Raw genomic sequence first — 67,395 nt, 5'->3', positions numbered from 1 at the left:
AAAAAAAACCAATCTGATTTAAAATATGAGCAGAGGACTTAAATAGCCTTTTTTTCTGAGGAAGACATACAGATGACCAACAGACACATGAAAAGATGTTCAGCATCGCTAATCATCAAGGAAATGTCCATTTAAACAGCAATGAGATGCCACGAGCCACCACAGGAGATCCCACCCATGACAAAGGTCATGCAGAAGAGACCTGACAAGCAAAAGCGGATCAGGCCTCGAGGAGACCCCCTGAATCTGCTCAAGCATCTACCCCAAAACCAAAATCTGTCTACTGTTTATTATATTATGCCTTTCACCAACTCTTCTGTCATTAACAGGGGCTATCCCTGACCACCTTTCTCTGGAAAAAATCAACTTAGGGCTTTAGTTAATAAGTCTCCTGGGCACCCCTCTGATGGCTTTCTAGCTTGCCTGACAGGCTTATCTAGACTCTTTCAGCTATGCATGCGACTGTTCACAGCCTCCCAGCCGTGAGAGACACGGGAAGCCTAAAACATTCTAGAACTATAGAAGTCTTTCAAAGAGTTAAAAAATATTAGAGTAGTGCTGGTGTAGGATTTCATTGCTAAGCCAATGCTCGCTGCCAAGTGCCCATATCCCTTATCCATTGTGCACCTGGGAGTGCATTGGTTAACATAGTTGGAATGTAAGAAAAACAAGTAGTAGCCTTGGAATTGACCACATCAGACCTTTTGAGCTAATTGGTTCTTTCTTTGTTGTAACTTACTGCACCTTTGGTCTGTGAGAATGTAACTCTGTTTAGCACTTTCTGAGGCTGACATAGATTAGAAATATAAAGAAAAAACACTTTAAGGGAAAATAAGTTTTCTGGGTGAGCAGCCTTTATCAAAAGAGGGTCATAAAATGTCCACAGGCCTCCAAGGCCAGAAGATATTGTACACAACATTGTTTATGGGAAAGGTATGCAGAAAAAAAAATCCTGGTTTTGATAAAGACAAAACAGATGTAATGTTTGGGCTGACTCTGTATGACTTTGCATCTTTCATTTCCCTCTATGTACAAGTCAAGATATGAAAGTTCCTTTTGAAAATAAAGTTATGGGCCTCGCTCACCAAAGCTTGGTCTCCCCGTGTCATTCTTTTTTTCCTTTTCCCTCCTTTTCTCTCTCTGTTCTTCTTTCAGGATGACTCCTTGGAACACAGGAGCTTTATTGGCTTTCTGTGTTAGTCAAGGAAGATCAAGCCTCTGATCTCTCCTCTTTGCCATCCTTATCGCCTAGGCCGTCATCCTGAGGGTACCCCTGGCTCCTGCTGGGGCTGGACCCTGGCAATGAGATATCACCTCACACATGTTAGAATGGTTATTTTCAAAAATATAAGACAAAACTTATTGGTGAAGAGGTGGAGAAAAGAAGTCCCTTGTCGGGAGCCAGCATGGGAGTTCCCACTCATGACAAGGTCATGCGGGAGAGCCCTGACGGGCAAGGCGAGTCAGGGCTCAAGGGCCCCCCTGGATCTGCCCGAGCGTCTACCCTAAAACCAGAATCTGTCTGTTTCACTATTTCATGACTTTCACCAACTCCTCTGACATTAACGGGGGGCTATCCCCGACCACCTTTCTCTGAAGAAAATTAACTTAGAGCTCTAGTTAATAAGTCTCCTGGACATAATAGGAGTGTTTCAATTCAAACCCCTCTGATGACTTTCTAGCTTGCCTGACAGGTTTGTTCAGATTCCTGCAGCTACACATGTGATTGTTCACAGCCTCCCAACCACGAGAGGCACAGGAAGCTTAAGATATTCTAACAATGCAGAGCTTCTCAGAGAGTTAAAATTGTTAGAATAGAACTAGTAGAGGATTTCTTTGTTGAGCTAATGCTTGCTGCCAAGTTTCCATATCACTTACCTACTGTGTCCCTGGGAGTGTATTGATTAATATAATTGGTATATAGAAATGTAAGTACTGGCTTTAATGTTTGTAACCTTGGACCCTTGAGTTAATTCTTTTCCTGTTATAACCCACCACACTTTTGCCCTATAGGAATGCAACTTTATCTAATGCTTTCAGAGGGTGGCGCCTGACTTTAGAATAATCACCTTCAGAGAAAATAAGTTTTCTGATTGACTAACCATTATTCAGAAGAAAGGGTCATAAAATGTTAACAGGCCTCCCGGCCAGAAGATGATGTAAATCACCTAAAGCCTTTGCATATGATAAGTTTGCAGAAATAAAGCCTGGCTTCAATAAGAGTCAAGGACTGCTGACCTTGCATGACTCTACACCCCCTATTATCCTCTATGCACAACTTAAGGTATAAAAGCTACTTTGGAAAATAAAGTTGCGGGCCATGCTCATCAGGCTTGGTCTCCCCGTGTCGTTCTTGCTTCCTTTTCTCTCCTTTTCTTCTCTGTTCTTCCTTCAGGATGAATGATTGGAGCGTGGGGGCTTTCTGAGACCACTTACTTGCCTGGGCTTCTAAGACCCACTCTAGAAGGTGCCCAGGGTGGGGCACCTTCAGCGATTCGAGAGAGCACCTGCGGCCTCCGTGGTCAGAGCTAGTTCGGTCTCATGAACTTAATTAGTTTCCCACGTAAACCAGTCAGATCAAGCCTCTGATCTCTCTGCTGTGCTATCCTTTTCACCAACGCTGTCCTCCCAAGGGAATCCCTGGATCCAACCAGGGCTGGACCCCGGTAGTCCCTCATGCTCTATTGGTGGAATTGTAAAATGCTATAGCTGCTATGGAAAGCATATAGAGATTCTTCAGAAAATGAAAGATAGAACTTTGTTCAATCTAGCAATTCCACTTCTGGATATTTGAATAAAATGAAACACTAAATCAAAAAACGTGCACTCTATGATCATTGCAACATTATTTATAGTAGACAAGACATGGAATCAACTTAAATGTCCATTGATGGATGAATTAAGCATATTTATATGATGAAATATTAACCATAACAACAGAAATCTTGTCATTTGTGACAACACTGATGGACCTAGAAATTATTATACTAAGTGAAATAAGTAAGACTAGAAATATAAATACCATGTGATATCACTTATATGTAGAATCTAAAAACAAAAACAGAAATAAGCCAGAAAGAAAAACACCAATACAGTATACTAACGCATATATATGGAATTTAGAAAGATGGTAACAATAACCCTGTGTACGAGACAGCAAAAGAGACACTGATGTATAGATCAGTCTTATGGACTCTGTGGGAGAGGGAGAGGGTGGGGAGATTTGGGAGAATGGCATTGAAACATGTATAATACCTTGTATGAAGCGAGTCGCCAGTCCAGGTTCGATGCACGATACTGGATGCTTGGGGCTGGTGCACTGGGACGACCCAGAGGGAGGGTATGGGGAGTGAGAAAGGAGGAGGGTTCAGGATGGGGAACACAGGTATACCTGTGGTGGATTCATTTCGATATTTGGCAAAACTAATACAATATTGTAAAGTTTAAAAATAAAATAAAATTAAAAAAAAAAACAGAAATGAACACATAGATATAGAAAACAAACTGGTAGCTGTAAGAAGGGAGGGCCTTAGAGGGTGAGAAAAATAGGTTAAGGAGATAAATAGGTATAGATTTCCAGTTATAAATAGGTCATAGGGATAGAATGTAAAGCATAGGGAATATAGTCAATAATATTGCAGTGACTTTGAAGGTGAGTGATGGTTACTAGATTATCATGGTGATAAACTGGTAATGTATATCAGTATCAAATTAATATATAACACACCTGAAACTAATACAATCTTCTATGTCAACTATACATCCAATAAAGAGAAGCTTAAAAATGAAAAATTTAAAAATAAAAATGTGACTCATAATAAATGGCTGTACTGTCCAATAGAACATGCTGACTTCCATGGTTGTTGTTCAGTCACTCAGTCGTGTCCAACTCTTTGTGACCCCATGGATGGCAGCATGCCAGGCTTCCCTGTTCTTCACCATCTCCCAGAGCATGCTCAAACTCATGTCCATTGAGTTGGTGATGCATTCAACCATCTTATCCTCTGACATCCCCTTCTTCTCCTGCCTTCAATCTTTCCCAGCATGAAGGTCTTTTCCAACGATGAGCTCTATGCATCAGGTGGCCAAAGTATTGGAGCTTCAGCATTAGTTCTTTCAATGAATATCAGGATTGATTTCCTTTAAGATTGACTAGTTTGATCTCCTTGAAGTCCAAGGGACTCTCAAAAGTCTTCAACACCACAGTTCAAAAGCATCAGTTCTTCAGGGTTCAGCCTTCTTTATGGTCCAACTCTCACATCTATACACGACTACTGGAAAAACAAGAGCTTTGACTATGGACCTTTGTTGGCAAAGTAATGTCTCAGCTTTTTAATATGAAGTCTAGGTTTGTCATAGCTTTTCTTCCAAGCAGCAAATGCCTTTTAATTTTATGGCTGAAGTCACCATCTACAGTGATTTTGGAGCCCCGCAAAATAAAGTCTGTCACTGTTTCCATTGTTTCCCCATCTATTTGCTGTGAAGTAATGGGACTGGATGCCATGATCTTCATTTTTTGAATGTTGTGGTTTAAGCCGACTTTTTCATTCTCCTATTTCACTTTCATCAAGAGGCTCTTTAGTTCCTCTTTCCTTCCTGCCATAAGGGTGGTGTCATCTGCATATCTGAGGTTGTTGATATTTCTCCTGGCAGTCTTGATTCCAGCTTGTGCTTCAACCAGCATGGCGTTTCACGTTTACTCTGCATAGAAGTTAAATAAGCATGGTGGCAATATACAGCATTGACATACTCATTTCCCAATTTGGAACCTGTCCATTATTCCATGTCTGGTTCTAACAGTTGCTTCTTGGCCTGCATACAGGTTTTGCAGGAGGCAGGTAAAGTGGTCTGGTAGTCCCATCTCTTGAAGAATTTTCCACAGTTTCTTGTGATCCACACAGTTAAAGGCTTGTTGTAGTCAATGAAACAGAAATAGATGTGGGTTTTTTTTGCTTTTTCTCTTGCTCTTTCTATGATCCAATAGGTCAAAGGCACTGACTACTTCCTGAGAGCTGTGGCTTGCTGGCTTAAGTCCTTTTGAAGGAGGGTGCCACTATGGCCATTAACCCTACCATAGCTTGGCCTCAGGCCAAACTATAAGAAGGGAACACAGCCCCACCCATCAGCAGAAAATTGGATTAAAGATTTACAGAGCATGGCCTTGCCAACCAGAGCAGTACTCAGTAGTTCACACAGCTAGTCCCTTCCATCAGAAATCTTCCACAAACCTCTTATCCTTAACCATCAAAGGGCAGACAGAATGAAAACAACAATCCAGAAAACTAAACTGATCACATGGACCACAGCCTTGCCTAACTCAATGAAACTATGAGCCATGCCATGTAGGACCACCCAAAATGGACAGGTCATGGTGGGAAGTTCTGACAAAATGTGGTTCACTGGAGAAGGGAAAGGCAGACCACTTTAGCATTCTTGCCTTGAGAATCCCATGAATAGTATGAAAAGGCTAACTTCTCTAATAATGTTTTATTTTGACACTGAGAAAATGGAGAAAATAACATAAACTGAATAAAAAATTGGAAAAGAATTTTGAGGCAAATGCAGTTTTGGCATTAAAAGATGACAAAAGAAAAATATGAAAATGTGCTAGAGTGGGGACAAATACATAAATAAATATAGGAAAATAGAAGTGCTTAGATCATAGCTGAATTTGAATAAAGGGTGTTGCTTAAGATTATGCAAAGTCTAAATATTTTTAGTTTTTCGCTTCAACATTCAGCTTGAAAAGTTTTATTATGATTTTTTAACTTAGTGAGATTTCACTGTTTCCTGCCCTCTGAGGCTAATAGCTATGCAGGTCTGTTTTTTTTTTTTTTTTGTATATATATATTTTTAATTTCCCACAAATTTATGAATGGCAGGAACTTAAATCTGCCATTAATATAATGATACTTGTTGCCTCCACAGCCCTCACCCACTGTCCCATTTGCTGTTCACTACATTGGAAGATTGCATCCTGCAAAATAATTTACATTTTGCATTCTCTGAAAGCTACAACTGGCAAAAGGCATTGTGATAAACCCATGTAAATTTTTTAACATTCATAAATGTACATTGCTGTTGTTCATTCGCTAAGTTGTGTCCAAGTCTTTGTGACTCCATGAACTGCAGAATACCAGGCTCCCCTGTCCTTCACTATCTCCCAGAGTTTGCTCAAACTTAAGTCCATTCAGTCAGTGATGCCATCCAACCACCTCATCCGCTGTCAGCCCCTTCTCATCCTGCCATCAGTCTTTCCCAGCATCAAGGTCTTTTCCAATTAGTTGGCTCTTCTCACCAGGTAGTCAAAGTATTGGAGCTTTAGCATCAGTTATTCCAATGAATATTCAGGGTTGATTTCCTTTGGGATTGATTGGTTTGATCTCCTTGCTGTCCAGGGACTTTCAAGAGTCTTCTCCTGCAAAACAATTTAAAAGCATCAATTCTTTGGTGCTCAGCCTTATTTCTGGTACAACTCTCACATCCATCCATGACTACTGGAAAAAACCATAGCCTTGACATACTTTGTTGACAAAGTACTGTTTCTGCTTTTTTAATATGCAGTCTAGGTTGGTCATAACTTTCCTTTCAAGGAGTTCAGTTCAGTTAGGTTCAGTCACTCAGTCGTGTCTGACTTTTTTGATGCCATAAATCGCAGCACACCAGGCCTCCCTGTCCATCACCAACTCCCGGAGTTCACTCAGACTCATGTCCATCGAGTCAGTGATGCCATCCAGCCATCTAATCCTCTGTCGTCCCCTTCTCCTCCTGCCCCCAATCCCTCCCAGCATCAGAGTCTTTTCCAATGAGTCAACTCTTCGCATGAGGTGGCCAAAGTACTGGAGTTTCAGCTTTAGCATCATTCCTTCCAAAGAAATCCCAGGGCTGATCTGCTTCAGAATGGACTGGTTGGATCTCCTTGAAGTCCAAGGGACTCTTAAGAGTCTTCTCCAACACCACAATTCAAAAGCATCAATTCTTCGGCGCTCAGCCTTCTTCACAGTCCAACTCTCACATCCATACATGACCACTGGAAAAACCATAGCCTTGACTAGATGGACCTTTGTTGGCAAAGTAATGTCTCTGCTTTTGAATATGCTATCTAGGTTGGCCATAACTTTCCTTCCAAGAAGTAAGTGTCCTTTAATTTCATGGCTGCAGTCACCATCTGCAGTGATCTTGGAGCCCCAAAAATAAAGTCTGTCACTGTTTCCACTGTTTCCCCATCTATTTCCCATGAAGTGATGGGACCAGATGCCATGATCTTCGTTTTCTGAATGTTGAGCTTTAAGCTAACTTTTTCACTCTCCTCTTTCACCCTCATCAAGAGGCTTTTTAGTTCCTCTTCACTTTCTGCCATAAGGGTGGTGTCATCTGCATATCTGAGGTTATTGATATTTCTCCCGGCAATCTTGATTCCAGCTTGTGTTTCTTCCAGTCCAGCGTTTCTCATGATGCACTCTGCATATAAGTTAAAAAAGCAGGGTGACAATATACAGCCTTGATGTACTCCTTTTCCTATTTGGAACAAGTCTGTTGTTCCATGTCCAGTTCTAACTGTTGCTTCCTGACCTGCATACAGATTTCTCAAGAGGCAGGTCAGGTGGTCTGGTATTCCCATCTCTTTCAGAATTTTCCACAGTTTATTGTGATCCACACAGTCAAAGGCTTTAGCATAGTCAATAAAGCAGAAAAAGATGTTTTTCTGGAATTCTCTTGCTTTTTCAATGATCCAGCGAATGTTGGCAATTTGATCTCTGGTTCCTCTGCCTTTTCTAAAACCAGCTTGAACATCTGGAAGTTCATGGTTCACATACTGCTGAAGCCTGGCTTGGAGAATTTTGAGCATTACTTTACTAGTGTGTGAGATGAGTGCAATTGTGCGGTAGTTTGAGCATTCTTTGGCATTGCCTTTCTTTGGGATTGGAATGAAAACTGACCTTTTCCAGTCCTGTGGCCACTGCTGAGTTTTCCAATTTTGCTGGCATATTGAGTGCAGCACTTTCACAGCATCATCTTTCAGGATTTGAAACAGCTCAACTGGAATTCCATCACCTCCACTAGCTTTGTTTGTAGTGATGCTTTCTAAGGCCCACTTGACTTCACATTCCAGGATATCTTGCTCTAAGTGAGTGATCATACCATCATGATTATCTGGGTCATGAAGATCTTTTTTGTACAGTTCTTCTGTGTATTCTTGCCATCTCTTCTTAATATCTTCTGCTTCTGTTAGGTCCATACCATTTCTGTCCTTTATCAAGCCCATATTTGCATGAAGGAGTAAATGTCTTTTAATTTCATGGCTGCAATCACCATCTGCAGTGGTTTTGGAGCCCAAGGAAATAAAGTCTATCCCTGTCTCCACTTTTTCCCATCTATTTGCCATGGAGTATTTGGACCAGATGACATCATTTCTGTTATTTGAACACTGAGTTTTAAGCCAGCTTTTTCACTCTCCTCTTTCACCCTCATCAAGAGGCTGTTTAGTTCCTCTTCACTTTCTTCCATTAGAGTGTATCATCTGCATATCTGAGGTCGTTGATATTTCCTCCAGCAATTTTGATTCCAGTTGTGAGTCATCAACCCAGCATCTTGTGTGATGTAGTCTGCATATAAGTTAAACCAGCAGGTTGACAATATCTAGCCTTTAAGTACTCCTTTCCTGATTTGGAGCCAGTCTGTTTTTCCATGTCTGGTTCTAGCTGTTGCTTCCTGTCCTGCATGCAGATTTCTCAGGAGGCAGGTAAGGTGGTCTCGTATTCCCATCTCATTAATAATTTTCCACATTTTTTTTTTGTGATCCATATAGTCAAAAGCTTTAGAGTAGTCAATGAAGCAAATGTTTTTTTTTTTTTTTTTTTTTAATTCCATTGCTTTTTCTATGATTCAACAGATGTTGGGAATTTAATCTTTGGTTCCTCTGCCTTTTCTGAATCCAGCTGTACATCTGGAATTTCTCAGTTTACGTACTGTTGAAGCCTAGCCTAAAGGATTTTGAGCATGACCTTGCTAGCATGTGAAATGAGTACAGTTGTACAGTAGTTTGATCATTCTTTGTCATTACCTTTCTTTGGGATTGGAATGAATACTGAGCTTTTCCAGTACTATGGCCATTGCTGAATTTTCCACATTTGCTGACGTATTGAGTGCAGCACTTTAAGAGCATCATCTTTTAGGATTTGAAATAGCTCGGCTGGAACTCCATCACCTCCACTAGCTTTGTTTGTAGTACCTAGTGAATGTACAAGTAAACCCTATTTTATTGGAATAAATGATTCTCTAACCCATTTATAATGGGAACAGCAATGTACATATAAAGAATAATAAAATTGTTTTACTTCCCACAGTAGTCATAAGACATTGTAATATTGTATTTATTTGAGAATCAATCACCATACGTCTTCTTTTTCCCTTCAGTTTTTTTCTTTTCTTTTATATCTTTTTTTTCCCTGCCATTATAAATACATTACAGGTACAATGTCTCATTATGTCATCCCAGTCTAACTTGATAGATCCAAGAGATATTTCAGATTATAAAATAACAGTGTTTAAGTAATATTCTATGTGACTCTGTACTTTGACAACTCCCAAGTTTTTTTTTTTTTTTTCTTTTTTGAGTATAGTTGCTTTACATTGTTGTATTAGTTTCTGCTGTACAACAGCATAAGTCAGCAATATGTATACACATATCACATCCCTTTTTATAATTAATGCATGATTTTTCATATGTTATATTTTACCCTAGTATTCATTTTTGAAAATGTATATTATCCATAATATAAAGAAGTATAATAATTCTTTTATACATTTGATTCATGTAATAGATGCATAGTTCATTAACAATGGTTATTAAAATGACTGTACGGTAAGAAGAGAATATACTCATTTCCTGTAGGCTGAAACATTTTTATACTTATTTGTTGGATTTGACATTTGTTTCAGAAATAATAACATTAAAATCTAAGAGAAGAACTAGCAGTTTGTCAGTTGCTTGATGGATTATTTACATGGATTATGCATTTATAATTTATTCTTTTATGATCTATGAAATAGCACAGAACAAAATTGAACCTTTTTTTTTTTTTTTTGCAAATATGTCTCATAATGTTTTCCAAACTGTGTCAGACAAGAATGTATCTGATTCTTTGTGACCCCAAGGACTGTAGTCCACCAGGCTCCTCTGTCCATAGAATTTTCCAGGCAAGAATACTGGAGTGGCTTGCTATCTCCAACTCCAGTCGATCTTCCTGACTCAGGGAGCAAACCTGTCTCTTCTATCTCCTGCATTGGCAGGCAGTTTCTTTAAAACTGTGCCACCTGGAAAGCTCCTCACATTCATTAAGGACATGTAAACAAAATTTTCAGAATTGATGGTACATTTTGATTATGTATAACCTGTATGTCTTTGCATGTTTTTTGTTTTTTCCTTTTTTGGTTAACGGCATCTTTATTGCTGTTATTTTCCTTCATCTGAGATGGAAAAGATTTGCTAAAGTTTGTTAATTATGCTCCTTAGTAGTAATTCCAATAGACATTTGCTGGGATGGGAGCTCAAACTCTTATATGGAAAATTCGTATTTTTTTTCAGATTATGATCCTAAATCACAAGGGTCCCAGGAATGTAGTAATATGTTATTTTCCAAGAGTTCTTTCATTTGTAATAGCCTCTTCTTATTCAATGGATATATTAATTTTTCAAATTCCTCAATATATACTGGAGTTTTGTTTTTAAGAGTTCTCTGTTCTTTACTTCCATTTGTTTCTGTTTGGTCTGTAATTTATTTATTGATTTTCTGTTTCCCATATATTTGGTGGCCCTTAGTTCATTCATAATCAAGAATAGAAGACTGGTGACTGTTACCATTTCCCTCTGCTCTTTTATGCTTGTTTCTCTGCTAGCTTTCTCCCAGCAGTACAACTTGGTATGAGCTCAGGTATGAAGAATGCTTGTTATCTTTAGGGTGAGTAGATGAGGAAACCACTCTTTGGATGCTAAAAAGGGGAGATATTTACTCTGTAGCAGTGGAGACAATTCCAGCATCATTAGAAACCTTATGCTCATACTGTTAACTAAATTCTTTAAGAGCTATTTTGGATGCCTGGGAGTATAATGTTGGGTTTCTGTGCTCAGTGTGTGGGGAGAAAAGGAAGAGGTTAGGGTGAGTCAGTGTGGAGTCCCAGACCACTTTAGTATTTCAGTAGATAGACTTTCAATTAACTCTCTTTTTAAACATTCTTCCTACTCCCACCTTGCATGACACTGCTGTTTGTGATCCAGGTGCCTCCCTTTTCGCCATTATAAACCATTCATATATACTGGGCTGCCTTTTGCTGGATCTATTTTTTTCATTAATATCTTCACTTACTATAATTTTCTTAGAGATTTAGGAGTAAGGAGAGAGAAGTTTTTACTTTTAGTTGTTTTTAACTGAAAGAGACAATTTGAGACACTTGCTTTAAGAAGTCAGTCTCTTTTGCTGTCTCATACACAGGGTTATTGTTACCATCTTTCTAAATTCCATATATATGCGTTAGTATACTGTATTGGTGTTTTTCTTTCTGGCTTACTTCACTCTGTATAATAGGCTCCAGTTTCATCCACCTCATTAGAACTGATTCAAATGTATTCTTTTTAATGGCTGAGTAATACTCCATTGTGTATATGTACCACAGCTTTCTTATCCATTCATCTGCTGATGGGCATCTAGGTTGCTTCCATGTCCTGGCTATTATAAACAGTGCTGCGATGAACATTGGGGTACACGTGTCTCTTTCCCTTCTGGTTTCCTTGGTGTGTATGCCCAGCAGTGGGATTGCTGGATCATAAGGCAGTTCTATTTCCAGTTTTTTAAGGAATCTCCACATTGTTCTCCATAGTGGCTGTACTAGTTTGCATATTTCAATATTTGGCAAAACTAATACAATATTGTAAAGTTTAAAAATAAAATAAAATTAAAAAAAAATTTTTTTTAATTAAAAAAAAAAAAAAGAAGTCAGTCTCAGTTATATAGAGAGAAGATTGTAGGGAGCAGAGCTTTGTGCCAGGAATATAAGTGAGCAGGTTCAGAAATAAGATAGTGCCAGTAGAAAGGAGATGGAGAGAAGTAAGAGGTAAAAAGAAGACAAAATTCATAACATTTGATGATTAGTTCATCATTGGTAGTTGTGAATACACAGGAAGAAATAATTTCTTCATTTTTCATGACCAATAAGCATAATTTTAATATAAAAGCAATATGTAGAACTCCAGGCCACATGTCTTATAAGAATAATAGATTTATTCACCTGTTTTTGGTGTATTATTTTTGATGTATTATTCTCTGGGCCTTGCTTATATAATTTTTCATAATACTTCTGCAGCATAATAAAATACTTCCTGGCCACTTAAGGCCTGACATTGCCATCTTCTTCCAGATCCTTGTGATTGCTATTATTTGCTCTATTAATTTCAAGTCATTTTTATTACATTGAATTTTTAAAAATTTTAATTTCACTTTCTCTATATCTTTTTTTCATCATGCTCAAATGCACTAAATTAGGACCCTTAATGAAATTCACATAATACTATTTCTCTAAGGCCTAATAATATTTGAAAGCCTAAATCCAAAGAAAATAACTAAATTCACTGTGGCATTTTAACTCACTGTAGCATTGAGAATGGTTAAATACTACACACCTCATAGAAATGTCTTCTCTCTTAATTTCTTTATCATAGCATCTGAAGGCTTCCTTCCATTTTTGATACTTTTTCTCTTTTCACACAGTATATTTTTAGTGGGTTAAATCATTCACTCATGGCTTCAATTCCTAAATTAAAACTTTTAAGCTAAAGCTCTCTCCTGATAGTACCTACCAAATGTCTTCACTTTGATGTATCATTAGCACCTCAAAACCAGTCCAGTAAGAGATGAACTTCCTTTCCCAGTTTATCTTCTGACTACATTTTTGTATGGGTAAAAAATAAGCTGGTATTAAAAAGACTATAGTGTGTATTAATGATAAATTAGATACCAACTGATTTCAGAGTGTAAATTTTGTCCTATTAAGTATTTTAACAGAAGGGTATTTATTCTTTCCCATGTTGAGTACTCATGTCCATTGATGCTATGTCAAATCTGATTGCTACTGAATTATGTAAAGGGAAATATTAACAGGGTGGAATTTTAAAATATTGGGTAGTATCATAAAGCCCAAAAATCTGGTACATGTGTATAAGCTGGACATTATGACAAAAAAAAAAATCAGTGGAATAAATAGGAATGCATAAAAGATGGACTCCTTTGGAACACAGTTGAAAAGATTGGAAGTAGTCATTAAAAAAAAAAAGTCATTACTTTTCTTAATTTTATTAAAAATAAAAATGTCACATATGTTACCTCATGCGCAAATCTGGATAATTGTTTTTCAAGGTAGTTTCATTTTAACCATATGAGGGTGCTGCGTGTGTAGATATGGAAGATGTTTATTGTCCAAGCATTTCAGAAATTTATAAAATAATAATTTATTCCGTTTTTATGCCTAGTCCAGCTCTAAACTAATCACTATTAAAATTTTGGAATATATTCTAGACTTTTAAATTTAAGAATATCCTGTATAGTTTATATGCAATTTTTTTTTTTACCAAAAGATGAATCATAGTTCTGCATACTTTTGCAAAATAACTTTTCCTCTTTCTATATTAAAGATATTTTCCATCCTCCCTCCACATCTCCTGCTTCAGTCTCCTGTCTCCTATGTAAATGGCTATCAATCTTTGTAATTTTGGGAAAACTCTATTTTATTTGTGAACAAATATTTATTAGCCAATATATCATTGGTGAATGGTTAGAATGTCTCCATTTATTTTATTGTGAATATTAAGACAGTTTTGCAACTAACACCATGGTACATATATCTTTGAAATCGTTTGCAGTTATTTAGCTTATCTATAGAATAAATTTCAAGAAAACAAAGCTGCTTGCTTAACTAATATCTACATTAAAATTTTTTTTTACTTGGTACCAGATTTTTTCTCCTGATTAATATTAATCTACTGTTTCACTGAGAGTGTATAAAAAGTGCTACTTTCTGGAGCATTTGATAACAATGGATAATTTAAACTTCTGAATCTTCTATAATCTGATTCCATTCTTTAATAGACTGAATAGTAAATGATTGCTTTTACTCCCCACTAATATTTTCTTTTAAATGAATTGTATGTTCATTGTTTTGCCTTTGTTTTTTTTTTTTTTAATTGACATATATTGGTAGAAGATCTTTCCTCATTGTAAATAAGTACTATCTGTGTCTTCTCTTATGTTGCAACTTTTTTTCCCCTTTGTCTTAATTTGTGTTCTATTTGTGTTTTGTAAAACATAAAATTTTAATCTTCCAAAATTTCATGGTTTTATTTTGTGTCTAAAGGTCTATTTGTGAGTAACTTCAAATCATATTTTAATTTTTCTAAATGGATATATCATATAGCAATATTTTCAACTTCCTGTTATAGTCTACCTAAATACTTGTGCCTTAAGCTATAAATGATCTTATAAGCACAATAATAATCTCACTGAAGAATTTTAGAGATAGATACTATGAGTTACATCATATCATTAAAGACCTATTTTTTTTTTTTCTATTATCTGAGTTGCCATCCTTAGACTATTGACTTGCTGACTCATTAAGATTGCTGCAATATTTCTAGGCATCATATCTTGTTCCAAAAAGGAAGAAGTGGGCCAAAAAGTAGTCAGTCACATTTGCCCTTGTTAATAGAACAGCAGATAATTTACCAGAAGCCCTAAAAAACTTCTAGTTATGCTTCACTGACAAGATCTGATTTACAGGGGGACTCCTAGATACAAAGAAGTCGAGAGAACAATTTGTTTTAGAATTGACATAGGTCTATAATATGGAGTGATATTCTGCTTGTTGTGCTTTTAAAGATATATCCAAAAACATTTTATATTACTTTTATAATTGCATGCTCCTGCTTCTGCTAGAGCAAATAGAAAATTTAACATCTTGTATTTTTCTCTCTTCTCTTTCTCTTTTTATCCACAGTCTACATGTAATTATTTTCAATTTTACAAAAAGTGGTCATAATTCTGCATACTGCTGCCAAGTAATTTGATTTCCCTTTACCTACTACAATATGCTTATTTTCTTTCTTGTGTGTACATTTGTTGTTGTTGTTCAATTGCTCACTCATATCTGACTCTTTGTGACCCCATGGACTCTGCAGCACACCAAGATTCCCTGTCCTTCACCATCTCCCAGAGTTTGCTCAAACTCATGTCCATAGAGTCGGTGATGCCATCCAGCCATCTCATCTTCTGTCATCCCCTTCTCCTGCCTTCAGTGTTCCCAGCATCAGGGTCTTTTCCAATGAGTCAGCTCTTTGCTGAATATTCTAGTGAATATTCAGGATTGATCTCCCTTAAGATTGACTGGTTTGATCTCCTTGTAGTCCAAGGGATTCTCTATAGTCTTCTCCAACACCACATTTCAAAAGCATCACTTCTTTAGCACTCAACCTTCTATATGGTCCAACTCTCACATCCATACATGACTACTGTTAAAACCATAGCTTTGACTATATGGACCTTTGTTGGCAAAGTAATGTATGCTTTTTAATACCCTGTCTAGGTTGGTCATAGCTTTTCTTCCAGGGAGCAAGTGTCTTTTAATTTTGTGGCTGCAGCTGCTGTCTGCAGTGATTTGGGAGTCCAGGAAAATAAAATCTGTCACTGTTTTCTTTGTTTCCTCGTCTATTTGCCATGAACTGATGGGACCGGATGCCATGCTCTTAGTTTTTTTCATGTTGAGTTTTAAACCAGATTTTTCACTCTCCTCTTTCGCTTTCATCAAGAGGCTCTTTAGTTCCCCTTTGCTTTCTGCCATCAGGGTGATGTCATCTGCATATCTGAGGTTGTTGATACTTCTCCTGGCAATCTTGATTCCAACTGTGCTTCCTCCAGACCAGTGTTTCTCATGATGTACTCTGCATATAAGCTAAATAAGCAGGGTGACAATATACAGCCTTGACATACTAATTTCCCAACTTGGAACTTGTCCATTGTTCCATATCTGGTTCTGTTGCTCCTTGATCTGCATAAAGGTATCTCAGGAGCCAGGTCAGGTGGTCTGGTATTCTCATCTCTTTAAGAATTTTCCACAGTTTGTTGTGATTCACACAGTCAAAGGCTTTAGTGTAGTCAGTGAGCCAGAAGTAGATATTTTTCTGGAATTCTCTTGCTTTTCTATGATCCAACGGATATTGGCAATTTGATCTCTGGTTCCTCTGCCTTTTCTAAATCCAGCTTACACATATGGAAGTTCTCGGTTTACATACTGTTGAAGCCCTTCTTAGAGGATTTTGAGCATTACCTTGCTAGCATGTGAAATGAGTACAATTGTGTGGTCATTTCAACATTCTTTGGCATTGCCTTACTTTGGGACTGGAATAAAAACTGACATTTTCCAGTCCTGTGTCTAACCATATATCTATGTATTCTCTCTATTTTTATCTAAATTACAATATAATTTTAAGAAAAGAGAATACTATGTGATATATGAAACATAATTTATTAGTTTACTCATCATCATTGAGTATTTCACATATTTATTAATAGTCTTTTGTGTCAACTATGATGAAAAGACTTGTAGACATGAAGTAGAAAAAAAGTCATTTTTCTATTCACTTTCTATAACTTCAGCGTATGGAGGTTGTACCTGGTCATATACAAATTACACAGCTGAAACTCTTGGTTTTCTATTGAGGCTCTCTGTGGAAGTTCTTTAAAATGCTCTTAAGAATTCTACAACTGTATAGGTGTTATTGATGTTTAGTCAATAAGTTGTGTCTGACTCTGTGACCCCATGGACTGTAGCCCACCAGGTTCCTCTGTCCATGGGATTTCCCAGGCAAGAATACTGGAATGGGTTGCCATTTACTCCAAGTTTCTTCCCAACCCGTGGATCAAATCTGCATCTGCTGCATTGGTAGGGTCAGTCTTTACCACTGAGCCAACAAGGATAGATAATACCACTTTTGTCATTATGATTTTGCAGTCAGTCGGTACTTTGGAAACATGGGTTAAAGATAGTAGGCTGAGGGTCTGCATAAGGATCCCCAAGGGACATGAATGGGCTTGTGATATAAAGGGCTTAGACTGCCAGGAAGTTTATAAAGAAAATCAGAGCCAAATTACTGAAATTTTGAATGCTAAATTTGGGATCTGGACTTAAAAATAAATCTTATATTACTTTGTCAGCACTGAATATGAAATTGTTTACAGTAATAGGTGAGCATTTATATTACTGGAAATATTGGTAACAAAGAATACAGTGGCCCAGGGACACTTCTAGGAATTTTGACTTCATTGATCATAAATGAGGCCTCTGCATTGGTACTTTAAAACATCTGTCTACACTGAACATTCAGCCTGAATTGAAGATGACCAATACAGGATACAGTTGATTCTCTATATTTTACATTTTATTTCCTTTACTTTTGTTCCTCTTTCTGTCACCATTCTTTATAAAATATTAATTACAGTTTTTGAATTCCTGTCATTTTATCATCTTAAACCCTGTTTTAAATGGTGGGATGTTCTCCATGATCAGAACTACTCACCCTTGCTTGATGACCTGGAATCAGCAATTCTGGAAGTGTTTGACTCCATGTATATGCCATGGCTTTGCCTATATATTATCTGTGAAGATGATCAAGGTACAACATACGAATGACCACAGGGAAGAGATTTCTTGAATGATTCTGAATAATTTTAGTTCTTTTAAGTGAGAAATAGCAAATCAGATTTGAGGATCTATTTTTAATTATATGCTTAATCTTTAGGGATGCCTATAATTAATTATTTGATAACACACTGTTAATCAATTTTCTTGGAAAAATAGGATTATGTACATTCACTGAATTGGTCGAAATTGTGAAATTGTATTTGGTCTGGTGATCAAAAATAGTAATTACTGAACATTTATGTTGTGTATACTGCAACCCCTCCAACATACAAAAGCAGCATATTTCTTTTCCAGATTACAGGATGAACAGAGTGAATATTCAGTAGACGTTTGTGCTTCTATAAATCTGGTGTAGCTTAGCAGAGCTGATAATGTGAAGTGTTACTGCCACCTGCAGCTTGAAAGACATTAAAAGTGTGTGTTACCTTTATGTATATAAATGGATTTTGAAGAACTTGCTTACTTAAGTAAGAATTGTTTAATTTCTCCATTAGTCTTTCTATGTATTTTCAACTGCTAGCTTTCAACGTTACTTAAAATTGTAGTATATTTTACATTACAAACTACTTGTGAATACAGTATAGGTGCCAGAACGATTCCTGAGATTTATTGATTATTTGATTATGCTAAAATTAATTTTTTTAAAAAGAATTAAATGGCAGACTAAAATGGCCTTTATGATGCATTGGGGCTTTATAATGCAAGAGATCTGGGTTTGATTTCTGGGTCAGGAAGATTCCCTGGAGAAAGAAATGGCAACCCACTCCAGTATTCTTGCCTGGAGAACTCCATAGAAGGGGAGCCTGGCAGACTCCAGTCCATGGGGTCACAAAGAATCGGACTCAAGTGAGCAACTTTCACTTCACTTCATTGTGATGTATTGACACTAGGAAATATTTTCTGACTCTTATGTTTGAAAAAGTTTGTTTTGAAAATTCATGCATAGAATTTAAACTTTTTTTCAAGAAATTTTTTTTTCAGGTTTACCCGTTACCCTCTTAATCTGTTACTTAGACTAGTAACCAGAGGCATGCACAAAAATGACGTCAGAGATATGTTGTCAATGGATAAAAGATTTTAAGTTGTTGTTTATATTTGTTTTCCAAATAGAGATAGTGCATGGTGTTGATGAGAATATTATTTATTCAGGTCCTAATGGGATGAGGATACTTCTGTCCTAGGTTTCTGAATCCTCATCCTGTGTATTTTAAAACTTCTCCTCTTGTCATTTCTTGTCCATTCATATTCTCATTATAGAAGGTAGAGAGAAGGCTAACAAATCTGTAAAATTTGGCAAGTTACTTAAATTTCCTGAGCATTGTTCTCTTCCTCTGTGCTTTTGAGTTTATAATAATCACTTTTCTACATTGCATTGAAATTAGATGAGAATCATATGTGACAAATCTAGCACAATGTGTGAAACATGCCTATTAATATTAGCTTTTATATATTCATAAGACAAATTGTTTCATCATGTTTTGTTTTAGGCAAAATGCCATACTTTCATATTTGAAATCTCCTATTTCTATTGTAACTGAACTAAAACCAAATATTTATAATTAAATGGAAAATGAATTTTCAATTATTTTGATAATAATATATATTAGCAGATGGTCATAAAATAGTGGCTCAGTCAGCAAGACATAATCTGATTTTGCTCCTTTTCTTAAGGAGATTTTAATTATTTTTTTTCTCAAAAAGAAATCGGATTCCTTAAGCTATTTAAATCTGTGACATCTAAATTTAACACCTGGTAGGTGGATGAACTATCATACATGTCACCATGGACAACGTTCACTTGTTTTCATGGCAAAAGCATAAGAAATAGGCAAAATCTATTTGCATTTAGAAAATTTTTATTTAGAAAAAAAAGCCCTTTTCTTTTTAAGTTAATCTGCAGATTCCAAAGCAAAATCTTAGGATAAAGGACAGGATCATCATTGATATAAAGAAAAAATTGCTGAACTTGAGAACTCAAATTATTGTATTTCTTCCCTCTAATTTTAATAATGCAAAATCATTACAGAACTGAGGAAGAGTAAATTATTAAGTATTAAAATTTTATGTAAATTTGAAGACTCAAATTATAAGCAAGAATTTCTTTCCACTAATTTTAACAATTAAAGATTATAACAGAACTGAAAAATACCAGAGTAAATTGTGAAGTATTAAAATATTATGTTGTTTCCTAGGTTATTCTTATTCTGATTAAAAAAATACACCAAATCTAAAATAAATATATATAAACCTCTAATTAAGGTTCCAGTGAATCGGAATTTCAGTGAACTACTGCATTGTCCGGGCTACACTCTGATTCTTCGGATTATCTATCAAAACCTTGTAGGGAAATAGAGATGATTTGTCTGATGAGTTTTACCTTCTTTCCTGCAGGATATTATGAATAGGGAAGAATATTCAAGGTTTTTATTTGTTTTGTTTTTCCCCATATCTGTTGATTCACTCAGACTCAGTTTCTGAGTTCAATCTAGCATCTAGATAATTCTTCACAGTCCTTAGATGATGCTTTAGTCAAGAATAGACATAGAACATACATCTGCTGCTGCTGCTGCTAAGTCACTTCAGTCGTGTCTGACTCTGTGTGACCCCATAGATGGCAGCCACCAGGCTCCCCCGTCCCTGGCATTCTCCAGGCAAGAACACTGGAGTGGGTTGCCATTTCCTTCTCCAATGCATGAAAGTGAGAAGTGAAAGTGAAGTCGTTCAGTCATGTCCCACTCTGAGCGACCCCATGGACTGCAGCCTACCAGGCTCCTCCGTCCATGGGATTTTCCAGGCAAGAGTACTGGAGTGGGGTGCCATTGCCTTCTCCGGGCCACTTTTCCTACTGTAGCTCAAATTCACCCGCCTCCTCTTTACTTTACTATACTTCAGCTGCTCTGACTTCTGCGTTTCTCAAACTTGTCCAGCAGCCTCTTGACTCACAGCCCCTGCACTTGCTTTTCCATCTACCTGGAACTATTTCCCCAAATATTCATATGAATTTCTGCCTTATTTCCTTTCACTATTCAAATATAACAGCAGTTTCATTTCTATTTCTTTATCTTGAATTATTTTCATGGTTTTGGAAATATAAAGTTTTCACCCTCTTAGGAAATAACTGATTGTTCTTTATAGCAAAAGATGATAATCAGAACTAGGGCAGGAATACCTCAAAGATATTTTGGATTCAGTCCCAACCACTGCAATAAAGCAGTAAAGTGTGTCACACAAATTGTTTGGTTTCCCAGTGCATATAAAATATATGTTTATACCATATTGCAGTCTAATAAATAAGCAACAGCATTATGTCTAATACAACAATGTATATACCTTGATATAAAAATGCATTATTGCTTAATAAAAAAGGCTAACCATCATGTGAGCCTTCAGTGAGCTGTATCTTTTGCTGGTGGAGGGTCTTGCCTCAATGTCAAATGTTATGGACTGATCACGGTGGTGGTTGCTGAAGGCTGGGGTGGCTGTGGCAATTTCTTAAAATTAGGCAACAATGAAGTTTGCCACATCAATCGGCTTTTCCTTTTACAAACTCTGTAGCACACCATGCCATCTGATAACATTTTACCCAGAGTAGAACTGCTTTCAAAATTGGAATCAGTCTTCTCAAACTCTACTGCTGCTGCTCCTTTATCGACCAAGTTGGTGTAATATTCTAAACGCCTTGTCATCATTTCAACAGTCTTCACAGCATCTTCACCAAGAGTAGATTCCATCTCAAGAAACCATTTTCTTTGCTCATCCATGAGAAGCATCATTATGCTCCTCATCTCTTAAAGTCTGATTATGAGATTGGATCAGTGCAATCATGTCTCAAGCTCTATCTACTTCTATTTCTGGTTCTCTTGCTATTTCCACTACATGTGTAGTTAATCATTCCACCGAAATCTTGAACCTCTCCAAGTCATCCATTAGGGTGGGAATTAACTTCATCTAAATTCCTATTAATGTTGATACTTTGACCACTTCTCATGAATCATAAATGTTCTTAATGACTTCTAGAATGGTGAATGCCTTGCAGAAGATTTTTAATTTACTTTGCCCAGATCCTTACACTATCTGTGGCAACTGTAGCCTTCTAAAATGTGTTTCTTAGAGAATGAACTTGAAAACTGAAATGCCTCCTTGATCCATTGGCTACAGAATGGATGTTGTGTGTTAGCAGGCCTGAACACATTAATTTCATTGTTCATCTCCATCAGAGCTCTTGGGTAAGGTGGATTGTCAGTGAGCAATAAAATGCATTGAAAATAATCTTTTTTTTTTTTTTCTGAGTAGTAGGTACAGAATGGATGTTGTGTGTTAGCAGGTCTGAACACATTAATTTCATTGTTCATCTCCATCAGAGCTCTTGGGTGAGGTGGATTGTCAGTGAGCAATAAAACGCATTGGAAATAATCTTTTTTTTTTTTTTTCTGAGTAGTAGGTCTCAACATTGAGCTTAAAATATTTAGTAAACCATGTTGTAAACAGATGTTCTGTCATCCAGGCTTTGTTGTTCCATGCACAGAGAACAGGGTGAGTTGATTTAGCATAAGTCTTAAGAGACATAGACATTTTCAGAAAGTTAACTGAGCATTGGCTTCAACTTACAGTCACCAGTTGCCTTAGTGTCTAACAAGAGTCAGCCTGTCCCTTGAAGCTTTGAGCCAGGCATTGACTCCTCCTCTCCAGTTGTGAAAGTCCTAGATGGCATCTTCTTCCAACAGAAGGCTGTTTCATCAACGCTGAAAACCTATTGTTTAGTGTACCACCTTCATTAATGCTTGTAGCTAGATTTTCTGGATAACTTGTTGCAGCTTCTACATCACCACTTGCTGCTTCACCTTGTGAAGGAAGACAGTTTCTTCCTTTAAACTTCATCAACCAACTTCTGCTAGCTTCAGACTTTTCTTCTGCATCTCCCTCATGTCTCTAAGCCTTCATAGAATTAAAAAAGAATTAAGGCCTTTGCTTTGGCCTGAAGGAATGTTATGGGTGGTTTAATCTATTAACCAGAGCACTAAAACTTTCTCCATTGATATGGCTGTTTTGCTTTCTTATCATTCATGTGTTTAATGGAGCAGCACTTTTAATTTCTTTGAAGAGCTTTTCCTTTGCAGTCACAGCTTTACTAACTGGCCTTAGCTGCCTAGCTTTCAACCTACCTTGGCTTTCCACATGCCTTTCTCACTAAGCTTAATCACTTTTAGTTTTTGATTTAAAGTGAGAGATGTACAACTCTTCCTTTCACTCAAACACTTAGATACCACTGAAGGGTAATTAATTAGCATAATTTCAATATTGTTGTGTCTCATGGTAAAGGGAGACCTGAAGACAGAGAGAGAGATGGGACAAGAGTCTGTCGGCAGTTCAGTCAGAACACAACAGCATTTATCGATTAAATTTGTCGTCTTGTATGGACCCTGTTTGTGGTGCCCCAAACAACTAGCAGAGTAACATCAAAGATCACTAGTCACAGATCATCACAGCAAATATAATAATAATGAAAAAGTTTGTAATATTATGAGAATGAGAAAATGTTGATACAGAGACATAAACTGAGCCAATGCTATTGGAAAAATGACACTAAGAGACTTGTTCAACACGAGGTTGCCACTAACCTTCAATTTGTAAAATATGCAATAAAGTGAAGTGCAATAAAATGAGGTATGCTTGTATTAAACTTGTTTAGTCAATCAGTGACTGATTGTGAAAGTGCACACATTTCTGAAAAGACGTCAGCAACATCCCCTACAATCAAATGTTAAAAATCAGGCTGAAAATCAGATAATCAGTGGCAGCTTCGATCCAGTGAACAGATTTCTGACAGTCAGCCAGTCAGTAGCAGTCTGACTCTGGTAAACATGTTTCCGTAACCGAAGTCAACAATTCCAGCTTATACACACCACACTTTTCCCAAACCTATAAGCTTTCTTCTTTGCTTATAAACTAGCTTATAAGCTCAGTCCTTCCTTGCCTATTGAACATGCAATACATTCAGCTGTGATTACATATTTTTGTTACCCACTGGTTTATTTTCTGTCTGTATTATGATATAAGCTCTAAGAGGGCACAAACTTTGTTGCTTTGTTCTCTAATGCAACTTATTGCTGACATAGGTGCCTAGCACACAGTATGAACTTCACAAATATTTGTTGACTCCATCTTTAGAGTAGAAATAATGGCCACTTAGCATAATATTCCCACTGCCTAATACAGTACCTAGTACACAGAAGTATTCCCATAAAATATTATTTAGATAATTGAATGAATGAATAATTGTACATGTAAGTTTTAAAATATTTGCTAGGGATATCTTCAAAGTAAACGAGAGATTACTCAGATCTCTGTGGGTCCATTTCGTTCTCATAAATTTATCATCTCTCTCTTCAAAAATATTCCAGATGAAAAGATACTCACCTGCCTATTTGACGTTGCCTTTTGGAAGACTTAGAGACATTACAGGTTTAATGTGCTTAAAACTGAACCCATATACTTCTACCACCAAACCAACTCTTCTTCTAATGTTCTCTCTGTTACTATAGGCCAGAAATTCCCCTCTCTCCCTTGAACCTCTATTTTTCAACCCAGCGTCAAGTAAGGGTGATTTTACTTCCCAAATATATCCTGAATCTGCTGACTTCTCTCCCTTTACATGAGTGCCACATTAATCCAAGCTACCATTAGCTGTCATCTGAAGCTGTCATCTGAACTTCTTTAGTAACACTGATTGGTCCATGAGCGTCTTCTCCAGGCCTCTCACCAATCTAATCTTTCATCACTCTACTCTCTCCTTATAAACCCTCATCAGTTGCTTTGCTAATAGGACACAGTCTAAAATTTTCAACATATCCTCTGGACCCCATTTGTTCTCTTCCTTTACCATGTTTCTCTTCACTGTCTGAACTTTAGTCACTGGCCTTTTTCAAGTCACTTGATATTGTCATGCCCTTCACCTCCTCCATAAGAGAATTTTGCAATTTTTGCAACATTCTTCCTCTTGTTCTGACTTATCCTTCACATATTAAATCCACCATCATTCCCTGACCAAGTCACATACCTCCACCTTACTTAGAACCTTGTCTGTCTCCTATGAACTCTTCTCATGTTGGGTATCTAAGTTTTGTTTGTGTCATTATTGGATTAATAGCCATATCTTTAAACTATAATCTTCCTAAGAGAGGGACTCTATTTTTGGCATATAGGAATGAGTAAATAAGTCTGTATTAAATTAATGAAAGAAGAGACAAATGAATCAGTGAATGAATGAATCAATGAATGGGGGGCACTTGAACTTGGTCAAGACTTTCCAAGTATATTTCAGAGTAAACAGAGTTGGAACCTGTGTTCTGAAGCTTAATGGTCCAATAAAAGGCAGTGATGTACAAAGGAAAAACCTTATTTTAGAGCTTCATTCTTTTCATTTAAATTTTCACAGCAAAGCAAGAGTCTCCTTGGTCTTTCATGGGCTGATGTTTGGTGGTAAAGGGAAATGTGGTACATAGAAGACATTTAAAGATCAATTTCATCTTTAACCTTTAATGAAGGAGAGAAAGGATGGGTCCTAATTTGTTGGAGTACACCAAATCCAGGTAAATACTATAGCAGGATTTTATTTAATAGGGTCAGCTTTTTTTATCATTGGGGAGTCTCCCTTAGATGTAGGTATTGTGTCTCTTTTCACTAGTTTTAGGGTTCACTTAAATATTTTTTGGAAAAAAAAAAAACTAAAACAATTTGTTATATTAAAAGGCAGTATTTACAGATTGTGTTTTCTTTCTCCCATTTGTCTTTCTCTCCTGTGAAAGTCTCAACCACTACTGTAGTGACATCAGTTACAAATGTCTTTCACTTTGGAAATCAGAGTAAAGGACAAGAAGAAGCTACGAAAGCATGATCATCTTTCTGGAGAACTTTTGGGACATGGAGGGCAGGGTAGACAGCAGGGAAGATAGGTTCACAGGCAGTCTTCCACATACTGCCTGATTGTCCTTTGTTTCACTTTGTTTAGTTACCTACCCCACCAGTAATTCAGAGCAAGCATAGTGTCTGGCATGAATAAACCAACAGAAAATGGTAGCCATCTTCTCCATTTTATTGGTTACTAAGCATCAGCTTAAAAACTGCCATTTCCATTGTTGTTGTTTAGTCATTAAGTTGTGTCCAAATCTTTTTGCGACCCTGTCAGGCTCCTCTGTCCAATGGATTCTCCAAGCAAGAATATTGGGGTGGGTTTTCATGCCCTCCTCCAGGGGATCTTCCCAACCCAGAGATCAAACCCACATCTCTTAGGTCTCCTGCATTAGCAGGTGGGTTCTTTACCATTGGTGCTACCTGGGAAAGGGAATGGATCCCATTATCTTCTTCAGGATCCTCCTGACCCAAGGATCAAACCCATAGAAAGGGAGTGGATCCCATTTTCTTCTCCAGAGAATCTTCTGACCCATGGATCAAACCTGCTGGGAGCCACCACGGGAGATCCCACCCATGACAAGGTCATGTGGAAGAGATCTGACGAGCAAGGCAGATCAGAACTCGAGGGATTCCCTGGATCTGCTCAAGCATCTACCCCAAAACCAGAATCTGTCTGTCTTACTATTTTGTGCCTTTCACCAACTCTTCTGACATTCAGTTCAGTTCAGTTCAGTCGCTCAGTCGTGTCCGACTCTTTGTGACCCCATGAATCACAGCACACCAGGCCTCCCTGTCCATCACCAACTCCCAGAGTTCACAGGGGGCTATCCCCGACCACCTTTCTCTGGAAAAAGTCAACTTAGGGCTTTAGTTAATAAGTCTCCTGGGCATGATAGAAGTGTTTCAATTAAAACCCCTCTGATGGCTTTCTAGCTTGCCTGACAGGTTTATCCAGACTCTTGCAGCTACACATGTGATCGTTCACAGCCTCCCAACCATGAGAGACACAGGAAGCCTAAAACATTCTAAAAATATAGAGCCTTTCAAAGAGTTAAAAAAGTATTTGAGTAGTGCTGGTGTAAGATTTCATTGTTGAGCCAATGCTTGCTGCCAAGTTCCCATATCCCTTATCCATTGTGCACCTGGGAGTGCATTAGTTAATGTAGTTGGAATGTAAGAAAAACAAGTAGTAGCCTTGGAATTAACCACATCAGACCTTTGAGCTAATTGGTTCTTTCTTTCTTGTAACTCACTGCACCTTTGCTCCGTGAGATGTAACTCTGTTTAGCATTTTCTGAGGATGACATAGATTAGAAATATAAAGAAAAAACACTTCAAGGGAAAATAAGTTTTCTGTTTGAGCAGCCTTTATCAAAAAAGGGTCATAAAATGTCCACAGGCCTCCAAGGCCAGAAGATAATGTACACAACATTGTTTATAGGAAAGGTATGCAGAAAAAATCCTGGTTTCCATAAAGACAAAACAGATGTAATGTTTGGGTTGACTCTGTATGACTTTGCATCTTTCATTTCCCTCTATGTACAAGTCAAGGTATAAAAGTTCCTTTTGAAAATAAAGTTATGGGCCTTGCTCACTGAAGCTTGGTCTCCCCATATCATTCTTTCTTTCCTTTTCTTTCTTTCTCTCTCTGTTCTTCTTTTAGGATGACTCCTTGGAACACAGGAACTTTATTGGCTTTCTGTGTAAACCAAGGAAGATCAAGCCTCTTTCTCTCCCCTTTTACTTTCCTTATTGCCGATGCCGTCATCCTGAGGGTACCCCTGGATCCTGCTGGGGCTGGACCCCAGCACAAACCCATGTCTTGTGCTTCGCAGGCCGATTCTTTACCACTGAGCCACCAGGAAAACTATTAGTTAAAATAGATAAAGAATAATTGGAGAAAATGCTGTGCTTCTCTACTATCACCAGAGCTCTGCAAGGGAGCAGAAGGGAAGTCTGAGGAGGTTCAGAAAGACTGCGTGCCAGCTTCACAGATGTGTGGCTAGCACATAGCAGAGCTAGACTCAGGTGACATCTATCATAGCTCACAGGACTTCTGTTCCCTCCATGACCATGACCACACTGCTCCCAACATGAAGGTGACACCGGTTCTGCTGAAGGAGTGAATGAGACAACTGGCAGAAGGCTGTGTGTGATTTGAAGCATGCTTAGTCTTTGGTTCAGTTCAGTTCAGTTCAGTCACTCAGTTGTGTCTGACTCTTTGTGACCTTATGAACCACAGCACGCCAGGCCTCCCTGTCCATCACCAACTCCCGGAGTCCACCCAAACCCATGTCCATCAAGTCAATGATGCCATCCTACCAATCTCATCCTCTGTTGTCCCCTTCTCCTCCTTCCCTCAATCTTTCCCAGCATCAGGGTCTTTTCAAATGAGTCAGCTCTTTGCATCAGGTGGCCAAAGTATTGGAGTTTCAGCTTCAACATCAGTCCTTCCAATGAACACCCAGGACTGATCTCCCTTAGGATGGACTGGTTGGATCTCCTTGCAGTCCAAGGGACTCTCAAGAGTTTTCTCCAACATCACAGTTCAAAAGCATCAATTCTTTTGCAATCAGCTTTCTTTATAGTCCAATTCTCACATCCATACATGACCACTGGAAAAACCATAGCCTGGACGGACCTTTGTTGGCAAAGTAATGCCTCTGCTTTTTAATATACTCTCTAGGTTGGTCATAACTTTTATTTCCAAGGAGAAAGCATGAAAATAAAAGATTTTCATGGCTGCAGTCACCATCAACAGTGATTTTGGAGCCCCCCAAAATTAGGTCTCTCACTGTTTCCCCATCTATATGCCATGAAGTGATAGGACCAGATGCTGTGATCTTAGTTTTCTGAATGTTGAGCTTTAAGCCAACTTTTTCACTCTCCTCTTTCACTTTCATCAAGAAGCTCTTTAGTTCTTTTTCACTTTCTGCCATAAGGGTGGTGTCATCTGCATATCTGACGTTATTGATATTTCTCCCAGCACTCTTGATTTCAGCTTGTGCGTCCTCCAGCCCAGTGTTTCTCATGATGTACTCTGCATATAAGTTAAATAAGCAGGGTGATCTTCCTCACAAGTTGGTCACTGATGCTGGCTTGAGGCAAATACATAGTTTCTGTATGCCCTTTGGGTTTGGGAGGGAGACTCAGGTAAGGTGCAAAGTAGCATGGGGTCACAAAGTGTTGGACATGACTGAACGACTGAACAACAACAATAAGAAGGATGAATGCTAAAGGAAACTGAACCAGAAAATGGGAGAGACTCTTTTTCTTTCCATCTTACACGACCTAAAGCTCTTAATCCAGAACCCAGAACTAAATAGATAATGTGCGGGCTATTTAGGGAACTTAACTACCATATACAATGTTATATCTAGATGACAGAGTCCAAACAACTAACTTAGTAACAGATGCTTGGAACATATTTCTTTATTAAGTGTTATCAAGAATTTCCCTAAACACCTTTATATGTAGATAGAAATTTGGATCGTATTTGCATAATTATAAAGTAGAGTTTACATGATGTTTTGCTTAGAACAAAATTGTTCCTCATTTTGAGAAAGGGAGAAGGACTGTTACATTCATAAAAAGAAATTTTCCCTTTTTTATGGGCTTTGGAAATGTATGGACAACTAGACTAGAAGTCTGGAAGACTCAAAACATTAAAATGGAAGGTATTAATTGAATTGGCTGTGTTTCCTGACTTCTGTATTTGCTTCATGTAGTAAGGCTTTGTTAGTTTTTGTTTGCTTGTTCTTAAGGCCTGAGGCTGTTTATTTTTCAGAGCCTTAGATTCCTTTTTTGACTGAGCTTTTACTGCAAATAGATAAAGTTCCTGCTCTGTACTACTGCTTTTACTAGCTTAGAAGTTTATTAATATGCTTATTTATATCCCTAGCACATACATGTATGTAAAGCATACTTTGATTTGTAAATATTACCTTTTTTATGGAATGTAAATGTACCTTTTGCCACTAGAACAAATTGATTTCATCTGCTGTCTCATCTTTAAACCTATTATTTACCCAACTTTTAGCTTTTTCATTATAATGTAAAAATGTCTCTCTACTATAAGAAGATTAATAAACAAAGCAGAAAAGACTGCTTATGAAAAAATACTTTAGAAACCCTGTCCTTTTGATTAGTAACCAGTACTTCTACCAGAAAAACTTCAAAGTGCTCTCTAAACATTGAATTTTCATCAGTGATGCTGCAAGCCTTAGCTCTCATCTTTCATGCTTACCATGCAATAACTTCAAAAGGATAAAAAGAAAGAATGGTAATCTCTCAAAGCACCACTGTGCTACGGTCAGTCATCTTGTCTTTAGTTATCATGCATTCACAAGAAGATAATTGCTTCATTACATTATGCTTTAATAAATATAGTAATTAACATTTTGTTACAAAAAAAGAAAAAAGCCAATAGTCAAACCATTCAGAAATGAAATCCAGAGCCCAGGGGATTTCTAAAAGAAAATGAAAAAGAATTAGACAGCGTCAAATATAGACCTCTTCAAAGGGAAAGAGATCATTTAAACTTGCCTTTTACTTACTGAAATACATTCTGCATATTTTATTGTTTTTGTCATCTTGCTTGTTATAATCCAGCCAGTGAATGTTCAAAGAACATAAAATCCTACAAATAAATAAATGGAATATGAGTGAATTGACAAAAAACCAACAATTAAGATCAAGAGTCTTACATGGAAGCTTTGATTATATAAGGCAATTATGTTTCCCAGTGGTGTTCCAGGAACATGTGATTTATCAGGAGGAGAAAAATCAGAAAGTTTTAAGCTTCATGACACTCACATATCTAATTAGCAGAGTTTAAGTAACCTGGAACGGAGAAGGCAATGGCAACCCACTCCAGTACTCTTGCCTGGAAAATCCAAGGATGGAGGAGCCTGGTGGGATGCAGTCCATGGGGTCGCTAGGAGTCGGACACAACTGAGCGACTTCACTTTCACTTTTCACTTTTCACTTTCATGCATTGGAGAAGGAAATGGCAACCCACTCCAGTGTTCTTGCCTGGAGAATCCCAGGGACGGGGGAGCCTGATGGGCTGCCATCTATGGGGTCGCACAGAGTCGGACATGACTGAAGTGACTTAGCAGCAGCAGCAGCAAGTAACTTGGAAAGCTTATTTGAATCAGCATGATATCACCAGGCAAAATTTGGGGTGGTCAAGAGTTTTTAAAATTAGATTTTTGGATAGTCGGGGTCATCATGAGAAGCTGTAATAGACACGGACCTTTAAACAAGAGTAAGACATGTCATCATGGACCATGTGGTTGGTAACTCAGCTTTCATCTGAGAAAGTACTGAAAACTATACCTGAGGGAACTTGGTGGATTATGCAGTGGTAGACTTCACTTTCACTTTTCAGTTTCATGTATTGGAGAAGGAAATGGCAAACCACTCCAATGTTCTTGCCTGGAGAATCCTAGGGACGGGGGAGCCTGGTGGGCTGCCATCTATGGGGTCGCACAGAATCAGACACAACTGAAGCGACTTAGCAGCAGCAGCAGTCTCAAACAAAAGACCAAATTACTTGTGAATACTTGTGAGTTTTGCTGTTTGGATCAGGGAATATCCTCCAATCAGCAACTTCTAAAGCTTTCTGACCACAAGGTAATAAAATGGAGACAGCATTTACAAATTAAAAACATAATTCTTGGTGACAAATTGTTTTAAAAGCTATATTGGCCAAGGGTGAGTGATAGCCATTCAGTTATGTCTGACTCTGTGATTCCATGGACTGTAGCCTGCCAGGCTCCTTTGCCCATGGAATTCAGGCAAGAATACTGGAGTGGGTTGCCATTTACTTCTTCAATATTGACCAAGAGCAAAGTGCAAATATTTTATAATATTATGGTAAAAAGGAAAAGAAAAGCAATGGATGGAATGCTGTCTGATAGTCTCAGTAAGTGTGTTTCTTTCTAAGACCCTGGAGTAAAAAAGTTATCTTTCCAGATAATCAGGGTGTTACTTCAGTCAGTGCTATCAGTTCAGTTCAGTCGCTCAGTCGTGTCCAACTCTTTGCGACCCCATGAATCACAGTACGCCAGGCCTCCCTGTCCATCACCAACTCCCGGAGTTCACACAGACTCACGTCCATTGAGTCAGTGATGCCATCCAGCCACCTCATCCTCACCTCATCCACCTCACCTCATCCTCGTCCCCTTCTCCTCCTGCTCCCAATCCCTCCCAGCATCAGAGTCTTTTCCAATGAGTCAACTCTTCACATGAGGTGACCAAAGTACTGGAGTTTCAGCTTTAGCATCATTCCTTCCAAAGAACACCCAGGGCTGATCTCCTTCAGAATGGACTGGTTGGATCTCCTTGCAGTCCAAGGGACTCTCAAGAGTCTTCTCCAACACCACAGTTCAAAAGCATCAATTCTTCAGTGCTCAGCTTTCTTCACATCCATACATGACCATTGGAAAAACCATAGCTTTGACTAGACGGAACTTTGTTGGCAAAGTAATGTCTCTGCTTTTCAATATGCTATCTAGATTGGTCATAACTTTCCTTCCAAGGAGTAAGTGTCTTTTAATTTCATGGCTGCAGTCACCGTCTGCAGTGATTTTGGAGCCCAAAAAAATAAAGTCTGACACTGTTTCCACTGTTTCCCTATCTATTTCCCATGCCAGGTCCATGAATCAAGGCAAATTGGAAGTGCTCAAACAAGAGATGGCAAGAGTGAATGTCGACATTCTAGGAATCAGCGAACTGAAATGGACTGGAATGGGTGAATTTAACTCAGATGACCATTATATCTACTACTGCGGGCAGGAATCCCTTAGAAGAAATGGAGTAGCCATCATGGTCAACAGAAGAGTCCGAAATGCAATCTCAAAAACGACAGAATGATCTCTGTTCGTTTCCAAAGCAAACCATTCAATATCACAGTAATCCAAGTCTATGCCCCAACCAGTAACACTGAAGAAGCTGAAGTTGAATGGTTCTATGAAGACCTACAAGACCTTTTAGAACTAACACCCAAAAAAGATATCCTTTTCATTATAGGGGACTGGAATGCAAAAGTAGGAAGTCAAGAAACACCTGGAGTAACAGGCAAATTTGGCCTTGGAATACGGAATGAAGCAGGGCAAAGGCTAATAGAGTTTTGCCAAGAGAACGCACTGGTCATAGCAAACACCCTCTTCCAACAACACAAGAGAAGACTCTACACGTGGACATCACCAGATTGTCAACACCGAAATCAGATTGATTATATTCTTTGCAGCCAAAGATGGAGAATCTCTATACAGTCAGCAAAAACAAGACCGGGAGCTGACTGTGGCTCAGATCATGAGCTCCTTATTGCCAAATTCAGACTTAAATTGAAGAAAGTAGGGAAAATCACTAGACCATTCAGGTATGACCTAAATCAAATCAGTGCTATAGTCATAGGGAATTGTTGACATTTTTGCCATCAGCTTTTTATTAATATATAAAATACATGTGTAGGGCAGATTAAAGGCTTCCTTGGTGGCTCAGTGTGGTAAAGAATCCTCCTGCCAAGCAGAAGACACAAGTTTGATTCTTTGGTCAGGAAGATCCCCTGGAGAAGAAAATTGCAACCTACTCCAGTATTCTTGACTGGGAAACCCCATGGACAGAGGAGCCTGGTGGGCTATAGCCCATGTGGATGCAAAAGAGTTGGACATAATTTAGCAACTAAATAGCAGTAGCAGCAGGGCAGATTAAAGGTAATATATTTTTAATATAAACATTAAATAAGGGGACTAACCAGAAGGTCAAATTAAGGTTTTGGGAAAAGGGTGGGAGTATGTTTATGTGCATGGTATGTTTGGTGTCAAAATACAGAATGGTCAAAAAATAGAAGGGAGTAGGAAGTGACAAATTAAAAGCCTTGTTAAACAGATAAGGAGAATGGAAAAATGAAAAAGTATGTGGTGACAGGAAAGATTGACTGGACTTGGTTACATTTATAGATGAAAATGGAGTAAGAGACAACTTAGTATAAAAGCCTAGCACTCTGTGTATTGATATTAATTCTATCTCTACCCATGATAGGGAATCAATAAGTTAAAATAATTTCTCTGAAGCTGCTGTCAGAAAAAGTGCTACTATATTTATTTTTAATTAAACTCTAAGTATCTATGAATGGCATCACCAAGGAATTATTTTTAGTTAATATAACTCTCAAGTGTCTCTAGAAGAGCCTAAGTAAATAGGACCACTTTTTTGCCCACAGTAGCACATATTAACATAACCATAAGATTTAGGATCCTAAAACCTTGAAGAATAACATGAGAGGAAGAATGAAGGTTTACTTTAAAATTCCATGAACTTTTGTGAGTGCAAGAGCTGAAAAAGGTAAGCAATGAGGGAAAAATTAGAAGGAAAGTGGGGAACAGAGAAAATCAGGTCAGAGTTTGGCACAAGTATCACTTGACTTCGATTCTTTCATCAGCAATCTAAAAGAAAATGTTTTTGATGAAATTGTTAAATTGAGAAGAAAAGACAAAGACATTATATCTTTGTAATAATAGAAACTGCTATATATTAACTCATCTCTGTTTACTCACGTACCTGTGTAGTTATTGGAAGGGCAAGAAAACTGCACTTTTCACATTTTGAATATCACCTGACTCCTTGGTAAGCAATTAAACAGCCCTGAACCTTACCCAGGATAAATAATGTGATTATTTGTGTTTACATATTTTTCACTGGAAGTGAAAATAAGAAAAAGTTGAAAGTCGAAAGAGAAGGCTAATTCAAATATTGAGAAACGATGAGTAGGATGTAGATAGGGAATCCATTCTTGAGAAGAGGGGGTTTGAGGGCCACTGGAGGAAGGCTACCCAATATGAATGCAGGCTGTTACATTCTGACTTCTAAACACTGTTGGCCACAAACTAGCCTTCCGTGTATAAAACTGACTCTGTGGGGTAAAAACTATGTGAAACGGGATGGCTCTGTAATAACTGACAAGTGAAAAGGAAAGAAATAAACCACCTCAATCTTTAAGACCACACTTACAAACAGAAAGCAAGCACCAATCATGGCTGCTTTGACTGTCACATCGAGGTCCGCAGGAACGTGAATCCCAAAGTTGTCAGCATTGGTGAAAACATCGTTCACAAAGCCTGACCAGTACTTGGAAATCTTTCCAATTGTAAGCTTTTCATTAATGGTCTTCACCTTTGAAAAGAAAATAAGAGGCTGTAAGTTTGAAGGTGAAACCTATGATTTTACATTTTTCCATGTTTACTTCATGACATATAAGAATAATTTTATTCATCATCTTTAAATGACAATTCAATGGCACTCATTCCTTTATATAATCTTAGGTTTGTAAATTTAACTTTCCAGTTTGTTATTCAGGAATTTTGTTTTTCTGACATTTTTTTTAACCATCATAATCTTTTTTTCTCCTTTCTGTATGCGGATTGAGAATTTAACTGCAATAAGTAATTAAGGCCAGACTGCCACAAGATGGCAGCAGGTACATAGTTTAAATTACATAGTCTAACCATGATGATAATCCTTCTACCTGAGGTCCATATTTTAAATCTGAATTCTTCATGCAAAAAAAAAAAAAAAGAAAAGAAACAAAGAAAGAATATTTTTGAGAAAGATTTTAGAGGAAATTTTTTAGATAAAATTAATTTCCAAGTATAATTTATTTTTTTATTGGTAAAATTTTATAATTACTGATTTGCTTAAATATTATCAGTTCACTTCAGTCACTCAGTTGTGTCTGACTCTTTGTGACCCCATGGACTGCAGCATGCCAGCCCTCCCTGTCCATCACCAACTCCCAGAGTTTACTCAAACTCACGTCCATTGAGTCAGTGATGCCATCCAACCATCTCCTCCTCTGTCATCCCCTTCTCCTCCCACCTTCAATCTTTCCCAGCATCAGGGTCTTTTCCAATGAGTCAGTTCTTCACATCAGGTGGCCAAAGTATTGGAGTTTCAGCTTCAGCATAAGTTCTTCCAGCGAATATTCAGGACTGATTTCCTTTAGGATAGACTGGTTGGATCTCCTTGCAGTCCAAGAGATTCTCAAGAGTCTTCTCCAACACCACAGTTCAAAAGCATCAATTCTTTGGTGCTCAGCTTTCTTTATAGTCCAACTGTAACATCCATACATGACTACTGGAAAAGCCATAGCTTTAACTAGATGGACCTTTTTTGGCCAAGTAATGTCTGCTTTTTAATATGCTGTCTAGGTTGGTAATAAATTTTATTTCCAAGGAGCAAGTGTCTTTTAATTTCATGGCTGCAATCACCATCTGCAGTGATTTTGGAGCCCCCAAAAATAAAATCTTCCACTGTTTCCATTGTTTCCCCATCTATTTGCCATGAAGTGATGGGACCAGATGCCATGATCTTAGTTTTCTGAATGTTGAGTTTTAAGCCAACTTTTTCACTCTCCTCTTTCACTTTCATTAAGAGGCTCTTTAGTTCTTCTTCACTTTCTGCCGTAAGGGTGGTGTCATCTGTGTATCTGAGGTTATTGATATTTTTTCCAGCAATCTAGATTCCAGCTTATGCTTCATCCATTCCAGCATTTCTCATGATGTACTCTGCATATAAGTTAAATAAGCAGGGTGACAATATATAGCCTTGATATGCTCCTTTCCTGATTTGGAACAAGTCTGTGGTTCCATTTTCAGTTCTAACTGTTGTTTCTTGACCTGCACACAGATTACTCAGGAGGCAGGTCAGGTGGCCTGGTATTCCCATCTCTTGAAGATATTACAAGTCATTGCTTAATTTCATTTTTGTGTTATACTCAGACATTTACAAGGTCATTCCTTTATAACTAACCTAAGTCCTATTTTTCATTTGAAAAACTTCTCTGGGCTAATGTACCACATAAATTCAGACTAATAATTTCACATGAAAAAGTCTATAGTTCTTTTCAACTAGAAGGAATCTAGAATTAAACTATCCACTATTCATTTGCTTGCCCTGTTTCTCATTCAAAGGCTTAAAGTGATATAAACTTTCACTTTCTGTGTGGAAGTAGAAGATAGAAAATAAAGGAAGTTACTTAGGTCATCTCTATACCATAAATGGGATTTATGGTGGCTTACTGGTAAAGAATCCACCTGCCAATGCAGGAGATGTGGTTTGATCCCTGGGTCAGGAAGATCCACTGGAAAAGGAAATGGTAACCCACTCCAGTATTCTTGAGTGGAGAATCCCATGGATAGAGGAGCCTGACAAGCTACAGTCAATGGGTTTGCCAAAGAGTAGGACATGACTTAGCGACTAAAAAACAATACCATAAATATTAAAACTCTTAGTTCAGTTCAGTTCAGTTCAGTTCAGTCGCTCAGTCGTGTTCGACTCTTTGCAACCCCATGAACTGCAGCACGCCAGGCCTCTCTGTCCATCACCAACTCCTGGAGTTCACCCAGACTCAGGTCCATCGAGTCGGTGATGCCATCAGCCATCTCATCCTCTGTCGTCCCCTTCTGCTCCTGCCCCCATTCCCTCCAAGCATCAGAGTCTTTTCCAATGAGTCAACTCTTCACATGCGGTGGCCAAAGTACTGGAGTTTCAGCTTTAGCATCATTCAGCTTTAGCATCATTCCTTCCAAAGAACACCCAGGGCTGATTTCCTTTAGAATGGACTGGTTGGGTCTCCTTGCAGTCCAAGGGACTCTCAAGAGTCTTCTCCAACACCACAGTTCAAAAGCATCAATTCTTTGGCGCTCAGCTTTCTTCACAGTGCAACTCTCACATCCATACATGACCACTGGAAAAACCATAGCCTTGACTAGACAGACCTTGGTTGGCAAAGTAATGTCTCTGCTTTTTAATATGCTATCTAAGTTGGTCATAACTTTCCTTCCAAGGAGTAAGCATCTTTTAATTTTATGGCTGCAGTCACTATCTGCAGTGATTTTGGATCCCCCCAAAATAAAGTCTGACACTGTTTCCACTGTTTCCCCATCTATTTCCCATGAAGTGATGGGACCAGATGCCATGATCTTAGTTTTCTGAATATTGAGCATTAAGCCAACTTTTTCACTCTCCACTTTCACTTTCATCAAGAGGCTTTTTAGTTCCTCTTCACTTTCTGCCATAAGGATGGTGTAATCTGCATATCTGAGGTTATTGATATTTCTCCCAGCAATCTTGATTCCAGCTTGTGCTTCTTCCAGCCCAGCATTTCTCATGATGTGCTCTGCATAGAAGTTAAATAAGCAGGATGACAATATACAGCCTTGACGTACTCCTTTTCCTATTTGGAACCAGTCTGTTGTTCCATGTCCAGTTCTTTTTTTTTTTTTATTTCTCATGTGTTCCCCATCCTGAACCCTCCTCCCTCCTCCCTCCCCATACCATCCCTCTGGGTCGTCCCAGTGCACCAGCCCCAAGCATCCAGCATCGTGCATTGAACCTGGTGCTTCCTGACCTGTATATAGGTTTCCCAAGAGGCAGGTCAGGTGGTCTGGTATTCCCATCTCTTGAAGAATTTTCCACAGTTTATTGTGATCTACACAGTCAAAGGCTTTGACTGAGTCAATAAAGAAGAAATAGATGTTTTTCTGGAACTCTCTTGCTTTTTCAATGATCCAGCGGATGTTGGCAATTTGATCTCTAATTCCTCTGCCTTTTCTAAAACCAGCTTGAACATCTGGAAGTTCATGGTTCACGTACTGCTGAAGCCTGGCTTGGAGAATTTTGAGCATTACTTTACTAGCATGTGAGATGAGTGCAATTGTGCGGTAGTTTGAGCATTCTTTGGCATTGCCTTTCTTTGGAATTGGAATGAAAACTGACCTTTTCCAGTCCTGTGGCCACTGCTGAGTTTTCCAAATTTGCTTGCATATTGAGTGCAGCACTTTCACAGCATCACCTTTCAGGATTTGAAATAGCTCAACTGGAATTCCATCACCTCCACTAGCTTTGTTCGTAGTGATGCTTTCTAAGGCCCACTTGACTTCACATTCTAGGATGTCTGGCTCTAGGTGAGTGATCACACCATCGTGATTAGTTGGGTCATGAAGATCTTTTTTGTACAGTTCTTCTGTGTATTCTTGCCACGTCTTCTTAATATCTTCTGCTTCTGTTAGGTCCATACCATTTCTGTCCTTTATTGAGCCCATTTTCGCATGAAATGTTCCCTTCGTATCTCTAATTTTCTTGAAGAGATCTCTAGTCTTTCCCATTTTGTTGTTTTCCTCTATTTCTTTGCATTGAACACTGAGGAAGGCTTTTTTTTTTCTTCTTCTTGCTATTCTTTGGAACTCTGCATTCAGATGCTTATATCTTTCCTTTTCTCCTTTGCTTTTCACCTCTCTTCTTTTCACAGCTATTTGTAAGTCCTGCTCAGACAGCCATTTTGCTTTTTTGCATTTCTTTTCCATGGGGATGGTCTTGATCCCTGTCTCCTGCACAATGTCACAAACCTCAGTCCATAGTTCATCAGGCACTCTATCTATCAGATCTAGTCCCTTAAATCTATTTCTCACTTCCACTGTATAATATTTTGCTCAAATTCACATCCATTGAGTTGGTGATGCTATCTAACCATCTCATTCTCTGCTGCCCTCTTTTCCTTTTCCTTAACAGTTTTTCCTAGAAATAAATCTTAGAGGAAATAGTCTAAAGTATGTATTTCTTTTTTGTTTATTCACTCTATTCATTCATGTGTATCTCACATAGGACATTAAGTTTACAGGATTTCCGGGCACATGACTCACCTAGAATACAATGTACATTTTACAAAATGGGCTGTCATAACTCCAAAAATTCTTGGCATAACTTTCCTAAGAGTATTGAATAAAAATAAGCCTTATAATTGAGGAGTACATACTTTAGACTATTTCCTCTAAGATTTATTTCTAGGCAAAACTGTTAAGGAAAAGGAAAAGAGGGCAGCAGAAAATGAGATGTTTAGATAGCATCACCAACTCAATGGATGTGAATTTGAGCAAACTCTGGGAGATCGTGAAAGATACGGAAGGCTGGCATGCTGCAGTCCATGGGGTCACAAAGCATTGGACACCACCTAGCAACTGAACAAAGCTGCTAAGATAGTTCATATTACACATTGAATTTGCAAGTACTTACTGCTTTCTGATTTACACACATATGTTTATATGAGAATAGATTGTTATACAAAATGAAGTTAGCAAGTCTTACTTACATAGCTTTTAAATTAATGATATTTTAATGGAGTGTGCTCTTGAGATCAGATTTGGGATATGTTACCACCAGGGATATAGGAAAGAAGATGTGATTTCAGTGATTCTAAACTAAATATATTTGCTTTATACCATAGGTGCTATAATTCCACACACATCAAATTTTTGTAGTATGTTCTAAAAAAAAATTCTTGAACTTATATCTCTGGAATTATGAGTTATTATGGGCATGTACAATATTACTTATTCCATTATTTCACAAATATATTATTTTCTGAATTTATTTCAGAAATATTTCATGATTTGAACATTTAAAAAATTGAATTATGTTGCAAAAAATCAGGACCTAAGTGAAACAGTCCTTCATTTGTCAATCATACCTCAAAATCCACATCGCCAAAACAGCCACATGTTGCACCAGGACCAACAATTTTCAAAATATCTTCTTTGTTTGCATTTTGGATTGTGAATTTAGGCAGAAAGGGGTCCCACTTCTGTGCAACATAACCAACTATAGAACCAGGAGGGGCTTGGATTTCTAACTGTAGGAAGAGATAATAATAAAATAAGATTTCCTAAGGTTATTGTATTTTAATTTTACTATAATGTCTGCTTACTTCTTTTTTTTTTTTTTGTCTGCTTACTTCTAAACAGTATATAAAAGATTCTAAATATCTGCTTCTATGCTATACTGGATTTTTAAAATAATTTTTAGAAACAAAGAAATTCACTGTATAGATTCCTCATGAGCCACTAAAAGTCCATGTCTTTGATCTTCATTCCCTAAGGAAAACCTACCCCAGGCCTGTCTTCTGACCCTGGGATACTGGCTTCTTTGCTATGTCTGTTCCAAGTACAATAGTTGGACAAGCATTGAAGTTGTTTCCTATAATATACTTCATATTTATCCCCTCTTGGTTGTTGTCACAACACACATCTATTTTTAAGCCTCACTTCTTGATTCTTATAATTTTTTTTTTCCTCTTTGATTTATCAACTTCAGCTTCTCTGTGCTAACAAATGCTTCTTGCAGAGTTACAGTTGTTACACACCAATGTGATTTCTGTTTCATTTTGTCCAAAGCATTAAAAGAATATCATTTGCATTTTCAGAGCTGACTAGTATTTTGCTCCATTATCATTCATCCCCCTAATTTCTTAATTGTCCATAATACTGTATTTCAACATATTTATTTAGCCAATTCAAATACTTTGTATTAATAAAATAAGCTGGAGTGGGTGAAAATGATGAATATTGTTTGCTTTTAAATCAAGCCAACTCTCCATCATCTGATCTCTCTTTGTCTTTTCTTGTTAAATTCATAGTTTTATGTGCATGTCTGTAGTGTTTTTGGATAGATAAAGGTATTCTCAACAAGACTTCTTAGAATTACATAGATTTGTTCTAGGATCACTTCTAAAGTAATTGATTTGATTTCAACCAAATTAAAAATATACTAATCAGTATTAGGATGCATCCTATGTTTAATTTATGTGACATGGGGTTCAGTTCAGTTCAGTTCAGTCACTCAGTCGTGTCTGACTCTTTGCGACTCCATGAATCGCACCACGCCAGGCCTCCCTGTCCATCACCAGCTCCCGGAGTTCACTCAAACCGACATCCATCGAGTTGGTGATGCCATCCAGCCATCTCATCCTCTGTCGTCGACATGGGGTTACTTTGAAATAAAATATTAACTGTCAGAAATGTTATAATGGGTGCATATTCTGGGTTATACTGACTTTAGCATCTTGGGGCATATTAGATATTGAATATCCCCAGTAAAAGGATGAAAATTCTTGGGCTGCAAGAATTTGAGTACCTTAGCAATCCTATCACTTGACCAGATAATTGCCTATAAAGAGTTGCAGAATTAGCTTCAACATATATTGTTAGAAACTTCTCTACTTAAGGAGAGTTCTGTATTAATATTTACTTCCCATTGTGCTAAGTACAATATTTATACATAGGTCCTCAATAAAGAAACTTGGGTTTGAAAAAAGATACCTGGATCAAATCCCTCTTATGATATATTCTAGACGTGTGATCATAGGTGAGGCCCCTCTAAGCCTCAGTTTCCTCTATTGCAAAATGTAGAGAGTAAAATCTATTTCTTCTCACTTAGAGGTTCCTGATATCAAAGAAATCAAAGTAGGTATATATTCCACATAAACTTAACTGCATCATGTCCATGAAAGTTATTACTATACATTTACTAAAAGGTGATAAAAATCTATTATATATTAAAATATAATAATCAAATGATTCCCTCTAGAAGAATAACACACTCTTTGCTGAACCTTGAAGTTTGTCATAAATGGGTAAATGGAACATGAGATACTGTTCTAAAAATAATACTGACCCAGGAGATTCCTTTAGGAGAGTTTAGTATCACTCAGCACTCCCTGAACTTTGTACCAATGAGAAGATGAAGAGTAGATCTGCTTAATGGTGGAACTTACAGATATTACCTAGCTAATACAGAGATTCAGGAGGATGTGTCTCATTTACATGATGCATGAGCTGTCTTTCCAAGTTACCACCACGGAAGCCACTATAGTTTTTCATTGGAAATGAAAAAAAAAAAAAAATTAGTGAATCACCAAATCCTTAAGCTGTTCTGATCTTAAAGGAGCAACATTCTAATTCAACAATTGAAAGGTTAATGACCTTGTATCGCCAGCTGCATGTCATTTATTAAAGAAATAATTGCTAACCTTTCCAATTGTGGAAAATAAAAGCACACCCAGGTCAGTGACTAACCTCTTGTAGGTAGCAAGGGCACCAGCAGCTGTTACACCTCAAGGGCCTGTTGACTGTAATCACCTCTTGACCTGAGTTATCGGTGATCTTCAGAACGCATGATCGCAGAGTGGAACAAAAAGTACGGTTGAAGCAGATGCTTTCCTCCACTGCGAAGTATATTCTTTGTCCCAAGCTGTTTTTAATCTCATATTTGTTGGCGGTCTCAGTGCCCAGTATCACTAATGGAGCAAAAAAAAAAAAAATTATCAAAATCATGCTACTGCTTAGTATCAAACCTTTATATGAGTAAAAATAGTAGTGTTATTAGAAGAAAGCAGCATGACTGATTAGTTATTAAGTACATGGTATCTTCTTCAGACAAATCTATTTCTGTACTCTAAATTTTGAGGATTTAGCCATAGAAATCAAAGCAGACTCTGCGAAAAGAGCTGTGCAATTGATAAATTTTGATTCCAGTTATATGACTTATTTGGACACTTGTGGTACTTTACAACTAGGGAAGCAATGCTCTAAAGAAGGATCATACTCAAATTATTCTGTCATTGTTATGGAATTTACTGGGACAACTCACAGTGAAACTAATGATTCTATCTAAAAATCTATTTGGTACTACTATATCTATGAACTGGACATGGAACAACAGACTGCTTCCAAATAGGAAAAGGAGTACATCAAGGCTGTATATTGTCACCCTGCTTATTTAACTTATATGCAGAGTACATCATGAGAAACGCTGGACTGGAAGAAACACAAGCTTGAATCAAGATTGCTGGGAGATATATCAATAACCTCAGATATGCAGATAACACCACCCTTATGGCAGAAAGTGAAGAGGAACTAAAAAGCCTCTTGATGAAAGTGAAAGTGGAGAGTGAAAAAGTTGGCTTAAAGCTCAACATTCAGAAAACGAAGATCATGGCATCTGGTCCCATCACTTCATGGGAAATAGATGGGGAAACAGTGGAAACAGTGTCAGACTTTATTTTTCTGGGCTCCAAAATCACTGCAGATGGTGACTGCAGCCATGAAATTGAAGGACGCTTACTCCTTGGAAGAAAAGTTATGACCAACCCAGATGGCATATTGAAAAGCAGAGACATCACTTTGCCAACAAAGGTCTGTCTAGTCAAGGCTATGGTTTTTCCTGTGGTCATGTATGGATGTGAGAGTTGGACTGTGAAGAAGGCTGAGCGCCGAAGAACTGATGCTTTTGAAATTTGGTATTGGAGAAGACTCTTGAGAGTCCCTTGGACTGCAAGGAGATCTAACCAGTCCATTCTGAAGGAGATCAGCCCTGGGATGTCTTTGGCAGGAATGATGCTAAAGCTGAAACTCCAGTACTTTGGCCACCTCATGCCAAGAGTTGACTCATTGGAAAAGACTCTGATGCTGGGAGGGATTAGGGGCAGGAGGAGAAGGGGACGCCAGAGGATGAGATGGCTGGATGGCATCCCTGACTCGATGGACTTGAGTCTGAGTGAACTCCGGGAGTTGGTGATGGACAGGGAGGCCTGGTGTGCTGTGATTCATGGGGTCGCAAAGAGTCGGACACGACTGATTGACTGAACTGAACTGAACTACAGCTTCATGCTATCTATTTATTTCAATTTTGACATACTTTAGGTGTTATCTAGAATATTAAGGACAAACATACTCAAGTAATTTGAGTATTCAGCATTATAAATTTGTGCCCTGTTAAATGACTTGGTTTTTGATGAATCACTGACAGTATGATAAAACAGTAGAACTTTATTTTGATGGTTTTTTGTTGGTCTCAGCCTCAATTTCCATGTCTGAAATTGTTAAGAAAATTTAAATTATTAGCAGCCATGGAAATGACCAAGTAGCTTTTATTACTTCAAGATTAAAAATAATATTACATTCCTAATGACAATATCATCAAAGATTTGGGGAGTTTTATGCTTTTAGGCTTATGTATATCAGACTAATAATTTTACTTTCAGTGGGAGAGAGGTCCAACAGGGAGGGGACATATGTATACCTATGGCTGATTCATGTTGGTGTTTGACAAAAAACAACACAATTCTGTAAAGCAATTATCCTTCAATTAAAAAATAAATTAAAAAACCTTTCCCAGAAAAAAAAAATAGACCTAGTGCTCTTTTTTATTTAATTCTCTCCTAAACATTTAACTTTATAAAATACTTTAATAATTTTAATGATTTAACAATTTTAATAATTACAGAATGTACTTACTTCCAAGAAGCTCCACCTGCTGGTGTATAATTATCAGGTCTAACTGTTAAAAGATGACATGAAGGAAATACAAAGTATTACATCACAGGTCTTTGAAAACCTTCGCAGCTATTACTATTAACCTGTTTACTGGACTCATGAAATTAGGTGTTTTTCATGTTCTCTGTGTGGAAAATGGTAGAAAACAACTCACATTTTATAATGAAGGAAAAAAAATAAAAAAAGCTAACATGGTTTTTACTCAAGTAAAAATTACAAGAATCTTGAAAATTTCAAAGCAAAATTGCTCTGAATAAGAATAGGAACTGTGGTTAGCTCTGTGTTTTTCCTGTGGTGATAAGATAGCTCTTGGAAATTATACCAATACCCTTGAGAATATTTTTAAAGTCTCTGAATAAGAATGCCTATGAGGTTTTAAACTTCTTTCTCACTCTCTCTTTCTTTAAAAGAAATGAACCAAGAGGATACAAACAGTAATGATCTGCATGCTTGGCCTCTCCTCTCAGCCCTAACTACTTCACTCTGTCAGGTAGTAACTCATTCCTGATTGTGATGAAAAGTCTGTTAAAGCTGAGAAAGGCAATTCTTTAATTTCTTTCTTCAGTCACACTTTTCTTTGAACTAAGGGGAAAAAAATCCATAAATCCTATCAACAAAATACCAGTTTAAGCAGAAAAGAGTTAGCTTCTAAATGAATGACACATTAAAACTTGCCTATGCAATTAGAAATGAAGTTAATTTACAGAGATAAATTAGTCACAGGTAGCTGAGATGTGACTGTGTTAAACAGAATATAATACAAATGGTGTTTTTTAAGGAAATATTTAAAATATGTTCTTAGAATGAATTTTATTTGTGTATATTTTAATTTTCATATGCAGCACTTAAAGATTCACTAAGGTAAAATCATGAGCATTGAATACAGTACTGATTATTGCCTTTTTGAATGCTTAATTTTCTATTTTGCCTTAAAATTTTCACTTTATTCTCTTTTCACATTAACAAACTCACTGATAACTTTCAAATAAATGTAGTAATTGTTAACAGTTGGAATTGATTGGGCAATCACAAACCCTGAAAATATGAAATTATCTTATTTCCTTTCATTCTTCTTGTATATCCTGAGGTAGAGGTAAAAGCTAGTATCATTTCTTCTTATTACTGATAAGAGTGTACATATGCCCTCCTCTCCAAGATTCACAGATATATTTTTTACAAAAATAATTTATGATATAAGATATTCTAGAACATATTTAAACAACTACGACTAAATCTTTAAGAAATCGGAATTGGTCTTTGTTATGTAGTGTTGTTAGTTCTGTTTTCCTCTTTTGAGGGAAAAGGAGGGTTGACAGAAGAGAAGGGGCACGCATGATTATTTAGCAGTGCATCTATGGAGGCTCAGATGGTAAAGTATCTGCCTGCAAGGAGGGACACCCGGGTTTGATCCCTGGGTGGGGATGATCCCCTGGAGAAGGAATGGCTACCCACTTCAGTATTCTTACCTGGAGAATTCCATGGACTGTAGCCTGGTGGGCTATATATAGTTCATGGGGTGTTGAAGAATTGGACACGACAGAGTGACTAAAGTGTGTAGGCGTAACTTAGAGATGGAGAAGAAGTTTTGGGGTGCGAAAGTAAGGTTTGAGTTTAGGAACTTTGACTATTTATGTCATGGATCAAGTTTCAGCCCTGAACTTTAGAGACTATTGGCTGAAAAGGATAAATGTGCATCTCTAACATCTAATAATAGTGGTTGTTTATTTAATGACCACCTTGAGGTAGTCACTGTGCTAGATATTTGACATAGTGTCTGATTTAGTCCTCACACACATCAGAGAACAGGATATCATTACATGTAACATGTAATGTACATGTAACATGTGAGGAAACAATCCCAGAGAAAGAAAGTGGTTTTGCTCAAGATCATAGAGCTTGTAAGTGGTTAGGCTGGGATATGAACCCAGGCAGTGATACCATGGATTTCAACTTGCTCTCTACTCTGCTGTACCAGCATAACTTAACTAATCTTAGGAACTGGGAGAAACAATTCTTAAGTGACACTGTGGAACTTCTGAGTACCTTTCCTCCCTATTTACTCTTACACTCACCCATCGTCTCTAATAACCTCGAATGTGGCCTCTCTCTGTGGACAAACCTCCTGGATATGAGGGTCCTGGTTTTGGTTGTTCTTCTAGTTTCCTTTAAGTAGCCCTGGGCCACTTATAAACTGTGGTCCAAAAGAGCCTTTTCATCTTTTGCTATTAATTGATGGACCAGGAATAGTTGGAAACTTTAAACAGATTACATCCTGTATTCAGGTGTTAGGACAAGCAGAGCACTCCTACAGTAAGAAAGCTTCAGAATGGACACCGAATGACAGCCTTGGAAATGTATGTACAATCCATATGTATAATTTATCAGGCTTACAGGTGTCAATGATTCAATTTAGTATATGTATTGGGTTGGCCAAAAAGTTCATTTGGATTTTTCCATAAGATGTTACAGGAAAACCATAAGAAACTTTTGGTCAACCTAGTACTTCAAAATAAATGGAATCTTACATGTGCCTTTATAAATTTTAACTCAGTACTCTGATCTGTAGGTGACTAAATAAAAGTCATCCTTTGATGCTTATAGGATAAAATGTTATTGAGTATTATGAATATGTTAATTTAACTTGGAATGAATATAGTTCGATCCCATCCCCTGGAGAAGGAAATGGCAACCCACTCCAATATTCTTGGCTGGAGAATTCCATGGACGGAGAAACCTGGCAGGCTACTTTCCATGCAGTCACAAAGAGTCAGACATGACTGAAGTGACTCAGGACAATCTATAATACATGAACAACATATATGTATACACATACATATGTAAATATATATGTACATACAAATATTTTTATATGTATGTGTATATAAACATATACACAGACACACACATACACTTGCCACCTTGGAGTTTATTTTCAATTTGTTAGTGAAAATATGATTATCAATAGTTACTGGATAATAATGATTAAAAGAGAGTAGGTGATTTTTTAAATATTTACATTGAGATTTTAATTTGGAAGCATTTTTATTGAATATTTTCCTGTTTGTTTATTGAAGCATGCACTATTTTCAAATATTCATAATTTTATTGTGGTTTTTAGATAAAAGCTTACAAAATTCTTCATATATGTATATATATATGTTTCTCACAAACTGGAAGTATTAAACTTTTTAAATGCTTATTCATCCTGTTCTGTATGCACTGCTTTAAAGCAAATGTGTTCTTTTAGTATAAAGACTATAAAATCCCTTCCCTTTGAAGGAAAATACCCACCAATTTGTGAAATATTTTTGCTTTCTGAAAAAGAGTACCAAAGGTATACATTTGGAAAATTGACTTTGTTTTAGAACTGAAGCCAGTGGGCTCATATCTCTATCAAATATGAAAAAAAAGTGTGTTCATGTCAAGCATCTGGCTCTGGGTATGTCATCGTTCATGGATGGAAGAAGAATATGTGATGGCCATATGTGATCATCAAACCCCAGCCCTCTGGCACTGGTATATCACTTTTATACTTGGCGAAACCTTGTCTGACAACATTCCCAAACAGCTTGCAGCAGTTAATCAACTCTAGTCAGCTATTACAGCTGATCCTTTCTGCAGATGGAAGATGGTAGGTTAGCTTTTCCAGCTCTTTTACATATCTCCCTGAGCTCTCCAGTCTCTAAAGTACATTTGTCTGCCAGTGGGTTTCTGGAGAAGGCATCTGCAATTATAAACATTTTCCCAGGAACATATGCTGTGTGCAGCTTAAACCCTATCAGGCATAACAGAAATCTCTTGCACCTTAAGGGAATTAACACAGAGATTTGATTTTGATAAAGGAGTTAGACTTTATAGTTAGAAAGAGTGCCAAACAAGCTGAAAATTGCAGCACATGTGCTGACATCTCAATATTAGTGTATTTCTAATCGTGTGTAAGATAAATATTAAAGCATCAATATATATACAAATGTCAATTGCAACTTATATGCCATAAAATTCAGATGATATTTCTTGACTGATTTATTATAAGGCTTGAATCACTGCTTACCCTCCAATGACTAGAACAGTGACTATACTTAATATGATCTTTCAAGCAAATTGGCTCAGAGATGGCAAAAGTATCAGAAGACAGTAATGCTAACTTGATAGCTTGATTTCTCTTGGATTTCCATCCACCTTTTGAGATTCAGTTGACGATGTTAAGCTCTCAACTCATTGAGAAAGTCTCTCCTGAGTACGTTGATCTTTAGCAGCCTTTCTCTTCTCTTTTATTGTTTAGTCACTAAGTCTTGTCCAACTGTTGCGACCCCATGGACTGTAGCACAGGCAGCTCCTCTGTCCGTGGGATTTCCCAGGCAAGAATACTGGAGTGGGTTGCCATTTTCTTTCACAGGGAATCTTCCTGATTCAGAGATTGAACCTGTGTCTCCTGCATTGCAGGTGGATTCTTTACCCCTGAGCCACCAAGGAAGCCCTCTCTTCTCTGTACACCTGCCCAAGTTAAAAGTCAACACTTTTAATTTGTCTTTGCCAAAAAGGTTGCAGAACGTTTGGGTGAGAGGAACTAGGTTTTATACCATTTACGTGCCTTGATTATAACAGGTACTCAATTAATATCCTTTAATTAAATAACTGTAAGTGACTAGACAAATTAGACAATTCCTCTAGGATTTAAATTTGCTGACACCTTGAGCAATGAGGAGAAGGATAAAGTGCTAAACAGCTCAATCAAAAATGTTTAGTCTTCTCTCTGTGTCAGGTAAATAAGGAAAATAGAAGTGGTTATAAAACAAGGCAAAAGTTTCTTGCCAAGTAATAGAAATAAATAAAAGACAGATTGTATAATGCTTTTCTCACTTCAATAAGTTATTTGCTGAAGTTTTTAGTCTTGATTGGAGGGGAAGAAACCAAGTTTGTATTTGTCTTAAAGGGAAAAAAACTTTGCAGAAATAGAGAGAGAAAAGCACCTGGCTTAAATATTCTAGACCAGGAGGGAGATTCCCTGGTGGAGGGGGACCCCGCTGCCATACTTGGTCCCCTGGATTGGAAGGTAAGATGTGAAGACCATGGTCTGGGTCTGAAGCTCCCGGAAGAAAGCCAGGCGGACCTCTGCTTCTTTGGTTCTCTGCATCTGCAAGAGAATGACAGTTCCAGCCCACATGTAAATGTAGACCATTTTATTTAGTCGTCTTGTAATATTTCCTGCTGCTTAATTCACACGGTAGAGTATCTCCCACCTAGCCTCTCCCTTCAGTGCCCCTTCCTTCATTTTCTATATTCACTGTCACCACCACTTCATTTTGAACCCAGAGAAAAAGGAATGTAGTTGTGAGAAAAAGTTGGATAATTTGGGCAAAATAAATCATTTTAGAAAATATGTTTTTTGAAAGCAAGTGAAACTTCTACTCAAAGAACTGAAAGATTATAAACTACAAATGGAAAATCAATGACTAAAGAAACTAGGTATTCTCTACTCATAAAAGGATGACCTTAGACATACGTTTTGAATCATACTTAATGACTTTTGGGTATATTCTCCTTTCTTCAAATATTATGAAATTGCCTCATAATTTCCAAGATTATTTTCTCTTTTCATCAGTCATTCCACTATGCATAGATTTAATTCAGCGGTTCTTGTACTTTAGCCTGCAGCAGAACCACCTGGCCTGCCTCTAAGTTGTTTCAGTCGTGTCTGGCTCTTTGTGACCCCATGGACTATAGACCACCAGTCTCCTCTGTCCATGGGTGTTGCCAGTTAAGAATACTGGAGTGGGTTGCCATTTCCTTCTCCAGGCGACCTTCCCAATCCAGCGATCGAACCTACGTGTCTTATGTCTTCTGCATTGGCAGATGGGTTCTTTACCTCTAGTGCAACCTGGGAAGACCAAAAACCACCTTGGAGGGTTTAGCAAAACACACATTGCTGGGCTCACTCCAGACTTTCTGATTCAGTGGATGGAGTGGGGATGGAGCTTGAGAATTTGCAGTTCTAATAAGTTCCCAGATAAACTAATGCTGCGGGACCAACAATATATACTTTGAGAACTAATGGGATTATTTGAAACTAATTTATGAGATTCTTAAGGGCAGTGTAATATTTAAATTTAGCTGTGATTTCCCAATACGCAAGCAAAATCTTTTTTGACAGTGTTAATCCCTTTGTAGCTTATCCAACATTATAAAAGATAAAATAATTAGAAAATTGTAAAATGTTTGGCTTTGATTTTTCAAATAATCACCTGTTTTCTATATTATTGCCAGGTAAAATTGTTACTATTTTGATTATCTCTTAGGTAGATATCGATTAGATTGAAATTTGGAAATTTACTATTTATCCTGCATTAATCTGGAGCCCATGTGATATTATGCATATGACCTATAAGGGGTACATGCAAAATTCTTCTTTTTCATTAAAAATATACTTTATTACCTTTCTACTATTATTTTTCCCTTTTCTTCTCACATGACCACCTTTGACTATCTTCCTCATTGCTGCTGCTGCTGCTGCTGCTGCTGCTGCTGCTGCTGCTGCTAGGTCGCTTCAGTCGTGTCCAACTCTGTGCAACCCCATAGACAGCAGCCCACCAAGCTCCTCCGTCCATGGGATTTTCCAGACAAAAGTACTGGAGTGGGTTGCCATTTCCTTCTCCGATGCATTATAGTGAAAAGTGAAAGTGAAGTCGCTCAGTCGTGTCTGACTCTTTGAGACCCCATGGACTGCAGCCCACCAGGCTCCTCCATCCATGGGATTTTCCAGGCAAGAGTACTGGAGTGGGGTGCCATTGCCTTCTCTGTCTTCTTCATTAGATACCATTAATTTTTTCAAGACTATCTGTGTTCTCATTTCTCATCTTTATTAAGTCATATTGTCAGACATCTCACATGTGCATTCATTTCATTTACGTGTTGCTATTTTAGATTGAGTGTATGTGTAGAGCAAGGTTCATGATATGTGTTTTCAAATATCAGAGGAGCCATTATGAAGAAAAGTAACTTAGTGGATGAGATGGTCAGATGCATCATCAACACAATGAACATGAGTTTGAGCAAATTCTGGGAGATAGTGAAGGACAGGGAAGCCTGACATGCTGCAGTCCATGCGGCCACAAAGACTCAGAAAAGACTCAGTGACTGAACAACAATGAACAACAAACTTAGACTATTTTGAAGACCTATGAATGGGAAGGACAAGGAAAACTGGCTCTGGATTAATAGGAGGAAGATATTTATGGCAGCTGCACAAAGATTTGGATAAGCATTCATTGTACTTATACTAAAATCGGAGTAACAGCTTTATAATTCACAGTAGATTTAAATGGTCTCTCTTAAGCACTGACACCCAAGTCCATGTAATTTGTGTGTTTGTCTGTTGAGGGGCAGTATTATTCTGAATCTTTTAAACCTCTAAAGAGTAAATTTGAAGAAAGGATTGATTTTCTTTTGAATAGTATTCATTCCTCTTCATTCATTGTCTCCCAAACATGTCCTGTATGAGCACTTGAGAGAGATTTAAAAAAAAAAAAATGGTGAACGAATATAGGCTTCAAGGTGTGGTCCTTTGGACACTAACATAAACTGTTACTAGGAACAATTGGCTCGTTAAGGTCATGTGTACATTTGATGTTAATGAGGAACATTAATTGCCAGATGGTCCAATTATTTATTTAACCATAAGGTTGTGGGAGTAGACAAAATGGATCTCTAAGATTATACTAGTCTGTGACATTTAGCATTTGGACATGCTTTAGGGGTGTGACTGAATGGAAACAAACTTGTCATTTGGCCCCATGAAAATAGAGCCCCATACTGACAGTATTATAGCAATTTGCTTCCCTAAAGTCCCCCATCCTGAACTTCTCTCAGATCTGGGACAGACACAAAGGATATAGGCTTCAGAATTCCTCTTGCTCTAGGGAAAGGGGCCTGAATGAGAACCTCTCCCCAAGAGTGAATAGCTGAGAAAACTGAGAGGAAGCCTATGTAACACTGTCAGATTTGGGAGAGGAGCGAATGCCACACTAGCAATAGCGCCTGGAAAATAATAAAAGGGTACACACATCCTTTCATTGGCTGTAGTGCCAAAAGCACTGTTGTTATTGACTTTCAGAGGAACAGAGACAAAATTGTGATCTGGGGAACACTAGTTTAAAATGATGAAATTCAGAATAGTGTTTCATCTCAGAGATGGAAGTATATGGCTATTGAATAGTAAGGGACCTTTATGAGTGGCCAGAAATATTTTATATCTTGATCTTGGGTAGTGGCTACACAAGTGCATCCTGATTTTAAAAATCACAGAGCTTAAGTTTGGTGCCTTTTATGCACTTAACTGTACACATATTATCCTTCAATTGGTAAAAAAAAAAAAAATATGTGTAAGGATTAATTTCTAATAACAACTGATAAAAGCTTATTAGATTCTCTTTTGTCAATTTTACTGTTAAAAAAATTAGCAAATTACTCCAAATTTATCTTGTAAATTATTTTGCTATGACAGAATGTGGTGGGTTACTGAATGTCTGGCAACTGGTTCTACATTCCTCACATAGGTCTTTAGATTTCATGGCGTTAATGTACTGCAGCCCAGATCACATCCAAAGTCTTTACTAGGAAGTGAGGCTCAGTCAGACACTTCTGAGAACACCATTCTGAGATCACTTGCTTGCTCTTCTGGGATTTTGGCTTACATTGGAGTAGCAGAACCTTTGAAGATCTAAACTGAAGCTTCTGTTCAGTTTAGATCATCCTGGGAATGCCTGTTTTTCTCAAACTTTAAGTTTGAGACCAAAGTGTTCATAAATTGCTTTTGTTTTTACTAACTAGGGGACTTCAGACCACACAAATATTTCTTCAGTTCTAATGGCATCCAAAGTCCAGACTATCCTTTGATTTAGTGGTGCTGACGGAACTGCCTGTGAAATGTGTGAAATGTCCAACTAGCCTGTATTCCCTGGGAAAATGCTAACTGCCAATACAGATTAATGGGCCAGAAAACATCATGACAGTATAAATAATGTCTTTAAATCTATTTGAATAAAACTCCACAAAAATATGATAAAGTGACTTGCCCTCTGAAACAAGATTTTTAAGTTCTATAGGGTCCTCTCACAGATATTTTACCCACTTTATCTGTTAAATATTTTGACTGGGTTGCAGAAACAGTGTTAGTTTTCTACTTAAAGTTTTACCTCTTAAGTTGAGTCTTGAGCCCTTATCATTACTGAACATCACTGCTCTTTTTGGTAGATTAATCATATTTTGATCATAATATTGCTTTCTAGTCACAAGTTTCTTCAAAGACTACGACCACGAGTTGAAGAAGAAACTCCTTTGAATTTCTATCTGGCTTTGAATTTCTATCTACGGTTTTAAAAATGTATAACCAGCTTATAAATATTTCACATCCTCTGCAACTCTTTACCGTACAGGCTACAGTTGTTGCTGTAACTCTTACTTGATAAAGTGATGAAATGTTTCGGACTGAGTCTTAGTGTCAGTCTTAAATGAAGGAAAGAACGTGCCAAGATTTTGTCTTCAAATATAAAAATGAGACACATATATATTAAAATTCATGATTTTGAAGTTTCATGTCTATATTTTACAATTTGCTTGAACTTTCCCAGTGATACTCGGAGACTAGTGTATGGTGACAAAAAGTGAAAAAAAAATTACTTCCTTTGTTTCAAGTTAAAAAGCATCCTAAGTGTGTTTTGACAAAGGAAGCAAATAAGTGTACACATTTCTCTGATGTAGATCATTAATTTAATTTAGGATATTTTAAATCGGTGGACTCTGTTAATCCTATTTGTAATTAGGTTAAAAGGTTTCCACCAATTATACTGATCACAATTCTTCATGATAAAACTGTTCATTAGAGCTCAGAGTTTAATGGCTTCTTCTGATAATGGAATGAAAACACATTATAATTTCATTTTTATATCATTTCACAAGTGTTTTTAGTGAGATTGCAACTCATTACCTAAAAGCAGCATATCCCTTTTCTTCTGAGCAGTTCTTTGAGACAGCACTAATGAGATTTACATTTTCAGGGATGTGAGGAGAATTTACCAGTCCCCCCTCCCAAAGTCTTTAATTAATCTGTTTGCTTAAATTAGTTTCTGTTTAGTTTTTATGTATAATTTACCATCAAATAAATTTTCAAAGATTTTTGCTTCGTTGTTCAGAAATATTTGCTTCTAGTCCATTAAATTTACTAGGATCTCCTGAGAACACACGTTTAATTCTCTACAATAAATGCCTGTATCACATATTTTAAATAGCAGATAGGAAATTAAAAAATATTGAACTATAACACTTTTAACTTATGTATGAAAAGTTTTCTACCAATCTCTTTAAACTGGAAATATCAACTTGTGTTTTGAATTAAATATTCCTATTCTAAATTTTGCTCTGCAGCTCTTCTCATTAAGGTTTATATTTATGATAACAAAAACATTGTTTATATCTTAACTTTTGGATTCTTTTAGGTAGAGTGGGTTTGGTTTTTTTTTTTTTTTAATATATTTAATGCAATATGCTCTTTGGCATTCAAAGTTAAAAACTACAAAGTTCCAAAGAACTAAATGACAGGTTTTAAAGTATCAATCTCACTGATTGTAACACCTTACAACCTATATTTTCAGTCATAAGGGAAATATTATTAGCTGTCTATATTTACTCTTACCTTTAGAGGCCATGAATATGTCTGAGTCACTTATCCAAAGGCAGCCAGGTTAAAAGAAAGGCTCTTCTTGTTGCAGCAAAGAGAAACACAGCAGGCATAGAACTTCAGAGGGTGTCTGCTTCTTGTCAGCTTACAAACACCAGAGGAAGGGAGAGCCTTGCAGCTTCCGGATGCTGTGTTTTATCATTTTGAACAACAGGAGGAGACAAAGCCATCATAAAAAGTACACACTACTCACAAACCATCATCCCACTTGGTGGCTGAAGGACCAATTGGAAAAGAATAAAAACCCAGGAAAGAAAATACGCAATGCTTATTTTTATGGACCGTATTTCCATTTAATATTTAAAAATTATTTCTTGAAATATGTATTTTTTCCCTCACTGCAATAGCTGAAATATTTCATTTTTATAATTTCTAGCAATCTCCTGTAACAGAGTCTGTGATAAAACATTCTATCACATGTAGGTTTCTGACAGTTCTAAAGATAATTTTTAAATTTTGTAAATGTTTGGGCAGTCGTATTCTTATGTTTTCTCAGGATTTCTTCCCACTCTGTCTCCCTGTAACAAACAAGAAAAGAATTATTTTATGCTATTTATATGCATAAATATATATTTAGTTTATTTTTATTTGAATTTTATTAATCAGAGGAATTTGAAAATGCAAACCTTCAATAATCTAAAGTTAAATGAAACATAGAGGTAATATTTAACTGCGTTGCATTCTTTTCCAAGGGAAAAAAAAAACTGTAACCTTGACTAGCCAGCTCATATTTCTCAATGCCCATGGAGATTTTGCTCAACAAGTCAGTGGCCTGGTTAATATAATTTGGAGAGGTTGAATTAGTTGGATTTACTACTTTATCAGCCACACTGTCTACTTCTAAAAATAGTTAAGTGGCCTGAGAAGGCACAGATAGTAATGAAAAATCATAAAGACAGCTCATAGGTTGTAGAGCAACAAAAGTGTAGGTTCTTCCTATTTGGCAAAGAGGTGTTTCTTTTTGTTGTTGTTTTGAAGTGTTCGAGGTTGAAATGAGCTACCGTTATCTGAGTTATCATTTTGCATAAAAGGTATATAAATATGACTAGTATTTTTAAATTATATTTTATGTTTATTAATTTCTTAATGTTTGCCATGGGCATCTGATAAAACTTTGATCTAAACCAAGTAAGTTGTTATTAGAACTATCAAACATGATATTTTAAATTATAGTCACAAGGGACCAGCTAATTTTGACTTTGAACAGAGCACCAATTTTAAAACAAAGTATAAAAATCTAGTGGAAGTGAGAAATAGATTCAAGGGATTAGATCTGATAGAGTGCCTGAACAACTACAGAAGGGAGTTCGTGACATTGTACAGGGGGCAGGGATCAAGACCATCCCCAAGAAAAAGAAATGCAAAAGGCAAAATGGTTGTCTGAGCAGGCCTTAAAAATACCTGTGAAGGGAAAGAGACACGTGTACCCCAATGTTCATCGCAGCACTGTTTATAATAGCCAGGACATGGAAGCAACCTAGATGTCCATCAGCAGATGAATGGATAAGAAAGCTGTGGTACATATACACAATGGAGTGTTACTCAGCCATTAAAAAGAATACATTTGAATCAGTTCTAATGAGGTGGATGAAACTGGAGCCTATTATACAGAGTGAAGTAAGCCAGAAGGAAAAACACCAATACAGTATACTAACGCATATATATGGAATTTAGAAAGATGGTAACGATGACCCTGTATACGAGACAGCAAAAGAGACACTGATGTATAGAACAGGCTTATGGACTCTGTGGGAGAGGGAGAGGGTGGGAAGATTTGGGAGAATGGCATTGAAACATGTGAAATGTCATGTATGAAATGAGATGCCAGTCCAGGTTCAATGCACAGTGCTGGATGCTTGGGGCTGGTGCACTGGGACGACCCAGAGGGATGGTATGGGGAGGGAGGAGGGAGGAGGGTTCAGGATGGGGAACACATGAGAAATAAAAGAATAAAAAATTAAAAAAAAAAAAAAAAAAGAAGCATTCATGCAATAAGCCAAGTACAGAGAACAGAACTCAAGAACTGGTATATAAGATAGAAATTGCTCATGCACTCCAAAAGCTTTCTAGCCTTTGTACCTGCTCTAAACTCCTGTTTTATTCATCACTGTTCACTCACCCTCTGACAATGTACCTGGCACATAGTAGGTGATCAATCATTATTTATAGACTAGATGAATAAAGGAATGTGTCAGTGAATGAATAAACACAGCCATTTCTCATTAAAAAAAAAAAAATACCTGTGAAAAGAAGAGAAGTGAAAGGCAAAGGAAAAAAGGAAAGATATACCTATTTGAAGGCAGAGTTCCAAAGAAAAGCAAGGAGAGATAGAAAGCCTTCCTCAGGGATTAATGCAAAGAAATAGAGGAAAACAACAGAATGGGAAAGACTGGAGATCTCTTCAAGAAAATTTGAGTTACCAAAGGAACATTTCATGCAAAGATGGGCTTGATAAAGGACAGAAATGGTATGGGCCTAACAGAAGCAGAGGATATTAAGAAGAGGTGGAAAGAATACACAGAAGAACTACAAAAAAGATCTTCATGACCAAGATAATCATGATGGTATGATCCCTCATGGAGAGCCAGACATCCTGGGATGCAAGTCAAGTGGGCCTTAGCAAGCATCACTATAAACAAAGCTAGTGGAAGTGAAGGAATTCCAGTTGAGCTATTTCAAATCCTGAAAGATGATGCTGTGAAAGTGCTGTATTCAATATGCCAGCAACTTTGGAAAACTGAGCAGTGGCCACAGGACTGGAAAAGGTCAGTTTTCATTCCAATCCCAAAGAAAGGCAATGCCAAAGAATGCTCAAACTACTGCAGAATTGCACTCATCTCACACGCTAGTAAAGTAATGCTCAAAATTCTCCAAGCCAGGCTTCAATAGTATGTGAACCATGAACTTCCAGATGTTCAAGCTGGGTTTAGAAAAGGCAGAGGAATCAGAGATCAAATTGCCAATATCTGCTGGATCATGGAAAAAGCAAGAGAGTTCCAGAAAAAACATCTACTTCTGCTTTATTGACTATGCAAAGCCTTTGACTGTGTGATCACAACAAACTGTGGAAAATTCTTCAAGAGGTGGGAATACCAGACCACCTGACCTGCCTCTTGAGAAATCTGTATGCAAGTCAGGAAGCAACAGTTAGAACTGGACATGGAACAACAGACTGGTTCTAAATAAGGAAAGGAGTTCATCAAAGCTGTATATCGTCACCCTATTCATTTAACTTATATGCAGAGTACATCATGAGAAACGCTGGACTGGAAGAAGCACAAGCTGGAATCAAGATTGCTGAGATAAATATCAATAACCTCAGATATGCAGATGACACCACCCTTATGGCAGAAAGTGAAGAAGAACTAAAGAGCCTCTTGATGAAAGTGAAAGAAGAGAGTGAAAAAGTTGGCTTAAAACTCAACATTCAGAAAACTGAGATCATGGCATCTGTTCCTGTCACTTCATGGCAAATAGATAGGGAAACAGTGACAGACTTTATTTTTTTGGGCTCCAAAGTCACTGCAGATGGTGACTGCAGCCATGAAATTAAAAGACACTTGTTCCTTGGAAGAAAAGTTATGACCAACCTAGATAGCATATTAAAAAGCAGAGACATTACTTTGCCAACAAAGGTCTGTCTAGTCAAGGCTATGGTTTTTCCAGCAGTCATGTATGGATCTGAGAGTTGGACTATAAAGAAAGTTGAGTGCCAAAAATTGATGCTTTTGAACTTTGGTATTAAAGAAGACTCTTGAGAGTCCCTTGGACTGCAAGAAGATCCAACCAGTCCATCCTAAAGCAAATCAGTCCTGAATATTCATTTGAAGGACTGATGCTGAAGCTGAAACTCCAATACTTTGGCTACCTGATGCGAAGTACTGACTCAATTGAAAAGACCTTGATGCTGGGAAAGATTGAAAGCAGGAGGAGAAGGGGGCAGCAAAGGATGAGATGGTTGGATGGCATCACTGACTCAATGGACGTGAGTTTGAGTAAACTCTGGGAGTTGGTGATGGACAGGGAAACCTAGAGTGCTGAAGTCCATGGGGTTGCAATGACTGAGAGACTGAAATTAACTGAAAAAAATCTAAGTGAATTAGTCATCTGAAAGGTTGTTGTTGAATCACGCAAAGACACTGGGATTCTTGGCCTCCAGAGGAGAAGAATTCAATCCGGGGCCAGAGATGAAGCTTGATCGCTCAGAGCTTTTGTGTAATAAAGTTTTATTAAAGTATAAAGGAGATAGAGAAAGCTTCTGACATAGGCATCAGAAGGGGGCAGAAAGAGTATCCCCTTGCTAGTGTTAGCAATGAAGTTATATACTCTCCAATGAATCCAAAGAATGTCTGGAGGTTGTAAAGACCTCACCAGACCTACTCCCATAATTTACATGTTAAGATAACAGAATTAGCCAGAAGGTTTAATCCAGAGACTGTCCTCAGGCAGGATACATTATTGTTATATAATCCGAAGGAATGTAGAGCAGGAAAATTTGTCCTTTCTTCCTCCTTGAGAATTCCAGACCCCTCTCTCCTTGGGGACCCCTAGACTCCTTATCAACCTGCCTAGGAAATGACTCTCTCACATCTACTTTGGCCTTTATAAGGCCAACCATCTATGCATTTGAGCTTGGCCACTTGACTTATTGAACCCTTCAGTATTTGACCTGCAACAAAGACTTTCAGGCGGCAAAAGATATGCCTGCAGTACAGGGGACATCCAGTTGATCACTCGGTCAGGAAGATCCCCTGGAGAAGGGGATGGTTACCCACTCCAGTGTTCTTGCCTGAAGTTTTTTTATGGAAAGAAGCAGCTGGTGGACTATAGTTCATGGGGTTGCAAAGAGTCTGACATGACTGAGCAACTAACAGTTCCCCTTTCACTTTCAAATACTTTCCAGGCCACCTAACTTGATGAACTGAAGGTATTACCCATCCCTTCCTTTACACTTTCTTCCTTTGTCCTGTCAAAAATAGCACAGACTATTTTTATTTTCTTTTTGAGGTTTAGCAGATACCAACTTGAAGTCTCCCCTTCCCTCCTTTCCTTCCTGTTTCCCAGCCTTTCTCAAGGAGAGGCTCAGAAGCGCTCATTAAACTCAGAGGTTTCAAGTGTCCTGTCTTTGAGTGCTCCCGCAGTCAGGAGATGTTGCTCCTTGAGCTGGCCTTGCCTCCAATCCTGCTGCTGTTCTCCTTCACCTCACTCTCACTCTGCCTCCCCTAACACCTGCCACCTTTATTGAAGAAGTAGTACCACTCTCAATACTCAAAATGGTCCCACCATCCTCCTACCTCTGTGCTATGAAGCCTTGGACTTTTTCAAGCATCATCACTGTTACTTTGCCATCAAGCTGCAGTATTTCAGTCTGCTCCCTTGATTCCATGAAATATAGACAATACAAGTTGAGCATGTCCAGTGGATACAACTCAGGGCTTGATGATAACATAGTGCATACAAAAAAGGAGATGTGAAAATGGATATCAGAAAACTCAGGGTCCGTGGACCTGCCCCTTCCTAGGACACTCCCTACCAGCCTCTCTCTCTTGAGCCCCAGCCTTGCTGTTCTGTTACTTGAGTGTGCTCATCCACTCGAGATGTCCTACCTTGCCTGTCCTTGTCCCTGCCACCATGCCTCCCCCAAAAACTCTACATCCCCTATCTTCAGTTTCAGCCAAAAGGAAATGAGGGGAAAAAAAATCCATCATTAGTCTTGGCACAATCTTGCCCTTGGCCTTTTTATAGGATCTATCACAGCTGTTAGGAGGGTCTGTCATTCAGTGTTATAGCATTGTTCAGAACTTCCCCATTATTTATTTAGCTGTTAGATATTTGACTTAAATTTTCATGACTAAAAAGCTCACTAAAATAGACTCTCTTGGTACAAAGGGAGAGACTGCCAATTTATTTAAGCCTATATAGTGACAAAAGAAATGCTACCTGTTATAAAACAAAACAAAATCAGCAACATGCTCTAGATGACATCCTTTGGGAAAAGAATGTGGAACAAATTAAGATGTAAGCCTACAGGTCTGAGGCAGGACCAAGGACCAAGGAGTGAGATAGACTGGCTTTGAGACTGTTTCATTAGCTTAATGGTTATTCTGGCTCTGAATATATATATATATATTTTTAAATCAGGGAGCGCGTGCGCGGTACCTTCCGGAGCCCGGGAGGCGGAAGTGTGGTCAGGTGAAACCAGGTTGGTTCCCTCCAAAAGTTCCCTTCTCTTGCGTCCGCTAGCCGACTCCGGTGAGGGAGTCAGGCTCAGTTCGGGCAGAGAGAGAAAAAGCGAGTACGCGAGGAGCGTCAGTGTAGAGGCTGCTAAAGGTTCCTCTCTTGTGCTTCCAGAGGAAGTAGCCTTTTAATGTGGAGCGGAGACTGACGGGAACGGGGGAGGGAGAGAGCCGGTAGTAGCCGGAGGACTAAGCTCGCGGCAGGTAAGGCGGCCGCCGCGCCCCGCAGCGCCGCACCCCCAACCCCCTGGCTCTGAATATATTGTTCCTAGATACTATATACATATATTTATTGTTGCTTAGTCACTAAGTTGTGTCAGACTCTTTTGAGACCCCATTGACTATATCCCACCAGGTTCCTCTGTCCATGGGATTTCCCATGCAAGAACACTGGAGTGGGTTGCCATTCCCTTCTCTAGGGAATCTTCCTGACCCAAGGATGAAACCCAGGTCTCCTGCATTGGCAGTCAAATTCTTTACCACTGAGCCACCAGGGAAGCAAGTACATACATAAATACATAAACATATATATATATATATATACATATATAACTAAATATGCATATATTTGAAATGAGAGAGAATCATTTTAGTTATATGTATGTTATTTTAGGTATAATTCTAAAACACATTTTAGTCACTTAAAATTATGTTTTTAAAACTTAATGACAATGCATAGCTTCACATTGTTCTAAGCCTCTGCATATCATTACATTTTATGAGCATAATTAATATAATTTCTGCTTATTGCCATTTTAATAGACATTTAGTTGTTTCCATTATATAAGACAGTGGTTCTTATGTACACATACAGCAATTCTTTTGAAGACACATGTATCCAGAAATGAAAATACTGGCTAATGGGATATGCAGATCTTCATCTTTACTATCACTGAATTGGTCTCCAATAGTCTTCTACAAATTTACATTCCCAACAGTGAGGGATAAGAGTTCCCATTTCCACATGTCCCTGTCAACACTAGCTTGGTCATCATAGCAGGGAATATCTAGGGGCCTCCCAAGTATTAATTTATGAAAAGGAATCATCTATACATCTTAATTACTTTATACTGTAAGAAATGTAAAGACGATTGTGTGTATTTGTTTTCAGCTGTTCCTATCATCCTATGTCATACAAGAATAAGAGCAAATTTTATGAATAGCTGGCAATAAAAGTAACTGCTACAGGTGGGGAATGGTGTCTACGTGGACTGTAATTTAGTGATAAATAACTTCTTTCATTCAGTGAGGCTCGTGGTATCATCTGCTAAACTATGAATCCACTTTCAGCAATCTTGCAGCACTTAAGGCATGCATTTTCTACGCATTAATCTTATCTCTGGCTTTATAATTTCCCACACTAAAGGTCATTGTGAAATAATGCGGGTGTATATTAGTTAGTTAAAAGCAAATATGGGAAGAAATATCATTAGTATAAGTGTTTCTTCCCATATTTGCTTTTAACTAATTTTTTCCAGAGTTATTTGATTGGAAACAACACTGCTAAATGTAAGATATCCAACCTCTTAATGTAAATTAGATGTTTCTTCTCTAGGAACATGCAACTCCTATTTCAGCAGCAAATTATTTGCACTTTCCAAATTCCTGTCAAGGTGCATTTCTTTACTATCTTATTTCAATCTGCCTTTTTGAAACAGTGCTTCATTCATTCTTTTAATAATCATTCATTGACTTTTACTATGTGCGTAGCATTATGGAGCCCACTGAGATGCATTGATATGGCCTCCACTCTAGTGGAGGATCACAACATAGAGATGCAATATTCCTTTTACTTTTCAAAAGAATCAGTTACCACCTCTTGAGAATAAAATGATGCAACTCATCTGCTCTCTGAAAAGCAAAGCTATTCAGAATCAGTAATGTGTCATTCAAATGAGCAATTCTTTGTTTCATAGGTACGTGTCTAATTTTACTTTCCTCTGATACTTAAAACAGAAAAATAATAACTATTCTTTATTAAATAATGAAAGAATAGTATACTGGATCATGCTTCTTGGTTGCTAATAAGAGGTTTCTTACTCCCTTTTTGCCTACTTAAAAACACACTGATTTAAAGGACTAGAGAAAAATGAAAAAGAATCCTAGATACAGGGAAGAATTTATGTGAAACTAAGAGAAGCTGGTTCTAACACAAATATATCTAGAGAGGACCCAGTGCACCAAGATGACATGACAAATACTCCTAATTTAGAGTCCTGTACACAGATTCCCTGGGACAAGGCATATCCCATAATCAGTAAACAAAAGTTTAGTTTGTGTATAGAAGTTCTTTTTTAATTTTTAGCCTTATACATTTTCTTCAGGTTAGATGAAGTTAGGTCAAATGGAGTTCCCTAAGCAACCCATCTTTGTTGTGCTTTGTCTTCTGGCATTTGACTGATTTGTTGTGTACAATTCAAACTTTTAACAGTTAATAATAGATCCTTTAAAGAGTCTAAAAGTAATGGGAACATTCTTAAAGGTTCTGGCTCATTCCAGGCCATATTAGTAGAAAAAAGAGCATTACAAGCAGAAAACTGTACTCTGCAGACATATGACAAATCAGCAATTATTTTTTGAGATGTCTTTCAGGGTGTATGTCTATGTGCATCTCTTAGAGAGAAGAGAGAGAGAGAGAGAGAAGAAATTGGAGCTACCAAGTAGATTGACAGGGAGAATTAAGAAGACATTAAAAATCCTCACAAACCCCAGTGCTTCCCACCAAAAACTGCTTTACCATTTTGAAAATCTCTTTATTTCTCCCATTAATTTAAATATACTTACCGAGTGCCTGGGCCCTTGTGCCTTGCTCAGTGTGGTTGTTCTGCCCTCCCAGTATCTGCCTTCGTCTTCAGACATCACCCAAATACTGCAACAAGCCCTTCGGTAGCTGCAGCCGACAGCCCAGCAGTGCTCTGCATACAACTGCCTTCATTGACAGCAGCCATATCACACACAGCCCGTGCAGCTGCGACTCAGTGCCAGCCAGAGGAGACAATTGTTTTCTGCAGCACCTTGCCTTCACATCTCCAGCCTGGAAAATCACCTTCCCCAAGCTTTGACCATCCCCTCCCCCAAGAGCTACGTTCCCAAGAAATTGAGATAATTGTTACAACAAATATACATTAAACATATAAACAACACATGTTAGAGTTAATTTATGTCAAACAGTGCATGTTTAGTATTTTCTTCTGGTGCTATCTATAGGCTAGATCACCCCGAAAATGTTACTGCATTTAAATGCATGCTTTGCAAAGTGGTAACTAAAAGAGTGGCACGTATCCTATAAGCCACGGAGAATATTGTTTCACTAAATGGGGGTGGAAAAGGAAGGCCTGTGTTTGTTATTACTGCACATCCCTTATCTTGTTGTTATTGTCTCATGCAGGTCCTGACCCATTGTAGGCATTTGTGAAATATTAACTTCAAGAATGGCTGCATAGATGTTACCAAAAGCATTGTTTCTGCTTTGGGACTTCTCCCTTTCTTTATTTTGTCTACAAGAAAATGTATGAACTGTGAAAATTGATGAGAATTATAATCTTGCTCCTGACTTCAAATTATAGTCAGTCATGATTTGAGTAAGATGTATACAGGTATGCTTTGTGCTTCTGGCATAACAAAACATAACTGCGTTGGGTTAAAGTGAAGTGTGTTTATGCTTTGTATAGCTGATTATTTTTCTTTGGAAATCTCCTTAGTCATGTTTTTCTCTAGCAATAGATTCTAGTGCAATATTGTCAATAGGAATATATTTTAAGACACATACTTAATTTAAAATTTTCTAGGAGTGTGTGTGTGTGTGTGTACTCAGTCATGTTTGACTCTTTGTGACCCATGGACTGTAGCCCACCAGGCTTCTCTCCATGGGATTATCCAGGCTAGAATACTGAGTGGGCTGCCATTTCCTCCTCCTGAGGATCTTCCCAACTCAGAGATCAAACTTACATCTCTTGCATCTCCTGCTCCGTAACCACTTGAAATTTGACTAATATCACATGTTGGAAGTATAATATGTTTGAAATAGTTAAGTAAAATATATTATCTAAATTAATTTTACCTGTTTCTTTTAAATTTTTTAAGTGGCTTCCCAAGTGGCTCAGTGGTAAAGAGTCCGCCTGCCAATGCAGGAGATGCAAGAGATGTAAGTTTGATCTCTGGGTTGGGAAGATCTTCAGGAGGAGGAAGTGGCAACCCACTCAGTATTCTAGCCTGCATTGGCAGGCAGACTCTTTACCACTGAGCCACCTGGGAAGCCACTTAAAAAATTTAAAAGAAACAGGTAAATTTAATTTAGATAATATATTTTACTATGGCTACTATGTTGGACATAGAAATTCTGTAGTATTTATCCAGAAAAAGGGTTAACTGGTGACATATTAAAAGTTGTATGTTAATCTTACATGTTTGCTTAAGAATATATGCTTTAAAATAATTTTGAACTTCAATTTGTATTTATATTTTTAAAATAGAAATGTGGAAGGAAAAAGGATAAGGGGGCAACAGAGGATGAGATGGTTGGACGGCATCATCAACTCAATGGACATGAGTTTGAGCAAATTCCAGGCATGCTGCAGTCCATAGGGTCACAAAGAGTCAGGCACGACTTAGTGACTGAACAACAACACCACATTGATAGGGCAAACAGATTGAAATTATACTGAAAATCATAAATGAAAAGATTATCTTTTCCCCCTGCACCAGTTCCTCACCCCCCACCACCAAGTCATTACTGTTACTCTTATATGTATGTTTTTAGGTTAAAAAAAAAATGCTTGTATGTATAATATGGGAATATATTAATATATTAAAAACTTCTACACATACAAATCTTATACAAACAGACCTGTACTATGCTCAACTTCAGTGGGAAAAAGAGAAAAATTAAATGAGATACTGTGATATACTTACTAACATGGCAGAAATTAAAAGACTGACCATACCAAGTGTTGACAGGACATGGAGCAGTGGTAGCTCTTATGCACTGCTGGTGATTCTTTTTTTAATTTATTGAAGAGTTATTGTTGATTTACAATGTTAATTTCTGCTGTACAGCAAAATGATTCTGTTGTATATATATATATATATATATATATGCTATATGTATATATATACACACATTATTTTTCATATTGTTTTCCATGGTGGTTTATTTTAGGATATTGAATATAGTCCCCTGTGCTATGCAGTAGGACCTTATTGTTTTTCCATCCTATATTTAATAGTTTGCATCTGCTAACCCCAAACTCCCAATCCCTCACTCCCCCTCCTCCTTGGCAACCACAAGTCTTTTCTCTATATCTGTGAGTAGGTTTTGTAGATAAGTTCATTTGCTCATACACTTTTCTTAATAAGTTTTAGCATATTCCCCTACCCCCCCCCCTTTTTTTTTTTTTTTTTTGGTTTTTACTCATCAGTCTTTCTCAGGCTGTTTTGCTGGTGACATTTCTTTCAAAGGTTTATTTTATAGTACTCTATTGCTCACTCTAGTCATTTTTTTTTCTTACACATGTACTTCTTTGGTGATCTTCTCTAGTCTTACAGATTTAAATACAATAAAAATTTTGATTACTCCAAAATATACAGTATGTCTAACTATTTA

At 37.6% G+C, this 67,395-nt stretch overlaps 1 protein-coding gene across 1 annotated transcript; it reads right to left on the bottom strand.

Annotated features, from left to right (window-relative positions):
* Positions 1–29,921: 29,921 nt before the first annotated feature.
* Positions 29,922–55,680, bottom strand: PLSCR5 (phospholipid scramblase family member 5). The gene is made up of 7 exons (XM_061419214.1): positions 55,513–55,680; positions 49,796–49,959; positions 44,787–44,829; positions 42,567–42,787; positions 40,184–40,345; positions 34,672–34,833; positions 29,922–30,292 (listed from the first exon to the last, which is right to left on the bottom strand). The coding sequence occupies exons 1-7, from the start codon at positions 55,523–55,525 to the stop codon at positions 30,254–30,256; spliced, it is 804 nt and encodes a 267-aa protein (XP_061275198.1). The 5' UTR covers positions 55,526–55,680; the 3' UTR covers positions 29,922–30,253.
* Between the last annotated feature and the right edge of the window lie 11,715 nt (positions 55,681–67,395).

The sequence above is a fragment of the Bos javanicus genome, chromosome 1, assembly GCF_032452875.1.
Source record: "Bos javanicus breed banteng chromosome 1, ARS-OSU_banteng_1.0, whole genome shotgun sequence".
NCBI lineage: Eukaryota > Metazoa > Chordata > Mammalia > Artiodactyla > Bovidae > Bos > Bos javanicus.
Note: the sequence above shows the minus strand (reverse complement) of the source record. Positions and strands in the feature narration are given on the sequence as shown.

Excerpts from the sequence above, each read along its gene's own strand:
- PLSCR5 (XM_061419214.1), bottom strand. Across the intron at positions 34,834-40,183 it reads TTGGCGATGTGGATTTTGAG|GTGAAGACCATTAATGAAAA; the intron begins GTATGATTGACA and ends TTCTTTTCAAAG. Across the intron at positions 30,293-34,671 it reads TTGGTGCTTGCTTTCTGTTT|GATTTTATGTTCTTTGAACA; the intron begins GTAAGTGTGGTC and ends ATTTATTTGTAG.